The sequence below is a fragment of the Orcinus orca genome, chromosome 2 (assembly GCF_937001465.1).
Source record: "Orcinus orca chromosome 2, mOrcOrc1.1, whole genome shotgun sequence".
Taxonomy (NCBI): Eukaryota; Metazoa; Chordata; class Mammalia; order Artiodactyla; family Delphinidae; genus Orcinus; species Orcinus orca.
Window position 1 is genome coordinate 17,157,198 of NC_064560.1, and position 72,089 is coordinate 17,229,286.

Sequence of the window (72,089 nt, forward strand, 5' to 3'; positions counted from 1 at the left end):
CCTGTTAGAATGGCTATTATCAAACAGACAAGAGATAAGTAAGCGCTGGAGAAGATGTGGAGAAAAGGGAACCCTGGTACACAGTTGGTGGACATGTAAATTGTCACTATGTAAAACACACACAGTAAGTAAAAATGGTAGCAATTGTGCTGGGATGACATGATTATGATATTTTTCAATCTCTTTTTTACATTGCTATGACTCCTTTTTAATGAGAAAGTATTCACAAATGAAATCTAAGGTCTCCATCAAATACACGATGGTCATGTACCATGTAAATTGGTGCAGCCACTATGGAAAACAGTATGGACATTCCTCAAAAAATTAAAAATAGAACTACCATATGACCCAGCAACCCTATCTGGGTATATACCCAAAGGAAATGAAATCACTGTCTCAAAGAGATATCTGCATTCCTATATTCATTGCACCATTATTCACAATAGTTAAGATATGAAAACAATTACAGATGAATGGACAAAAAAGATAACTTAAAAAAAAGACATTTTCAAACAAACAAAAACTGAGGGAATGGATGCATTCGTTGGTGGCAGAACTTCTTCATAAGAGACGTTATATGGTAAAGGAGCTTCTCCAGGCAAAAGGAGTGTGATAGAGGTCAGAAACTTGAATCTACACAAAGAAATGAAGAGCACTAGAGATGCAATAAATGGAGGTAAATTTTTTTCTTCTTAATTGCTCTAAAAATAACTTTAAAGAGTAGTAACAATTCCTGAATGTTTACAGAATATGTAAAAATAAAATTTATGACAACGCTGCAAGAGATTGGAGTGAGGAATTGGAAATACACCATTATAAGGTGCTTACCCAACACAAGGAAGTAAAACTTATTTGAAATTGGACACAAATTATGTGAAAATTGTATTGTAAATTCTAAGATAACCACTAGCAATTATCTTAAAGAAGTTAGATAATTCAACAGAGGAGATGAAATTGAATTATAATTGCTTAATTAAACCTAGAGAAGTTAGAAAAAGAAGACAAATAAAGAACAAATGGAACAAATAGAAATCCGATATCAAGATGGTTGATTTAACCCAACCATTTCAAAAATCACTAAATGTGAAGGGAGGAGGTGGGCATTCAGACCAGATTCTTGCTTGAGCCTTCAGGTAAAATCTTCTGGAGTTATCTATTTTATTCCCCAAACTCACTTTTCCAGAAAAGAACAGGATCCCTATGCGGAGCTGGTGTCCCTGTGTATCATCTCCTAGGAAACACCACCAAGCGCAGTGACAGGTACCTAGAGTGGAGATTCTGGCTTGACCAGACGCTTGCAGGACAACGCACGATCCTGCATTATAGATACATATATAGTGTAGATTATACCAGGGGCCTCTTTATTCAGGAAGAGAGAGCTGCCTGGAGAACAGAGGAGTCCAAGAGGGTTTTGCAGAGCAATAGGACTTAAGTTACATCCAGAAGTTGCCCAGTGGCATGCAAGTTGGACTGAGGGGAAGATGGCAGGATACCAGAATGGGGCCCAGGGGTATTTGATTTTGCCTAAAATTTCAACTCTACTAAATATTGCAGTGGCTGCTGACCCTACATCATCCAGTTGAAATGTGTTTGTCAGCATTGCAGACTTCCTATTTGCTGCTCTAGGGGTAGAATCTGAATATAGTCATTAAAAAGTCTTCAGTGCCTGTTTGATCCCTTGTCTAAGGCCTTTGAAATGATTTTCCATCAACTTCATTCATGGTGATTTTGGAGGGAGGTAGGGCCTTTGAGTTATTCCCATTCTTACCTGAAGGTACAGCCTGTCCTTTTGTTAAATGTATTTTACTGGTATTTATGGAACAATTTACGCTGTCTAATCAAACAAATTAGAACACTTATTTTTGCTTTCCTCAATTCAGTCAATTGTTAATAATCATGTTGTCATTTTTTTTCCAGACTTGGCACCACAACTTTATTCATTTTCCTTAGAAATTCTGTCACCAACCGACTATAAAAACTGTCATTATCTCTCAAAGTCACAGTCCTGACATCTGTTAAGTAAAGGTTTATTTTACACTTCAAAAGTCAATCTGCACAGCTGACTAAACTCCTTCAGAATTTTACAGCTTGCTCTTCTCAAATATTTGGGAAAATAAAATTTGCTTTTAGAAAAATATTTGGTTTTCATAGAAAAGAAAATACTCTTTTTTTAATCAAAAGATTCTTTTGTTTCTTTCCCCAAAAAAGAAAAAAAATACTTTTCTTATCAATTGGTTTTTAGAAAAACATGTAAAAGAATTGGATTAATGTTTGTGTGTTTTATTTCAAGCAACACGCCAATTTCTTCTAACATCCTTGAAGGTTGAATAGGTCATCTAAATTCCAGAGAACTTATAAGAAGGAAAATCCCAGCAACGTGGTTGGCCTGGAGAAGGAGGGGAGAGACTGCTCGCTTTCCCTCCAGCCTCTCTCCATAGACCCTGCCTGACAGATTTGGATTTGACCATGGCTCTCTGTGCTGAAGATCCTCTCTGACCCATCATATCGATCCAGGGCTCTAGGAGACAAATCCCCACTTGCTTTCTAATGTCTCTGGAAACAAAGGAAGGGAATGAAGATCTAATGGAGTATTTTCTCTGTATTGGGGTTTGTGCTAAGAACATTCCATGGGCTACTTTGTTTAATCCTTACAATAGTCCTGCAAGATAGGTATTGTCTTTGTGTCTCATGTCAAAGCTTATGATTGGACTCTCAATCTTTGCTGCTTCCCAGCATGCTACCTAATACCTTGTTCCGTACTTTTACTAATACACTTTCTGTTGTTGTTTGGCATCTAGTGATTCCAAGCTTCAAACTTCTCTCTAGTGAGCATGCATGTCTCTGTAGCTATACAGAATTGTGAACCTGTAAATTCCTAACTGCCCCGTTGTGCTTTAGAAGTGTTTCCAGACAGACTCTGTTCTGAGGGATGCTACCTTCTTTCTCATGTGGATCTCCTTTCTAATATAAATAGAGGTGGGTATGAGCACGGAGTTTACAAGAATTTCTATTGCTGAGTTTAAGTCCAAAGCTTAAACAATTCTCTACTGCTTCTGGCACAGAAGCCGTGAAACAGAAGATGCAATGTACAAGAAATCAGAAGACCTGGTCTCTGACACTTGTTCTGCCATTAATTAACCAGCTGTTTCACATCGGATTCTTCCATGGCATTCTCTTTTTGGTGCAAAATGGAGAGATGATAGTACTTACCTCTCTATAAAAATTTCTATAAAATTTCTATAAAAATCAAATGAGTGACGTGGAAGTAGTTTGAAAACTAAAGGATTTTCAGTGATGTTCATATTCAGCTTACACCTTCAATGGGACCCTTCAAAGCTTCTGTTGTCCTTAAGTTCAAAACCAACCTCTTAATCACTGTTCACTAGTCAAGGTTCTGGGTTGTAAGCAACTGAAATGAGTTCTGGTGAACTTGGACAGAGGGAGGTTTTTGGAAGATGGTAGCAGGCTCAAAGAATCCCTGGATGGCTTGGGAAATGAGAAGAATGGAGGGAGGGGGGCTCTGGAGGCCAGATGGAAGGACAGAGCACCAGATAGCACTGCTGCCACTGCTGGATGCCACAGGGTGCCACTGCCACGAATAAATGCTGCACTCTTCCTGTGGCTGCATTTCCTGCTCCGGATCCAGGGTGAGTAAGCGGACAAACATGGGTCCCATGACTATACCTTGGATGCTAGGAGATGGGAGAAGGATGATCTCTCGGCTTCCTCCTCCATAACAGGAGACTATAGCTATGGATATGATTGATGTCATGCACAGTGGGAGATGCCCCCCAAACAGAAAGAAGGAGTAGATGCTATATGGTGAAACTGAAACAAAAACAACTCAAACCTCCTGCATGATCTGTCCCTGCTTCACTCATTAGCCTCATCTGGCATCACCCCTTGCTCTACTGACTAGTGTTATTTCATTTCCTCTTTTGTGCCAGGCTCGTTTCCACCTCCAAGCCACGCAACTGTGATTATCCACCGTTTCCTATCTTCTCCTTCAGTGAACCCCTCCTGAGCCTTTAAGTTGCAGCTTCATCGAAACAGCCATGAGAAATACTTTTCCTGCCACCACTTTTGGCCAAATCTAGGTTAGAGCCCTCCCCACTCACCCGCTGTATACTTCCACAAACTCTTGTGCTTCTTTTTCATTGCGCTTATAATTAAATAATCATTGGCATTATTTTGTAGATGTCTGTCTCCCTCACTAGACTACAAGCTTCATGAGTATAAGGTCTTTACCTATCTTATTCACACACATATCCCAGTTTCCAGTAAACACTCAATAAATAATTATTGGGTGAATAACTGAGTTAATAGATACGCATGTGAGGACTACTTACCAGCAACCTGAGACCCTCAGGTTTTCCCATTTACCCAAATGTTAGCAGCCATAGCCCTCTCTTCCTGCCTATGGTGCTGTGAGGTCCTGAAGGACATGACCGAGTGCTTATTCCTCTTTGTACCCCTCTCACTGGCATAATTTTAGGAACATTGAATAAATGGATCAACAGATGAATGGAGGGAGGCTTGCATGAATGAAGCATCTGGAGTTGTAGCGCAAAAGCTGTTACTACTATATTCCTCTGAGCCCCTCCCATATGTCTTGGATTAAATTCCTTTTGTTACTTCAAGCCAGGAGGAAAAAATGAGCACAAGCATCTTCTTTTATCAGCTGATCGATACGGACTAGGTTTCTGTTAGGTGTGACAGGGGTTAAAAGTAATTTTAAAACTTCATTTTCCCCTCTCCAAAAGCTTATCATTGAGGTAGGAAGACGGGTCAATAATACATGAGGAAGTAAACAATAAAGGTTGCAGACAGTAATCCAAGACAGTAGTAAAGGAGACGTTACATGTATCATTAATTGCCACTAGAGCACAGACAAGAGGACTGCTCATTCCAAGGAGAGTGAGGTTTGAGCTTTTAGACTGGCCCTGCTTCTACACCTGACTACCGTTCATCCACACAGATACACAGACTCTTCCCAAAGAAACTGCACCTTTTAAAATAACACTTTTCTCCACCCTTCTATCGCATCCCCTCCCTGCCCTCTCCACCTTCCTAAGCACCCTTTGAGTTGTGCGTCCTGGAAACAATTACCTCCCTGTGCCCCAGGCTTCGGGAGGCTATAACTCTGTGTCTTTCCCAAGATACTCCAAATGTGGACCACTGTCAGCCCAGAGGCCCCATAGCGGCTGCTGCATAGAAGATCGTCCCAAAGGGAGGTGAAGGTATAAACGGTGATGGGTTAGGAGGTGCCCATTATTCAGTTCGGCTAGACAACTAGTTTATAATAGATTGTAGAAGTTGCCATTTTTCATCTAGTTTTGTTAACTGGAAATGGGTCTATCCTTGAGAATCTTTGATTTTCTCTGTGCCCATTGGGCACTTAGCTTGGTCAGGAGTTTGGGTCAAGTCCGAGGACAGACTGACCAGTTTGAATTCTGCCACTTCTGTGTGTCTTTAACCTCTTTAAGCCTCAGCTTTCTCATCTGTAAAATGGGCACCATAAAAGGACTTGCCTAGAAGGCTTAGCGTGAACGTTAAAAAAGAGCATGCGTGCGAAGACCGCGCAGTCCCTGCTACAGAGGTAGCCCTCGGTCAGGTATAACTGTCGTTCTTAAAGTAGCCAAAACCTCTTGGTCTGCCTTCTTCGTTGTGCGTGAGGGTATATGTCCCCCAGCTCTCTCACGTTCCTTCGCTTTTTTCCCACCACATACTTCACAGGGAAATTTCCGGATTGGACAGAAGAGTGCTGTGAACTCGACCCTCTGCATTGAAGCCTTCACCAGAACAAGCCGATACGAGTCCGTCACCGCCAACAGCCGCAGGATGCCTTGCTGATTTAAGCTCAGCTCCGAGAGCCTGACTCGCTCATGGGATATATGTGCCGTTAGCAGTAACCCTGGGGACAGGAAACACATCAGGAGTCAGAGCAAGAAGTGTAAATATTGCGGAGTGAGCATCGTGCAGCAGCGTACAGCTTCATGATTGCTGCTGGGGCCTTTACAGCCACGTGACAGAAAGCGACCCTCCTTAACCCTACGCGGGTTCATCTCACGCGCCCCGGGTAGGGAGGGGGCCTTTCCCTCTCCTCCGTGCTCCTGGCAATCCAGGGGCAGAGCAATTGCCTAGACCGATGACTCTGGTGTGTCAGTAATCAGGACGCTGAACTGTGCTCATCTCCATAAGATTAGAAAAAAAAATCCCAGCCGCAAGGTGGACATCGCAGAGTCTGTGCGAGCACACTAATCAGGAAAACAATTTCCACCTAGGCAAAGCGGCACGAAGGACAGCAAACACGATGTCATTTTCGGGCGATTAGAGACGGCTGCTTTCCTCTCTCCATGCGCGTTAAATTGGGTGCGTCCGGCGAACGGCAGAAACACCGCGTGGAAAGGAGAAAAAGAGGCCTGTGATCCCGCTTTAATTAGCTTCTTCTCTGACATTAGTTGGGTCTCCCTCTGTCCACCCGTCCTAGGTCCTGTAATCATTGCTTACCACGGGCGATGAACGTATGTCCCTCCCGTTCTCACAGGCACCTGTCTGCACTAGGAAGCAGACCAAGCCCTTCCCCTCCCTCCCTGCAGATGGAAATGTTTAAGCTTCAAATTTCAATTCGGGCCCCTGGGTCTGAGGCCCAATTTGGAACAAGTTGGCATGGGGTGGGTTCTGGTGGTGTACTTTGTAATTGCATTATCCTGGGTGATGAAAATCTTTTCATTCTTCATGCATAAAAGCTCACGCTGCGCGGGGCACAGGCTCCGCACCGGGACTTTGAGCCAGGGCCCAGTTCCCTCCCAGGGCCACTTTGTCAGCTGTTCTAAGATCTTTTGTCATCTCATTGCTCTTAATTGCCCTTGAGCAGCACAAGGCTTTCTAATTCAGATTTTCCTAGAACAGCAGGAGGGAAAAATGGAATGATTGTAAAAGGGAGTTAATGATAATTGCTAATGTAGGTAGAGGTTTTTGTGTTGTTTAAGATAGTCCTTTAAATTTTGTAATCTTGACATAAAGAAGCAGAGATTGGATAAAGAATCGCAGTGCCAGGACCTTCTTGATAAGCCAGAGGAGAGGGAATCCATATGCTTTCTTTTCTTTCCTTGTTTTATGGAATCGACTTGCCCCAAAAGATCTCGCTTGAGTCAGAAATACAGGAGATGCCTGGGGGGGCCCACCAGTGCATGTCCTGATTTCAGAGACTCAAAGGGGAAAAGAAACAAAAAAATTCAACCTGAGAGATAAAGAAAAATTCATATGGACATCTTAGGAGATTTTAAATACCATCTACATTGCTGATGGCGGGTGAAATAAAGTATTAAAGAAAAGTGCTTACCTTTGGGGGGTTCGAAATAAAGAGTTGAAGGATCAGGCCCTTGACATAGACTTTAAAAGAGTCGGGAGAGATTTTTAGCATCAACAGGTAATTTAATCCACCATCTTGATACCAGGAAAAGGAAGCTGTCTTCCTTTTTAGACAGAATCATTAACCATTTCCACCATTAAAGTGGTGTTTCAATTATGTCCATAAATGTATCCTTACACAATTTCTTGGTATAAAGAGACTATTATATATTGTGGTAGATGAATATTCCTCTTTCCTTAAATAGTAGTCACAAAAAATCCAAAGAAGTATGGCTTTTTGTTTTCACTGAATTCCCATTCTGGGCTCTTCTGCCCCAGTCCCACCCAGATGAGAATCCCAGCCCCTCAAGACCGAATGGCTTCTTGCCACCATTTTGGAGGCCACAGTAGTTTTCTCTGAGAGACCACTCATGACCTCAGTCCTGAGTCTGTTGGAAGCTCTGTGGAAGGTCAGGCTCCCCTGTGGAGACCTCAGAAATGAAGAACCATTTCCCTGCCCTTGGGCTGTGAAGACTTTCAGAATGGTTTCAAATGGCTAAAGAGGTGTGTTACAGCCAGGCCCCTCTGGGTTTTCCATTTCAGTCACTCTCCTCTCTGAGTGCTCTCACATCTAAATTCCAGGAGGGGAACGTACAGCTCCAAGTGGCAGGGATCCCTTTGGGGCAAGTGGCAGGGACCCCTTTGGGGCCAGTGCAGACTCAAGTTTATAAACCCAGGTTGAAAGAGCCAGCACCTCACAGAGGACGAAGGGGTCCTAACACGAAATCCTCTAAGTGAGGGCTTTTCTGATGCGAGTGAAAGCACCCGTGTCAATCCCTGACAGCAACAAACGTCCTCACTGAGGTCAGATTCAATGACTAGCACCTAATGCAAAATATTCCCAACATCAAGGCTTGATGTCTTCTCCCAGTCCAGTTCTCTGACGTGATTAAAGGTCTACTTACATCACACTTGCTTCGAATCTGCAAGAAATGGGCACCCCAAGGAGTTATTAGTGTTACTTTAAAATTCTCTGGTCTTGTCAAAAACTCACTCACCATCACACACACTGGGTAGCTACTCTACAAAGGCACAGTTCCGTGGCATGGTGGGAAATACGAGTGTACAAATACAGGCGTCACTTGACACCTTTCCCACTCAGAGTTAAAGGGGTTTGCATTTTGTTATCCAGCCCAGCCTCCTACTTGAAGGCAAGTCATTTCTGGTCACTTCCAAACTAGATGGGAAGACAGACCTTATGGTTCATCACGTGCGTGAAAACCCTGGGAAACTTGTTTCTGGGAAAGTCAGCCAACAAGGTGAGAATGACAGTGGACCCCCGATTCTGTCTTGCACTAAAGAACCCTTGAAGAGCCATTATGGGCCCCAGTCCCAGCCGACCGTTTCGGGTGGAGCTGGGCTGGGTTTCTAACATTGCCGCTTCCCGCTGGGTGGCTCTAGACCAGGGATACAACACTCTAAGCCTGTGTCCTGAGTGGTGTCCTAGGGAGAATGATACCGGGATGGTAGGGCTGAGGGAAAGCTTAAAGTATGATCAGAGCATTTAGAATCATGCCTGGCACGTGATTAAGTGCTGGGTAAGTGTCAGCCCACGTTGGGCCCTTGGGCCACCTGGGTCACATCTTAGGCACACACCTAAGACGAGAGTGACACTTGGGAGAGTGAGAGGGAACATTATTCATAATCACACCAGGACAGAGGCAGGAACTGGGACAGTCCCAGACCTAAGTCATCCTCACAAAAATCACGTCCTCCTTCCTCAGCAGAGGTCTTGCCTGAAGCTTCTGGAAGTGCCTCCCTTTGGAAATGTGGGTTGCTTCTAGCGTGGTCTCCCCTCTCTTGGCGCAGATGAGCCTGAGGGAGCTCCATCCACTCTTCAACCCTCTCCCCTGAACCCCACCTAAGCAAGCCCAGCAACTCCGGCAAGCCATGCCCTGTAGCTGGTGCGAAGGGCAAAGCCCCTTCACGGTGTCTGGCCACTGGCTCCTTTCATCAAGATAAGGGCCCCTCCAGCAGGGAATTCTAGCCCGAGTAGCACTTCTGGCCGCCCAAACATGCCAGCCCCACTCCATCAGCCTGCAGCCGCTGCATCACTTAACGCTGCGAATGACAAAGACACTTCACAGAGGGGATGGACGGAGTTAGAACAGAGCCCCTTGAGCTCAGGCAAGAACAAAGATGCTCCAGTGCTCAGGCACTGCCCTGCCCTCCAGGGAAACGCGAGTCAACATTTTGCTCTCGGAAATTGCCACATCTGCCCGCCTGCCCCACCCGAACACACCTCCCACGTTTTTTTTTTTTTGAAGTTGATCTTCGCTGGAAAAATAAAAACCCAGCAGTTTGATGTAGTTCTTCTTTGTTCTCAGGCGTAACCATACCAAACTTACTGTTCATAAAGTGAAGAATGAAGGGGAAAACACCTCTTTCTGACTATTCTCCCAGAGGAGCCCTTCGAGACGTAGAAAAAGTAAAATGAAATCAAACCATATTATTTAAACTTGAAACTGTTGGATGAGAAAAGAGTTTGTAAAATCTACTGTTTTATTTCCTTTCTTCCAGAACAATAACCGTCCACAGCTTTCCTAAGTCCATGTACGGCATTTTCTTCCCAATTCTCTGAGTTCCTTCCACACAAAAATGTGAGTTAATAATACCTGCCTCCCGGCCTCTCGGGATTTTCTGTGCAGACTGATGATAATAAAATAACAGGAATAATCCGTGTTTATATGGTGCCGTACAGTTTATAGAGAAAGCGGTTTCACTTAATCCTCACAACGACCCAGTGAGGTGGGTAATATGAGATTCTACACATAACTGTGGGTTGAGAGCCTCACGCTACAGAAAGCCGGGCACTGTGCTCATTGGTGGTGTAACTTAGCAGTGATGACAAATCGTGTCTATGTGCCTGATTCTTTCTGGAGGAGGGCTGGAGTCCCCTGTCAGCAGCCTGAGTAGGTCTCAGCCTCAGTATTTCAGCTTCTCAAGCAGCTGGGTGAACCGAAGAGCAGGGTTGGGGCTGGTGAGGGAAGAGCTGGGACTAGGGCTCCCCGGCTCATGGCCACAGCCCCCGGGGGAAGGCCTTTCTGGATCATGACTCCGCTAGAGAGGCTGTGAACAGTCCAGCTTCATCCCCCCGCTCCCATATGATCTCACTCCTGCCCCCCTGTCCCACCCACTGCCTCCCACAGTGAGAGTCTGCTTGTCAGGTGTGTCCAAGGTCAACGACACAGTGTTGAAACCCACTTCCAGCGTCAGTCCAGAAACCCAGCAGGGATGCAGTCTCTTCTTCCTGGGAGGCTTGGCACCGTCACTCAGACGCCACAAACATCATCTCAGAAGTCCTAAGAACTAGGATGGAAGTTTAGTCCTCTGAAGAACTGAACTTCAGAGATTAGATTTCTGAAAGTAAATGGATTTTGCAAACAATCCCTCGAGTTTTAGATTAAATTTCCAGTCTGGATTTCTACTCCTACATCAATACTAGGCCGTCCACTCTGGATCACTATTCTCTCTGCTGGCGGATATCACTTCTTCGAGGAGCCTGTGTCCTTCTCCAAGCTGGTTGCTCTCCCTGGGGCCCCCATGGCTCCTTGGGGGTCACCCTACTGCAGGAGTGTGCTTCCTTCCCCAGGAGACTGTCAGTTTCTTGAAGGCAAGGACGGTGATCTCTTATCTTTCTATTTCAGACACTTAGCACCTGGTGAAAAATAACTTTAGAATGAGTCAGGAAGTTTAACAAATGTATCAAAGCCGCCTAGAGAGGAGGGGAAAGCAAACTCAACACATTCCTGGATCGCCCGTCACGCGTGACTCATAGGTGCCCATTTGGATTACCGTATTTGCCAGAGTCAAAGTGTTTCAAATAAATCCCTCACCCTCAAAGTTATCCCTGCTTCATCCTATTTGTAGACTATAAGAGCATCATCCTTCAACAAGCTCGAAAGACTATTTTAAAAGCGGGTTGGGAGGGTACATGTGAATTTTTTAATAAAATCCTTGTTTGAGGAAAAAGGTTGAAATGATCATAAAAAAATGAGCTAACTTTTTCTAAGGCTCATTACCCTGATTTCCTTGGGCCTGTAAGCACAGCATCAGCTCACCATCTTTGCCGGCTAAAGCTCCTAGCTCACATGGACAATTGGTCTACTCAAGTTGATGTGGCGGTTGAAGAATGTAAGTGGGCACCAGGCTCTCACGACACAGTGCAGAGGCTCTGGGAATGACCCCCTGTCAACCTGGGCCAAATATGAATGAGTCATCTCCTGGCTTGATAGCCGGTGTCTGCTGCCGTGCGTTCCTAGCACTCATTTTCTATCGCATTTCAGTTATTTTAGACAAGTACTACTTTGGGCGGTTGATCATTATTTTTATTTTCATGAGGTTTAGGTGGCTGGGAAGAAACCTACAGCAAAAGAGCATGGCAGGAAGTTTCTCTGCAAAAGATTCATGTATTATTACCTCTGGGTTATGGCTTCTTAAAACCCAAATTCTTAACTGTTCTGAGGTTAAAAGCTTCCTATTTGCCACAAAGTTGAAGGATGATGATTGAGCTGGTGTTGTTTTACAAGCACAGTTTTACATTTGCCCATCTCTAGACGGATGAGTCTTTAATTTTCACTGGGGAAGGTCATTATTAGAGAAGGAGATGCTGGATCCTGACAGAGCTCACTGGGGAAACGAAACTGGGGGTTATACTTAAAATGTACAGTCTACCTCTTCCCTGGAAATGTTCTTGGCTGGGGGTGGGAAGGGGACTGGCTGAGTCATCCAGATCCGGACGTTGTATTAAGCTGCTTCTAGATCACCAGAGAAAAATGGAGGGAAAAACAAGAGTATGGTCATAACCGATAAACGTCTCCCTTTATTTCCTCTACTTTCTCTCCTGACAGATTTACTAGAAAGGAACTTTGTATTCAGTGAATCTAATCACAATATTGTGTTAACTTCATAATTATAGCTACCATTCACTGGACACATAACATGTGTGCCCCGGTGAGCTGAGTACTATCATTATCTCTGTTTTACAGATGAGGAAACCACAGCTCAGAGATGGGGTAAATTACATGCTTAGGGTCACACTGCTTGAAACACGGCAGAGCCAGAATCAACACAGAGGTCTGTCTGATGCCACAGACCACGCTGTGCCCTCTTACTCCACGCTTACTCTACACTTCTTCTCCTCTTTAAAGGAGGAGGGAGGATGTCTATAGGTATTGAAGGACTTGCTCTATGTCACAGCACATTACTGGCACTGCTGTGATAAAAACAAAGGTCTCCAGACCCAAGGCTCTCATTCTGCTATAGCTCTGCAGCATTGTGACCTGGTGTGGCAACCATACAACCATGTACCTTTGATATCCTGAAAAACTTCCAATTTCCTATGATTTTTTGCTTTTTAATAAGAATTCTTTTTGTTCTTCACCTGAATAGTGTGTTTTTGTAGATTTCTCTTTGTTCTATCAATAAATTCACAACCAAGAAGTCCCTTTTTTTAGATCATGTATCTTAATTTCTGGTTGGAAAATGTGACCACTCTGAACAATTGCCCTACATATAGATTTGGGACAAGTGTGCATGTGATGGGTGAATAAGCTATGCTAAGCCTGATCAGAGTAGGTGGCACTGAGCTGGCAAGTGGGAGCTGAGGGGCTCTGAAAAGACTGACCTGATGTATTCAGCCCCATGCACCCACTGTCTTCCTGAGAGTCCGAAATTCCTGGCATTGGAGTCCCTTCTTTGGATTAAGGTGTCATGTCACCAGTTAACACAGACCCATGCGGTTGTTTATTGTCTCTAAATATCTTACTTCATTGCATTGAACCAGACAGTCAGTTGACTGGGAACAGGTGGGTTGAAGGGATGGGATACAGGGGAGGTAGATTTCAGCGTACGAAGCAGATTCAGGAAAGAATCGAGGCAGAGAAACCTACTGCCTGGTCACGGTCAGTCAGATAGGTCAATGCCCAGCAGGCCACTTTGAGTTGAGACAAGTAAATATTGGAGGAACAGAGCTTGCCAGGAAAAAAAGTAATGATTCTCTTGTTGGCTAAGATGCTTTTAGGAAACATTCATAAATAGTTCGGGTAGTTGATGGATGACATAGGAATAAGTACTCAAGGTAGAGAACCTGAGAAAGGACAGAGGGTCTAAGATGGGTGACAAGGAGCTGAAGACAAACTCTGTTGGTAAGTTTGTGAAATCCTGACATGGACCCCAGGTCATGGCTCCTAAAATGGGCAGCCTGGTGCCTATCACACAAGCCCCAGAAGAATTCAGACCACGTGGTTTCTGGTGTGAGAACAGCAGTGGGGCAATGAGACCCACTGAGTCTGTAAAGGACACTCAGCTCCCTGACACCAGCTTCCTCCGTTAACTGCAAAGCAGGAGCAGCTGCATGGCCTCCTGCAGCTGTGTTTCCACTGCGTGTCGCGGCACCGCTCCCCAGTTCAATGTTTACCTCCAAGGGCTGGCGGCCACTCACTCCAGAGGGAAGCAGGTGAAGAAGGGTCACCATCCTCCAGCATCCCTCTGTGCCACCGCCACGTCCATCCTTCACCCGAGATTTAACTGGCCACACAACTAACACCGCATTCCCATCAGATGAGTCTTCATTTGTTCTAAGATGTAGTTGAAGACGATTCAAATCAGAAATTAGGCCCCAAGAGTGCCTTGCTGCTAAATTGGTTGAATAAGTGGCAAGTGTGGTGAATCAGCCCTTAGTGAATTTAGAATGTGAGAATCATGGAGATTATCCCCGGATGGGAAAGGAAGGAGACGAGGAGGTAGGAAGCCGGGTACCCATCCCTGACCCATCCTGTTGTCGAGTAATCAAGGCCAATCATAGACTCGGGGTGTGAAGAGAAGACTTCGCCAATCGTGTGCAGAAAACGATATGAAGGCGAAGGAAAGCCTCTTGAGCACATATTTTGCCTACTGTGCAGGCCCATGGGGAAATTATGTAATAAGGAGAGGCACTGCGCAAACGAAGTGAAGTGTCAGCCCCTGGACCAGGCCCCACCCTCTCGGACTCCAGGGCAAGCCCTCCATTTTCCTAGCGCTGCCCGGGGCGCAGCACCCCTTCCTGCAGTGAGCGGGCCAGTTAGCCTGCGCCTGGCCGCCCGGGGTTTACGCTTGCCCTCTGTGGCAACCATCTGGGTTTATTGCTACATTTCACTCGGTGGAAGTTTATTCAGAAGCATTTTCCTGAACCCTGATTTCACTGTCAAGCCAGAGGCCATTTCTATGGTCCAAAGGGCACGTGCCTCTCTGAGAGTCAAACAGAGAATGTGCGTGCCTTTACCAGCTGCCAGGGAAACTGGCCACTCCCGACTCGCTGGGGAGGACTCACCGCGGAGGATGGCAGATCCTGGGCAGCCCCTTCTCCCAACGCCCGGTTCACTCCCGTGGTCCCCCTCTGCCCCGCTGGTGCAAGCTCAGCAGATGCCAACCACGTTTAATGGCAGCCTGAGTTCAACAAAGATCATTACAGAAGGATTTTTCGTTGTCCTCTTTGTTTTTCGTTTGTTTGTTTTGCTAAAGAGAACAGCAATACAAATAAACATATATATGATGGCATTTTGAAGTCAAATATCTTATGAAAGTATTGATAAATACCATCCTTATTTTTCAGGGAGCCCAGGCTGCTGCAGACCACCCCATTGAGGTGATGGAGATGGGTTTGTTCCCAGCTGTAGCAGGGTCGATGTGAAGCAAAAAAAAAAAAAAGGATTGGGTAGCTTTCTTCAAGCTTTCTTGCTTCTTTGGGTGGGAGGCTGGACTGAAGTAAGGAGAGAAAATCAGTAATAAAGAAGCAAAACAGCTTGGGACCAGCTCTTGTGGAAGCACAGACACTCCTCTCTCTCTGGCGTCCTTGTCCAGCCCCGTGTGAGGACAGCATCGGCACCTGATCATCCCCGCGCCTTCCCAGCGGACAGACTTCATCCGCACCAGACGCTTGGCCTCCATCTTTCCACCCCTCCACTCATCCTTCCATAGAGAGGACCGGTGAATGACCAAGAACAAGACAAGAATGTCTGGATCTCAGTTTTATAGGTTACGTGGGGCACTGGATTAACAATTCACTGACCCAGTGAAATTAAGAGTTTGGGATGAAGATAGATGCACTACTATATATAAAATAGCTAACCAACAAGGACCTACTGTAGAGCACAGGGAACTATACTCAATATCTTGTACTAACCTATAATGGAAAAGAATCTAAAAAAGAATTTATATATATATATATATATATATATGTATACCTATGTATAACTGAATCACTTTGCTATACACCTGAAAATAACACAATATTGTAAATCAACTATATTTAAATTTTAAAAAATTTTAAAAAGAAGCAGAAAAAAGAATGAAAATGGCCGTCAACTTAAAAAATTTAGGACACTCCTCCAAGTTCCCTCCCAAAATAATTTGTAAGTTTTCTCACATCCAGGGTCATGTGATCTACTTCTTTGTGAAGACCTCCCAACAGTCACTCTTTCATGTAGCAGGGTGCTATTTTTAATTTTCTCCTTTGCTTTTCTGTATAATTTTTCAACATGAGGTAACCTGGGCCCAGGTAGGAAGAGGAAGCATCCTGGTTAGGAGAGGTGCCTGGGTGGTGCTACAAGGCTCCCTGCTGACTACTGAGTTGAGATCTGGTGGCTGCCGAGGGGCCTGGGAGACATGCAGGTTGGGCCAGGAAACAGATGGAAGATGTGTCAGGCACTCAGTGGCATCTGTGCACCATCACTGTCTGGGAAAAAGCCAAATTTCCAGGGCTCCAAATAGGCTGCAAGTTCATCGTCCACAGTGACCCTGAACTCGGGCTCAAACATGGATCCTCACCACCAGCCAGAGCAGAATCACCACTAGGCCGGGGGCTTTGTTCCTCCAGTGACACAAGTCATGCTGGCCTCTCCCTGTGCCCCAAACAGCATCTCAGAGATGAGCCAGGAGACAGGAGAAGAATCTGAAAGCCTGAGCAATTCTACCAAAAAGACTGAGTTAATGCTCAAAAGAGACTGTCAATTCTTGTTTCTGTCCAAGATTGAAACTTGAACTAAAGTTCATCTCTCTACCACCTAGCAGGAGGGCTCCCAGGTCGTAATAAAGATAAGATCTATATCTTGATATGTCCCAGTTGTAGTGAGAGTAATTTTCTGATCATACGAGTTCATTTTTTCATTTATTTATTTAACAAATAATTATTAACCACCTGCTACATGCTGAGAATTGTGCTGTACATTCAGGATGCGATTGAACTCGGGAGAGATGACAGATTATTTTTGGTCCAGGGGAAAGAAACACTGGCTGTCTAGACTGACCATCAGAATAAAGAGGTCTTTATTTATTTATTTACGTCTTTATTGGAGTATAATTGCTTTACAATGGTGTGTTAGTTTCTGCTTTATAACAAAGTGAATCAGCTATACATATACATATATCCCCATATCTCTTCCCTCTTGTGTCTCCCTCCCTCCCACCCTCCCTATCCCACCCCTCCAGGTGGTCACAAAGCACCGGGCTGATCTCCCTGTGCTATGCGGCTGCTTCCCACTAGCTATCTATTTTACGTTTGGTAGTGTATATATGTCCATGCCTCTCTTTCACTTTGTCCCAGCTTACCCTTCCCCCTCCCCGTGTCCTGAAGTCCATTCTCTAGTAGGTCTGCACCTTTATTCCCATACTGCCCCTAGGTTCTTCATGACCACTTTTTTTTTTTAGATTCCATATATATGTGTTAGCATATGGTATTTCTTTTTCTCTTTCTGACTTACTTCACTCTGTATGACAGACTCTAGGTCCCTCTGCCTCACTACAAATAACTCAAATTCGCTTCTTTTTATGGCTGAGTAATATTCCATTGCATATATATGCCACGTCTTCTTTATCCATTCACTTGTCAATGGACACTTAGGTTGCTTCCTTGTCCTGGCGATTGTAAATAGAGCTGCAATGAACATTGTTGTATATGTCTCTTTTTGAATTATGTTTTTCTCAGGGTGTATGCCCAATAGTGGGATTGCTGGGTCATATGGTAGTTCTATTTTTAGTTTTTGAAGGAACCTCCATACTGTTCTCCATAGTGACTGTATCAATTTACATTCCCACCAACAGTGCAGGAGGGTTCCCTTTTCTCCACACCTTCTCCAGCATTTATTGTTTGTAGATATTTTAATGATGGCCATGCTGACTGGTGTAAGGTGATACTTCATTGTGGTTTTGATTTGCATTTCTCTGATGATTAGTGATATTGAGCATCCTTTCATGTGTTTGTTGGCAATCTGTATATCTTCCTTGGAGGAATGTCTATTTAGGTCTTCTGCCCATTTTTGGATTAGGTTGTTTGTTTTTTTGATATTGAGCTTCACGAGCTGCTTGTAAATTTTGGAGATTAATCCTTTGTCTGTTCCTTCATTTACAAATATTTTCTCCCATTCTGAAGGTTGTCTTTTCGTCTTGCTTATGGTTTCCTTTGCTGTGCAAAAGCTTTTAAGTTTCATTAGGTCCCATTTGTTTATTTTTGTTTTTATTTCCATTTCTCTAGGAGGTGGGTCAAAAAGGATCTTGCTGTGATTTATGTCATAGAGTGCTCTGCCTACGTTTTCCTCTAAGAGTTTTATAGTTTCTGCCTTACATTTAGGTCTTTAATCCATTTTGAGTTTATTTTTGTGTATCGTGTTAGGGAGTGTTCTAACTTCATTCTTTTACATGTAGCTGTCCAGTTTTCCCAGCACCACTCATTGAAGAGGCTGTCTTTTCTCCATTGTATATTCTTGCCTCCTTTATCAAAAATAAGGTGACCACATGTGCGTGGGTTTGTCTCTGGGCTTTCCATCCTGTTCCATTGATCTATATTTCTGGTTTTTTGCCAGTATTATACTGTCTTGATTACCATAGCTTTGTAGTATAGTCTGAAGTCAGGGAGCCTGATTCCTCCAGCTCTGTGTTTCTTTCTCAAGATTGCTTTGGCTATTTGGGGTCTTTTGTGTTTCCATACAAATTGTGAAATTTTTTATTCTAGTTCTGTGAAAAATGCCATTGGTAGTTTGATAAGGATTGCACTGAATCTGAAGGTTGCTTTGGGTAGTATAGTCATTTTCACAATGTTGATCCTTCCAATCCAAGAACATGGTATATCTCTCCATCTGTTTGTATCATCTTTAATTTCTTTCATCGATGTCTTATAGTTTTCTGCATACAGGTCTTTTGTCTCCTTAGGTAGGTTTATTCCTAGGTATTTTATTCTTCTTGTTGCAATGGTAAATGGGAGGGCTTCCTTAATTCCACTTTCAGATTTTTCATCATTAGTGTATAGGAATGCAAGAGATTTCTATGCATTAATTTTGTATCCTGCTACTTTACCAAATTCATTGATTAGCTCTAGTAGTTTTCTGGTAGCATGTTTAGTTAGGATTCTCTATGTATAGTATCATGTCATCTGCAAACAGTGACAGTTTACTTCTTCTTTTCCAATTTGGATTCATTTTATTTCTTTTTCTTCTCTGATTGCTGTGACTAAAACTTCCAAAAAAATGTTGAATAATAGTGGTGATACTGGGTGACCATGTCTTGTTCCTGATCTTAGTGGAAATGGTTTCAGTTTTTCACCATTGAGAATGATGTTGGCTGTGGGTTTGTCATATATGGCCTGTATTATGTTGAGGTAAGTTCCCTCTATGCCTATTTTCTGGAGGGTTTTTGTCATAAATGGATGTTGAATTTTGTCTAAAGCTTTTGCTGCATCTATTGAGATTATCATATGGTTTTTATTCTTCAGTTTGTTAATATGGTGTATCACATTGATTGTTTTGCATATATTGAAGAATCCTTGTATTCCTGGGATAAACCCCACTTGATCATGGTGTATGATCCTTTTAATGTGCTGTTAGATTCTGTTTGCTAGTATTCTGTTGAGGATTTTTGCATCTATGTTCATCAATGATATTGGCCTGTAGTTTTCTTTCTTTGTGACATTTTTGTCTGGTTTTGGTATCAGGGTGATGGTGGCCTCATAGAATGAGTTTGGGAGTGTTCCTCCCTCTGCTATATTTTAGAAGAGTTTGAGAAGGATAGGTGTTAGCTCTTCTCTAGATGTTTGGTAGAATTTGCCTGTGATGCCATCTGGTCCTGGGCTTTTGTTTGTTGGAAGATTTTTTTGAAAAAAATAAGGACCTACTGTATAGCACAGGGAATTCTACTCAATACTCTGTAATGGCTTATATGGGAAAAGAATCTAAAAAAAGAGTGGATATATGCATATGTATAACTGGTTCACTTTGCTATACACCTGAAACTAACACATTGTAAATCAGCTCTACACCAATAAAATTTTTTTAAAAGTCAGAGTTAAAAATGATACTATGATTGCCACTATGTGAAACATGCACAATAAGAAAAACAATGGTAGCTGGGACGACATGATTATGGTATTTTTCAATATCTTTTTCACATTGTTATGACTCATTTTTAATGAAAAAGTATTCACATACGAAATCTAAAGTCTCTGTCAAATACACAATGGTCATGCACCGTCTCATAACAGTCTCATAAGTGATAGCTGCACTTCAGTGACTGGGAAATGGCTTTTAACTAAGATCTATCCGGAGGATGCTGAGTGGTGTGAGGCATGTCGGAGTAGCAGCAGCGCGGAGAGAATAGTCACTGCTTCTTCAGGGAACCACATTAGGCAGCTCCCTATTGCACATCGGACTTGGCCACAGGCTTCCCAGAACTCCAGCATCCTGGTGGAAATACTCTCCAGAAAGCATGGAAAAGCCAAACCAACAGAGCCAGGCTGCAATGTTTTGAATTGGATCAGAAGGACTGAGTGTGGTCTGGGTTTCACATAACACTTTTTTTTAAAAATTTTTATCTATGTTCTCACTCAAATATTATTGTTGTCAGTGTCTCTAGGATACACTCAGCCTGGTTGGATTTAATATAATACTATTTGGTTACCTTTTTTAAATGTTATATAAATGTGACTATTCATAAGACTTATGGATTCTTTCCTGGCATTTGGAAAGGAGTCTGCCAGGGTCCTTCACCTAAGCATACTACTCAGTAGAAAGTCCCCATCTTTTTACTCAAGTAAAGAAAGACAAAGACCTGAAAGCCGCCAGGAAACTGGGCCTCCCTTTTGTTTGTGCTCAGCAGTTTTGATCCAAGACTTCCTGAGAGGAGAGACGGCACAAACCACCCAGGCAGAGGGCGTGAGGGCAGCCAGTTTTTATATTGCTCTAATTTCCTTGGGAGGACCTCCTGGGTGTGACCTCTCGGCTTTCCACAAGAAACATGGGGACCCTGATGCCCCTATTTTAATAAATAAGTGGTACCCAAAGCCCTCTGATATCACTTTATAACCGCCCCACCCTCCACGAAAGGAGGGTTTTCCCCGCACCCCCTTGAGCCTCCAGGACCCCAGGTGCCTCCTGAGCCCAGGGTAACCCAGCTTCACCTCCTGCAGCGGTCTCGTTTCCCTCAAGAGCATGTATGAGCAGAGAAGAAACACAGTTGCTTCCTTTGAGCGGTAGCTCATTACTCAAAAGGAACAGTTTTCCCTCTAAGAACTTTTCTCTGCTTCTTTGTTACTAAATAATAAGTGCAGAATATAATGAAGTTACACAGTTGATGTATTAATGAGGACATTGAAATTAGACTAAAAATTCATAACTACTAAAACTTACATCATCTTCTATTTTGTCTTCTGACAGTCATGTGAAAATCCCAAGGATATCAGATTTTATGCATCTATTATTGGCCTGGGCAAGATTGTTTCTGTGGAATCACACCCTACTTTGAGGAGGGGCACCAGTAAAGCAGTTTCAAAATTGCTTTGCAAGATGCAAAGGGAAAAACTGTATCAAACCTGCTATTTGCTGCAAACAGGCATCACATTGGACGAGCATGTCTTGAGTTCCAAAGTCTAGAGAGTGCTGCTCTCATGGAGAAAAATCTAGAACTTGGAAAACCATCATCCTTTTTAGGGCAAGGTCTACAGTAGAGAAGAAAATTCTATCAGTATATATTTCCACTCTATTCCTGATAAATTACCACCATCTGTTTCTCCAACAATTTTTAAAATATAAAGTACTATGTAAGCTACCATAAAATTCCAATTTAATTCATATACATCAGGATAAAAGGGCTGGAAGTTTTTAGGCAGGGTGAGGGCAGGTATGATAACAAGGAAGGAAATTCTGGTGTTCTAGCCCTTTCTGTGCAGTGTGACTTAGATCGGCGTGTAAGTGCCTTCCTTGGAGCCTGGGTAACTAAGTGAGCCCTAAGACGGCCATCATCTGGAGCATTCTAAGGAATTTTGTTCTTCATAAAACATTTCCATCTCAAATTCGCAGCTGCTTATCTACAGCTACTATTCCTTGGTGACCGAGGAGAGCTTTATCACTTGAGTCATTTTGTATCGAGACCAAAGAAAATGAACAAGTATAGTGTTTTCAGCCAGAGTCCATTGTGATTACTTTATTATGACCCTACTTCATCACTAACATGAGCTACATTCAGAAAGAAGTTCTTATACAGTCCTAAACAGCATTCTTAATCTATAAGAGAAGTAATAACGGGGCTGTTATCTAATCGGTGTGCCAGAATGCCAAAATAGCAATTGGAGTCTTTTTTCTCCCCCCTATCTTGTAGAGCCAGAAGTTCAAAAACAACGGTGGTTGTTGGCAAGGGATTTTACTGGGTATGATTTCACCATCAAAGTTCAAATACACCTTCTCACATTTCCCAGGCATTTACCTCTTTCTCCAGATATATAACTCCACAATTTTCTTTCTGCATCCTTTATTGTCTTCTAAGGAATTGATAAGCCTCTGTCTTCTAGCTTCATCTCTAAAGCCTCTTTTCTAGTTACAATATCTCTTTAGATGTTCAACAAAGCAGAATCAACCAACTTTTCTAATGAGACATGTCAGAGTTATTGTGAGAACAGAGGACAGCCTTTCTCATAGCGTTGTCTGTTAGCATTACTGCATGCCTAAAAATGCTTAACATTGTAACTCTGAGTGAAATAGGATTTGGAAGAAAATCAATTCTCTGGTGGGAGCGGAGTGGAGAAGGGGAGGAGAGGGAAACATCTCATCAGAACTTACAGATGTTGGGGAGGAAAACGTTCCCCTTCTTCTGGGTTCTTTGGCTAGTCTAATAATTAAATTGACATAAGACAGATTAACAGGGGAAAAACAAATTTAATTTGTATGTAAGGGCACCTATTAAATATGACTCCCCGATGCGACCAAAGCAGGCAACTTTAATACCTTTTGGACAAGGAAACAATAAATTTGTGAGGAATTGACAAAACAGAAGGGTTTGATCTTGTGGTAGTAAATTAGTGAAGAAGTAACAAGGTTTGCTTATGCAGCCTTCTTGGCACTAAGTTCCCTATTTCTGGTGATAAAGATGCCTTTTATCCTCCTGGTATAGGGAGTGTACCTTTGCATAGGAGATTTGTTTCCTGCTTTCAGGGGGGACAAAGGAGGGTCAGAGTGCCCTTGCTGCACCTGTACTTTTGGGGTGGCTTATTTTGCTCCCCTTCAGCTCTGCCTTTGAAACTGAGTACATAGATTGCTCTATTGAACTGGTCTCTTAGTCTTGAAAATAAGTTGGTTTAGCTAAACAGTTGTGTCTCATTTTAGGAGGTGGTGTTGTATGTGGACCTCCAATGTTAGTCCTATACGGTGTGAGCAGCTCCATCAGGTATTTAACAAGTGACATTTCTATGGAAACAAAAGAAAAACAATGGTTAATGATCTGAGCAGACTATAACCCCAGTTTCTGAGCTTTGAAGGCAGCCAGTCCAGAAGATTTCTCTGGACTAGAAGTATCTTTAGATGGAGCGAGGGTGGCAGTGGCAGTCTGACAGATTTTCCTGGTTTGTAGATTGAAGGTCTCAGGAGGTCTTTCTGAGTGATCATACAGCAACAGGCATGAAGATTGTCCACACGTGAGCTGTTGTGGTGCTCTCTCCAAAGTTTATATCAAATCGTCCACCTTTAGCTTCTGTGGCTTTGAGAAAAAGGCTGCTTTAGTTCTCAATGATCCTAAGTCAAAGAGTGAGAGAAGAATTGGAAACATTAGTTCGGAGAGTTACAGCCAAATATTGGAGGAATCTAGAAGAATTCAGGATCTTGTTCAGTTTACAGGTAGAAAACAAAACCTCAAAAACAATGAACAGAACTAGAACCTAATATCTACAAATGTGTATTATAGTTTCTACTAAAACCTTTTTTTTCTCTCTACACAGAAGATGCTGTAACTGGAAACTCAGGCCAGAAATAGAGACCAGGGAGTATTCCAACAAGATTACCAAACTTCCAACTAAAAGAGAAGTCTTCTGCTAGTTATGACGAGAAAATTTCCTGTGCTGTCCCTCAAGGAAGACACAGCCACCATTAAAACCACATCATTAAAAAAAAAAAAGAGCCACACCATGATGAATAGAATTAGGCTCATATGCTTTCAGAAACACTACAGCTTCTCAAACCTTCTAATGTAATTATTCATAAGGGAGGATGGTACATATTGTACATGCCCAAGATCCTTCGGGGTAGTGTCTGATACCTTCTGTAAACCAGAAATGTATTTATAATTTCTTGTTTTCACTTTAAAAATAAGAAAAATCTCTGTGAATTGTGCTTTCTACCCCCTCTGTTTGTTTTAATATAAAAATAATGTTTTGGGCTTCCCTGGTGGCTCAGTGGTTGGGAGTCCGCCTGCCGATGCAGGGGACACGGGTTCGTGCCCCGGTCCGGGAAGATCCCACATGCCACGGAGCGGCTGGGCCCGTGAGCCATGGCCGCTGAGCCTGCGCGTCCGGAGCCTGTGCTCCGCAACGGGAGAGGCCACAACAGTGAGAGTCCCGCGTACCGCAAAAAAAAAAAAAAAAAAAAAAAGTGTTTTAAATTGCCATTTGTGTGTCCCTGGCATACTATGGGGTATAAGTGCCTCAATTTAATAAGCACCAAGTGGAGGACATACTGACCTGTACAAAGCACTTGGAAAACTTGCTAAGATTTAGATTCTGATTCTGTACATCCAGGATGGGATCCCAGATTCTGCATATCTAAAAAACTCCCAGGTTTCTCTACGCAGCTGGTCCAGGAGCTGCATTTTGAGCAGCGAGGCTGTAGACAAGCAGATAGCACAGAGTGATCTCTGACCAGCAGCCTCAGCATCTTCTGGGAACTTACTAGAAATGCAGACTCTTTATTAAGATCTACTGAATCCAAAACTCTGGGAGTGGGGTCCAGAAATCTGTGGTTTTTTTAACAAACCCTCCAAGAGGGCTTTTGACTTAGACTACTTAACCAGGGCAGTAAGAATTAAGTCCGCCAAGAGTAAAGGTTATAGGTGTTCGGGTCCTTAGATACCTGTGATACATGAATGGCTTGAAGATCCGTGCACATGAATTAAAACCAAGAAAAGAAATTTCCTGGAACTGATTCAGGAGCCAAGAATCAGAGCTGAACTCATCGCGACCAGGGCAACACAAACATATTGCACAGTAAAGACCCAGAGGGGATCACCTAGAGGTGTATCTGCAGAGGAGATTTGGAGGAAGGTTCCAAGAGGAAATGAAAGCCACCAGGACCATTTTGTCCTCCCGAGGCTTGGGCTTTAGATACCCGAGTTCAGCTTTCCAGCCCAAGGAGTGGGTGGGAGGGGGCCTGGAGAGGGTATGGGGAATATTCCTGCATAGCCAGTGTGCCATTAGATTGTAATTAACTTGTGATACAGAACACTGATTTCTACAGGTTAGCAGTTACTCTTTGGGGAAGCTTTGTTTTAGAGTCTTCATCAGTTTCCTAAGGGAAACTCCCAACTTTGTCCTTTATTGTCTTCTAAAGAATCTTATGAACTTTTGCTTCTAATGGGGAAAGAAATACGTCCAAATCTAAATGGAAAGAGCTATAGAGAGAGTACCAGGGGTCAGGTCTGGGGAGACCACAGTCCCAAAGAAGGTAGCAAGAGCCTGTGGTGAGACAATCAGGAAAATTCTAAGCTAGCCTCTGGCTGCCCGGAGGTGCTCTCACACAGTCCCTGTGTTGCTAAAGCTGAGCTGCCTCATTACAAGAAAAACCTGGAATTTCCTTCAACTTGGGCTAAAGCCAGGACTGCAGTCCCCAAATGTTTGGTATTTGTGTTCACAGATGAGGTGTTTTCTGTAGAGATATGAGGTGCGGCTTGTGACTTTATCATCATACTTCTACCAAAGGGTAAGTGACCATCATTGCTTCAGCAAAGGGTTGTTTTTTGTTCTGTTCTTTTTGGTGTTTTATTTCCTAAATTTCCAGAGACAGACTTTAATTCTTAAGTGGTCTCTGTATAACATGAGCTTGGAAGGACCCCTGAGAGCTGCCTTTCCCCGAAGCCCCCAAATGGCCTCTGACCCTTCCTCTGTCCTGTCTGCAGGTTGTCCCCACCTCTCCCCCAGATGGTGGCAGCTGGCCCTGGTGCACCAGAAGGTCCAGAGAATGTGATGCACTGTGTGAACAGCCCTGGCCTTAGGTGAGGTCCTTGAGTGGGTCGGGCTATAGGAAGCAGGTTGTGGGCTATCACAGACCCTCATGAGCTATAAGAATCAGGGGTTTTCTTCTTGTCCTGGCCCCATTTCTTTTCTTCATCCTCTCTCTAGGGCCCTGGATCTTCTTCACCAATTGTCCCCTCCCCATCCCAAATGAATACTTTTGGAAAAGAAAGGTAAGGGTATAGACGATTGCTCTGAGAGAATTTGGACAAAATATTGGGCTGGCCAAAAAGTTCGTTCGGGTTTTCCATACGATGTTATGGGAAAACCTGAATGAATTTTTTGGCCAACCCAATATATTTATATAGAAACATATAAACGGATTGTGGAATCATCCTGCCCCTGGAATGCTTCATTCAAAGAACATAAAGATTTAAGTTAAAGAGGTTAACCCCTAAGACCTAACAGGATATTCGGAAAAAGAACATTAAATAATTAAACATAGCTATCAAATTGTTAACAGGCACTAGGTATTATAATCTATAAGGAGACAAACAGCGTATGTGCACACAAGTGACCTCAAAGTCACTTTCTTAACAGCTGTTTCTAGTTATGCCAAATTTTTTCTACATTGTATCCACTAGGTTTTCAGAGAGACAAGGCTTCAGTCTTAATGAAGAACTTAGAGCATAAATCAGACACCCAAATACAAACATTATGAAGATAAAAATTGAACTACACCATTTGCTTTATTGTATTTTCAAAAGAAAATCTCATTAACCAGAATAGAACATACATTTCTTCATTATCACCATATGATGCATAACATTTATTGAACAATTACTAAGGGAAAGTGCTATGCTAGTTGCTGCAACTACTTAACATAATTCAGTCCTTTCCAGGTCCTACATGGTAGAGGTGGAAACAGGACAGGAACTACTTGAATGTCAGTCAGTTCCACTGGAATGAATGAACTGAAACCAGTTAACCTCCAGTTTTGCATCATCACCCCATTGTATCACCAGAATGAGTTTGTGGGGCAGCTCATGACATGGCAGCTGGCTTCCCCCAAGCAAAGACTCTGAGAGGCAAAGAAAGATAGAGAAAGAGATAGAGAAAGAGGGAGAGATAGAGGGAGACAGAGACAGAGAGAGAGAGAGAACCAGCAAGACATAAGTCACCATAATTTTATAACCTAATATCAGAGGTGATATCTTGTTACCAATTCCAAGCTCTTACTGCTTGCTGCACAACTGGTCAATACACTGAGAGATGAGTTGTTGGGGCAAAGAGTAGCAACTTTATTTGGAAATCCAGCAGACAAAGAAGATGGTGGACTAGTGTCCTAAAAACCATCTTGTCCAGGTTTGGATATAGAACAAAGAAGGGGAGGTGAGGAGGTAAAGTAAAAAAGGCGATACGTTGTTGGAACTTATCCTGGTTCTGGCCAGACTCCTGAGGGAGGGGATGTGTTAATTTCTTCCTTCAGACATTTCACAGGTGGGCTTGGCCAGGCTATTTCCTGTGAGCTTAAACAAAGGTATTTTAGCTTAACACTCAGGCATAGGAGTCAAGGTTCCCAGAGATGGGATATTATGTATACTTTAAGCTATAGGCAACATCTCTTTAGTGATTTGTAGCAAAAGCAATCGAATACAAAAGTTAAAGTAAAAGGAAACATTGGATATGGAGTCAGATTTGTTCTTCCCTGTTTACTTCTTCCCTCATTACTTTTGCCATGTAGTCACTAGGCTCAGTCCACACTCAAGGGACGTGAATACGGGAGGTGAGAACCATTGCAGGCCATTTTAGAGCTGCCTACCACACCTTACAAATCAACAAGAGAGACAAACAGCACAATAGAGAAATGGACAAAGAATTGACAGCACTTTACAAAAGAAAATATTGAAATCATCAATAAACATAGGAAAACATGCTCATTAGTCAGGAGGGAAATAAAAATTAAAACCACGATGAAATACTTCTACACAACCGACAGAATAGCTAATGATAAAAAGACAGAATATCCCAACTATCGGCAAGAATGTGGAACAATTGGAATTCTCATATATTTCTGGCCAGAGTATAAATCTGTCCAACCACCTTAAAAACCTGTCTGGCGGGGCTTCCCTGGTGGCGCAGTGGTTGAGAGTCCGCCTGCCGATGCAGGGGACACGGGTTCGTGCCCCGGTCCGGGAGGATCCCACATGCCGCGGAGCGGCTGGGCCCGTGAGCCATGGCCGCTGAGCCTGTGCGTCCGGAGCCTGTGCTCCGCAACGGGAGAGGCCACAACAGTGAGAGGCCCGCGTACCCAAAAAAAAAAAAAAAAAAAAAAAAACCTGTCTGGCAGTATTTATTGAAACTACACTACACATATTCTATAACCCAGCATCTCCATTCCTAGGTAAATGCCTAGCAATTCTGTTAGGCATATATGTGTACACCAAAAGACATATATGAGAACATTCAGAGCAGCTTTATAATAGCCAGAAAGCTGGAAACCAATCAATATTTATCAACAATAGAATGTATAAATAGGAGCATACAATTAATTACAATAAAGTGGTGAGGAGATAGACCATGGCTATACCTTAGCAATAGAAACAAATGTCATGAAATAATGTTAGGCAAAAGAAATGGTCAGAAATATATATTTACTATGCAATTTTACTTATATAAAACTCAGAAACTGACCAAACTAATCCATGGTGAAGGGATTTCGGAGAATAGATAGTTTTGATGGGACTTAATGACTGGGAAGGGGCCAGTTCAGGGAGTTTTAGGGGTCTGGTAATGTCCTATTTTTCCTGATCTGGTGATAAGGATGGTTAACTGTGAAAATTCAATCTGCTGTATATTTATGATTCATGCACTTTTCTGTATGTATAGTGTATTTTAATAAAATTTTTACTTAAAAAAATAACAGACTTTCTTCCTGTTATACTATCCAGAATGGCAACTGTGAATAAAACTTACTAACACATAAATCTATTGAAATTCTGTGTCCATTGGTGCTATGTCCTGAGGCTTAGTCTCTAAGGTCTTAAATATCAAGAATTAGTTTTTAATTTAATTCCTGGAAACTAAAAATTCACTAACATTGTTGACTTTTCAGTTTCCTTTCTTCCTCACGGGAAGCATTAGAAATGTCCTCCAATTTGGAGGACAACAAAAGCTGATCTGTGCTTTCCATCCTTAACGAGTCCTCAGAGCCCCGTTTTAATACCTCAGTCTTAAAATGATGAACAGAAGGAGAAGAAATAAAAGGGAGGAAGAGTAGAGAAATAAACAAAACTCGAAAGGAAAGAAAAGAGATAAAAATGTGGGGTGGGGTGGGGTGGGGTGGGGTGTGTGTGTGTGTGTGTGTGTGTGTGTGTGTGCGTGTGTGTTTGATTGAGAATCAGGAGAAACTGGAGGAGGATTATGGAAATAGGGATAGAAGGAGGAGAAGATAGGAAGAGTAATAAAAGGAGGGATTTAGGACAGAGGAAGAGAGTAGAGCCTTTTCTTAGTCGTATGTTGAAATTTCAAATATGCTGTCCTGTTGATACCACCATGTGGAATACGAGTCTCGATTCAATTCTTCAGGTTTGGAAAATACAGTCCTGGCTGAAGAACTCCAAGCTAGTCAATGTCAAATAATTTGCATGTACTAAATGTTCATGAAGAAAATAAAGCCATGTAAGTCTTTGATAAAACTTTTTTCTCCCATGAAAATGTGAGGGTGGCATAAAGGGATGTGGCAGCAAAGAGTATGACAAAAATTTGGCCATATGTAGCATCTTTATGACTTCATAGGACCTAGGATTAGGAATAGACATCAAAAATTCATAAGCCTTACCCCAAAGTTGAACCTTAAGTTCCTCTTTCATAACTTTCAAACGGAAGAATCCCTCGAGAGTCTGTAACTTGGTCATTTCCATCCACTGCCTCCTTTCTCTAATACTATATGAGATTGATTTTTCCATGAGATTTTGTCATAGGGAAGAACAAATCTAACTCCATATTAAATCTGTTTCTTTTACTTTAACCTTTGTACCCTATTGCTTTTGCTTCCAGTTAGGAATTTTGCCTATAGTCTGAAATGTACAGGATAGCCCATTCTCAAGGCTCTGACCTTTAAGGGTATGACACTTTTCCATTCATACAGAGATAAAACGTTGCAGAACAGAGAATAACATTGATCTTGTCAGAGGTTTACAGGAACATCAGGACCTGACCTACGCATACAGCTGCAAGAAGGAAGGATTCCAACACCTAGAAGTCTGCAACAACCAACAACACCCCTCCCTCACCTGGCCTTTAAAAATGCTTTGCTGAAAACCATCAGGGAGTTCGGGGTTTTGAAGTGTATGAACCACCCGTTCTTCTTGCATGGCCTTGCAATAAAGATTTCTCTGTTCCAGACTTGGACGTTTCAGTATTTTTTGGCCTCACTGTGTGTTGGGCCCACCAACTTATGTTCAGTAACAATTTGAGGTCCTATGTTCTTTTATAGCTTGAACACTGAGGGCTGTAAACAAATGTACATGCAGAGTGAATAGCTGTGTTCAGTACTTTAGGGGCTGTAAATATTTTTGTTGCTAAGCAACTTCATGTTATAGTTATTGAAGAATAAGCATCCCATTGGCCAACCCAGGGAGGCTGATGCTCTTTTAGAAGCAAACTTTACAAAAAAGAAGGCCATCTTTCTGCCGGTATCCTTTCCTGCACCCTGCCCTCCCTTTCACTGTTTATCCCCAGTTTCCAAACTGTGGTCACACACAACTGATGAGGCGAGAAACCAAATTCTTATCTTTACCTTTGTTCTCCATTTTTCTCAACTTAGAAATTCTGCTTCAGAATGGATGCTTTCTGCATGCAACCAATATAAAAAAAATCACTTAAAAATCCACCGTATTCATGGCTCTCCGTGAGAGGTATCTGCTTTTGCTGAAGGTTTGAAATCATTAGTTTTAAATTAAAATTTATGTTTGACACGGAGTAGTACAAATTAATGTTTGACACTGAGTAATATTAATGTTTGACATCTCATGCATGTTTCCTGGGAATTGCACGTAGATGGTTAAAAACAATGGTTTTTCCATAAACTATTCTGTGCCAAGGAGTTGCTTTCTACAGATGTGAAAAGTGTACATGGATGAATGCCATCTTTGAATGTAAACCTCATGGACTCGTGTAGATTGTGCTGGAGTCACAGTGGTAGATCCAGGAACTATTCAGTTCGTTGGACCTTTTCTAGTAGTTTCCATTTACTTTTTATCAAAAGCAAAAATCAAAGCTATTTTCAGTGCAAAACCAAATTCTAAACAACACTCACCAGAATTAGCCAAGCCACATTTCATCTGAAAATCACCTGCAGAATTTAGAAGGCAATGTAGAATTAGTAATTGGTGTTTTAAATGGGTATATTGAGAAAATGCCGAGGCGATGAGTCAATACTTCTGAAAGAAATTTCATTTCGGAATTTTCTGAGTGAGGGTTCCAAATTATAAGCCTACCTACACATTAGCTCATGGATGATCGAAGTCAGTTCACCCAGACATTGATTGTGTGCATAATTTTAAAAAGAATAAATACTACTTTGGAAATTGCTCCGGTTCCTTCTGCCAAAAGGAACACCCTTTCTGGGCACATCGCCACTAGATAGTTGCCCTGCTTTCTTTGTGACTGTGGAACCCTGAAACACTGTTTGCAATTTTATGAAAGGATTCACTGACTCAGAGGATAATCAGGGAAAACTATTGGCTATTAAGGACCTGAGGATCCTTAAAAAAAGTTAGCCTTTATCTTAATATACTGTTGACCTTCTAGGTATTTATTTAAACTTGAATCCTATCATCCCTCTCTACTGCCACACAACCAACATTTCTTATCAACTCTTTTTTTTAATTATTTATGTTTATATATATATAGAGAGAGAGAGAGACATATAGTTGATTTACAATGTTGTGTTAGTTTCAGGTGTACAGCAAAGTGATTCAGTTATTTATATATATATAAATGTATAGTATTTTATATATATATATATATATATATATATATATATATACATATAAAACTTTTTCAGATTCTTTTCCATTATAGGTTATTACCCCTTGTGCTATATAGTAGGTCCTTGCTGTTTACTTATTTTATATATAGTAGTGGGTATCTGTTAATCCCAAACTCCTCATTTATCCCTCTCCCCACCACTTTCCCCTTTGGTGACTGTAAGTTTGTTTTCTATGTCTGTGAGTCTATTTTTGTTTTGTAAATAAATTCATGAACCTTCAAGAGCTTCTTAAACAGCTGAGGCTCCTGGGAAAATCCATCCCTAGAGCAGGTATCTATTACGATGACAAACCTCTGGGCCCCCCAATATGGAAACTATAGGACCTGTTGGTTCCTCAGTGCCACACTGGGGCTCAACACTGGTCTGTTGCAGACAAGGTGGACGTTCAAAGCCATCAGTAGTGAGACAGGCCTTGGGAAGAGGAAGTCCACGCTGCTGGACTTGTCTGTAGCCATTCTGTTCCTGGGTCTATCCTGTGGGATCTGGCTGGCTGATGATGAAGCTGACGAATGTCAGCTGGCCGAGTCATTTCGTCTGCTTAGTTGTTCGGGGCCCCTTCTGTGGGTGCTGTGTGGTGGGCATTAAAGTGTGATGCAAGCATCTGTGCGCTCTGTGCTGACGTGGTTTATTGTCCATCCACATGTCTCTATCCCAGATCTCCTTGCCCCCGTCTTCCCGTCCTTTTCCTTCCTGGCCACTGCCCGGTAGTCTGTATTCTCACATCAGGCAACGTCAGGTTCAATGCTCTGCCCGCTGGGGAAATTTTCCCTTTCTCCTGCTTTTTAGTCACCCGTGAAAGTGGCCATAATGCAGCCCCTGTCCATTGTTGACTTGTACCCGCATACGGAGCCAACCTATCTGCAGACCAACCTTGAATCTTTCCTCCTCCTTAGGTATGGAGTAGGTACACTGGTACAATCCCAGTGGGTGACGAGGGTTTGGGGTTACCTCATGCTACTGACATGTGCCCTCTGGTCCTGTGTGGACTTGACCTTGGATGCCTCACTTCCGTCTTGTGGTGGACTTTCTGGGCCCGTTGACTTTAGGACTTGGATGGTCTGAGAGAACCCAGCTCCTAATGGGACGTTCTGGATTCATGGTCACTGGGTGCTTCATAGTTCAGCATTCTAGCTCTCACAGGGCCAGTGACATACTAGGTTCTGTTTCCTTCTCTGCTAAGGATGGCCTGGCTTAGCTCCAGAATCACACTGGCCTGTGTTGTGACCCTCCTACTGGAGCTTAGCATAAGCTCTACACTGCAACACCTTTTGCCCACTGACACTTCCTAAAGCAGAGAATCTGCTTGATCGGATGATCCCAATGGCTGGGCTGAGGGCATCGTGGCCTGGGCCTGATGCAGTGTTCTTAACCACTCTGGGTGCTCTTCAAAGCTGGCAGCCTTCTTTGTCACCCAGTTCATGGGCTGGAGCAGTTTCCCTAGGTGTGAAATGTGGGGCAGCCCACATTGCAGACACTGCTCTCTTCGTATTTCCAAATGCAGTATCATCACACCCACCACAGCTTTGCATCCACACAGACATTTTCAAGGGTCACTGCCGGTGAACTATTTAGCAGTTGAACTGCATCTTGTGCCAGGGACCACACATGTGCTCCCTTCCTGCCAAGACATAGGTAAACTCATTCTGTGCCCCATCTTGCTGCCTGTTTGCCCAAACCACTCTTGGTACTATTTGTGTTAATCCAGACCCTCTAAGAAGCAGACATAAAGGCAGGGTTATGGAAAAACATGCAAGAATTTTATTAAGGAAGATGTCTGTGAGAAAACGATTAGGGAGAGAGCCAGAAAAGGCTGGGAGAGAGGACAGAGTATGAGCCATGTGTGAGCCCCAGTGAGGGAAAGAGGGAGGGTAGGGTGTCATGCAGTCTAAGGAAGCCTCAGCAAAGATGGCAAGGATTCCTTGAGCTTAAATTGGCCAAAAGAGGAGTTCTATGTCCCCAGAAATGAGTCGTTTTTAGTGTCCCCATAGCACTCAGTCCTTGACTGGGGAGCAGCCCGTGGCAGGTGTGATATTGCCCCAAAGGAAGCAGTGGATTTCAAAGGGAAGCATCTGGGGCCCTGGATCAATTAACCTCCCTGTAGCAGAAGGTCTATAAGGCACAGTTTCATATCTGCCATATGGATTCAATGTAATTTCAATCAAAATCCCATCAGTATTTTTTTTTTTTTTGCACAAACCCATGAGCTGGTTCTGAAATGTACATGGAAATGTAAAGGAATACCTAAAATAATTTGGAGGAAAAAAATAACAAAATTGGAAGACACATATCACCTAATTTCAAGACTTACTATAAAGCTGCAGCAACCACATATACATCTAAATCAATGAAGCAGCACAGAGTCCAGAAATAAATACATGCACATATGGTCTATTGGGTTTTTTTAAGGTGCAAACATAATGAAGAACTGTTATTCCATTCAATAAATGATGCTGGAAAAATTGAATGTTGATGTGCAAAAAATGAACTTGGACCCTTACCTCACACCACTTACCAAAATTATCTTGAAATGGATCATAGATGTAAAAGTAAAGTCAAAAACCAAAACTTCTAGAAGAAAATATAAGACAATATTTATAACCTTGGTTTAGGCAAAGATTTCTTACGATATGTAAATCAAGAACTGTACAATAAAAATTTTATAAATTAGACTATCAAAATTAGAAACTTTTGCTTTTGAAAAGCACTGTTAAGAAAATGAAAAGCAAGAAACAGACTGGAGGAAAATATTTGCAAAAAATATACAGATGGCCCCAAACTTATATTGGTTCGACTTACAATATTTTCAATTTAACAATGGGTTTATTGGGACATAACCCCATTGTAAGTCAAGGAAGATCTGTATCCAGAATATATGCAGAGCATATAAAGAGCTCTTACAACTCAATAATAAGACAAACACCCAATTTTTAAAAGGTAGGAGGGGCAAAAGTTTTGACCACACACTTCCCAGAAGAAGATATATGAATGACAAATAACATGAAGATATGCTTAACATCAATAACCATTGGAAAATGTAAATTTAACCACAATAATATACCACTACATATGCACTAGAATATATAAAATGAAAAAGACTGACAATGCCATGTGTTGCTAAGGATATGCAAACACTGGAATGCTCATATATTGCTGGTGAAATGCAAAATGGTACAACCAATTTGGAAACCACCTTGGCAGTCTCTTATACAGTTAAACATGGACTTAACATATGATCCAATAGTTCCATTCCTACATATTTACCCAAGATAATGAAAAATATATGTTCACACAAATACTTCTAAAGTTCATCACCGCTTTATTTATAATAGTTCCAAATTGGAATCAATCTGTATCTTAGCATATCCGTATATTCACACAATGAAATTACTATTTAGCAATAGAAAGGAATGATCTGTTGATAAACCCAACAACATAGATAAATCTCAAAAGGACTATGCTGAGTGCAAAAGACCAGATAAAAGACTGTATGATTCATTCATATGAAATTCTAGAAAAGGCAGAACTATAGTGGCAGATCCGTAGCTTCCAAAACCTGGAGATGGGAAATGGAGATTGATAGAAAATGAGCACTGGGGAACTTTATTTGGGTGATGGGATTGCTCTATATACCATCAGCGTGGTGGTAGTTACAGAACTCTACAACGTTTGTCAAAATTCATTGAATTTTACACTTAAAATTGGTGAATTTCATTGCATATAAATCATAGCTCAATAAGGCTGATTTTTAAAATTAAGAGAAAACAAAATAATGGCAGGTAGGTACATAAAGCGCACTTGGAATAAGATTAAGAAAAGCTGACGCTTACTGAAAGCACCATGAATTTGGTTCTAAGATTTCTAATTGCCATCCTGAAAATGGTAATCTAGCCAAAATGTACTGGTCCTGGTTTCAAGACCAAGTAAGAATTCCTCTATACATAAAGCGAACACCATTTGAAATCAGAACAATATTATTATAATACATTCAACAGTGTCTTTGCAGCAGTGCACTGTCTATCATATTGACCCATTATACAGGCAATTCTGTGAAGCAGTTTGGGAATATAGTCATTAAAGTATTGTGAATAAGCAGTTCTTTACTGAACTGTATTAATCCATGGTGAGATTTCAGAGTACTGTAATCTTCAATTATTTTTTTTTCCTAAATGTTATTTCTCTCAATAGGGCATTTAACAAACATTGGCAATGAGCTCAGGGTTGCATTTCTTGGCATGGGCAGTGATATACACTATTCCATGGTGCCGCCAACCCCCCTCCCAAACATTTGAGCATATCATTGAGCTGGAGATACAGGGGACCTGTGGGTAGAACTCAAGGGCTCTAACAAGGGAGGACTCTGCTAGCTTTATCCTTTGAGCAATATTCTCCTTTTGTATTTTCACATGAGAAATATACAGGGATTAATGGCTTTTAGCTGTTACCTTCTCTGCAGCCTCTCAGAGATTAAGGAAACCAAGCCAGTTGTATGTTTTTATGAGGTTCAAGTATATTAAAAAATGAAGGGAATTCCCTGGCGGTCCTGTGGTTAGGACTCCGCGTTCTCACTGCCAAGGGCCTGGGTTCAATCCCTAGTCGGGGAACTAAAATCCCAAAAGCTGCATGGCATGGCCAAAAAAAAAAAAAAAACCCTAAAAATTTTTTTTTTAATTTTTTAAAAATTAAAAAAATTAAAAATGAAGATTTACCAAAACAAGTCTCTAAATATTATAATAAATACAATGTTAAGAATTAATAACTTACTATGAATTAATAGTTTGTAAATATTGTCAGTGTATCTGTGTGACTGCATGTTTATTTGGAGATAATGTCAAAAGTTTACATTGAAGCCCCCCAAAGTCCGCATTCCTTTTTTTTTTTTTTTAATAAATTTATTTATTTGTTTTTGGCTGCGTTGGGTCTTCGTTGTTGCACTGCAGGCTTTCTCTTGCTGCGGCGAGCGGGGGCTACTCTTCGTTGCAGTGTGCAGGCTTCTCACTGCCGTGGCTTCTCTTGTGGAGCATGGGCTCTAGGCGCATGGGCTTCAGTAGTTGTGGCACACAGGCTTAGTTGCTCCATGGCATGTGAGATCTTCCCGGACCAGGGCTCGTACCCGTGTCCCCTGCATTGGCAGGCAGATTCTTAACCACTGTGCAACCATGGAAGCCCCCAAACTCTGCATTCTTAACCATCATGTTATAGGCTGAACAGTACAAAGATGCCAATTGTTCATCTGCTACCTACAAAATGAGTAATTTCATGTGGTTCCCCTTAATAGAATGCTGAAGTTGACTCCAGCTGTGTTCATTTGAGTTTGCATATATGGGACACACTGGTTCCTACTGCCACTCAAGAATACACACCAACCTTTTATCTGAATTTGGCAAATACAGTATTTAGAGCCAAGTGCTTTTTGCTCCAGGGCAAAGACATTTTAAAATTCATGTCTCCTTTGTGAAGAGGTGGGAGGCATAGTAAAGCTGATGAGGCCTTAACAAAAAGAAAAGTTTCCTAATGATTAGAGCTGTCGAAGGGCACTGATGGCCACTGCGGACACTGGTGGGGGCCTTTTCCCTGAGAGGCACCCTCAGAAGTAGGACCTGCTATTATCCAAAACCTTTACTGAGGTGCACTTTCTCAAGGCGACTCAGCCAGAGCAGGAGGTGGGCATCCATCCCGGCTTGCCCACAGGGTGGTAAGGCTGCTCTGCTGCCCGTTGTACTGGGGATGCTCTGATTTTTATCTCAGATGCCAACATTTAGAAATCAAAAGCAAGGGAATTCTACTGAAAAACAGGAAAAGTTCCTTTTGTTCTAGTTGAAAATTTTTGTAATTTAGAAAAGATTTAGAGAGAAATAATGCTATGTCCTTAAGAAGCCCGTGTTGAGAGCCCTTAAATTGTGTAGCCTATTCTCATAAAGACAAATTCCTTTCTGGCCTCCAGCAGGTTACTAAACCATCCTTTCTTCCTTCCGGACAGAGCCCATGGGGTTCCTTAGATGTTCAGCATTGAGATTTAGTAGCATTGAATTTGCTGTAAATTGACTCTGGAGGGTAATCGGATCATGACCACTGCCCTCATCTGCGTTTTATTGGTTCACGGTGCTCACCTGTGTTCACCTCGGTAACAAAGCCTCACGGAGACCTGCTCTCAGCAGTGGCCAGATCCCAGGGCTCTGACTTGAGCTGGAAGCCAAAAACTGCAGCCCACATTCCACAAACCAGCTCAGTTGGCTCCCCCCAGCTAGTAGGACCACCAGCATGAGCAATGCCCGAGAAATAAAATCCAACGGACCTCGAGCCTGCACAGAATGAGACGGAGCATTTTTGCAGGCTATAATGTTTCTCCTCCTTCCACACCATGTCCACACACGGCTCCCCTGAGCTGGATGAGGATAAGCAAGTGTCCCATTAACTGTGAAGTTTGGTTTCACTGATTACAGGTTGCAGTGATCACCGGGCTCAGTGGATCCGATCTGACTTCTCCAAAAGCCATTTTACAAGGGGGCTAATGTATTCGTCCCTTGCTTACCCTCATCAGTGGGGCATTCAGTGGTAAGGATCAGATCGGAAGTAATTTCTTAGATTTTCTTCCAATGTTTCCAAAGAGAGGAGAGATTATCTGCTTCCCTCTGAATCTTCCTGATGGTGTGGAGAGCCCTGGGACAGCTGGGATGGGGGGGTGTCCTGTTTGCAACTACTAATCATACGTTGTCATTGGCCAGCCTTCTGACATGTGTCTCAGCCAGGAGGCACGGGGTTTACCCCTCGAGAACACCATCCTGTTTCGTGGCTGTTCTTAGATCTCTGGAGCCAGGATCAGGGTGAGATGCCCATCACTGCCTCCCTGGTCCTATCAGAGGCTGATACATCTTCACTTTCTGCTCCTTAGTTTTTCTCTGGCTTATGGCTCCTGAACAAAAGCAGCAGACAAGAGTCTCCTACACAGCAGAAGTGACCAAGAGCTGGACCAAGCACTCGGGGCCTCCTCCCCGCAAAGGTCTGCACTGCTCCACATGGGTCACGTTCACTTTCCCTGCTCTTCTTGCCTGCCGGGCAGCCACGAGGCACATGCCACCTGCCTTCATTTTCCTGCATCACCTTACTGTGCTGCTCCCAGGGTTTGGAATAATAATTGCTAGTGCCCTGGATTGGTTCCCCTTTGCATTATATTATTCACTCCTTTCAAGTTTCCCCTTAATATAGTTCATGCTCAAGGCTGCTGTCTGGGTCTTTATCACAGGAGAATTTTCAGGTGTTTGGTAATTAAGAGAAAGAACTATGGAAAGTTCCTTCCTCTGCTCCCAGCCAGGTCAGAGGAGAGGAGAAACCCGCAAATATTAAACTGATGCCAGCCATCATCTTAGAATAAAGGGGACGAGGCAGAAACTACTGCTTTGTGTCAGCGCATGTGTATATTTTATTCAGTAAAAGAAACTGCTGTGGGCCCAAACACCCCACTTTTGTGTGTACACGGCTGGCCTGGCCTGGAGGATGGATCTGAGATTACATTCCATGATGTTGCACCACTATGTTCAATAACCACGTCTTCTTTTCACATCCAGATCACATTAGGAACCCATTTACTTTATTCAAAAAAAGTGTAAGCTATTCAGTCCTGAGTCTCCAGTTATCGCTGGCGTTCGTACATGACTGAGCATGGTGACTAAAGCCTCATATGAACATTTTGAACTGTGATTTTGACTTTTTAACCTGGGGCTCTTCAACTTTCCTAAAGGGAGAAATCCAGTTGATAACATCAGACCTTATGGTATCATATTAGCTATTAAAAAAAAAAAGAAAACAATAGAGAGCAAAAATAAATGAAATAACACCAGCCAGGTGAGATAATCAAATCCATCTTCATCCCTTCACACTGAGAGAGGAATGTCAGCCCATTTCTCCTTCCTCTTCTCCTTCTCCTTCTCCTTCTCCTTCTTCTTCTTCTTCACTGTGTAAGCTTCAGCTCTTATTTCATTTTAAATAACTCTCCCATCATTGCTTGTTTTACAGATGTGAATTCGTGGAATGAATTAAGTTTTGCTCACGGCATTTAGTTTAGTGATAATCTTCTTCTCAGAGGAATGGAAATGAAAGGGGAAAACATATTAGCAAAGAGCCTCCACCCTACAATGCCAGGTCTGTAATGAAGTCTAAAGATGCTGAGAGAAAACACTGCCTAACCAAAGTAGGTCTATTACAGCCAGGTTTTGACATTTTCACTGAACCCTACTAGAAAGGGGTAAGAAAAACCGCTGTCAAGACTCACTTGAAGGGTAAAAGTGAAATTAAAGTTATTCTTTAATGTGGATGAGGAGTGGAAAGATAAAGTGCAGTCATTAAGGGAAGCCAGTAGGTGACGTCCCCAGAGGGGATGAGATCCTGGTCATGGAACACTGTGGAAAGAAGCCACAAAGCTCAGTCCCAGGTGGACAATAGTTCATTTCTCTTCAGTGGCCCCGTGGTGTTTTGGAAGGAGCAACCAAAATGAGAATATATCCGCTTGAGCCTGGACTCTACCACATTGGGGCGGTCTGTTTCCTCACTTGCAAAACGAGAGGAGGTGGACCTCAGAGGATTGCATCAGCCTCCAAGGAGATGGAGAAGCTGAGTCGGCTTCCCAAAGGGTGCAGATAGAGAGAGAGTGATCAGGTGCTTATGACTTTTCATGGTCCGGACCCTCTTTCTTGGCGCACTCTTTAAGAGCAGATAGTAGAGGATGGCCAACTGTGCTTTACTGGATGGTAGCAGAAGGATGAGAAAAGAGATTTTTTGGTTTTTTTGGTCCTTACCAATTTCAGAGCACTTTGATAAATTTGTTGTTTTTTCTTTTTAAATGAAAAGTTCAGAGAGAAGCAGCTAGTGTCATTTTTCGAAGAGGACAGCTGGTCAAACGATTCCTCTGTTTAAAATCTCACTGTGGTTCCTCAACCCCTTCAAGGAGAAAATTCAAATTCCTTAGAATGATATGCCTGGCACAAAGTGGCTATGCTACTTTGGTTAAATGAATAAATGAAAAACTAGTACCACTGACCACTAACCCATGGTGACAACAATCACGAGTATAAAAAATGAAGAAATATTGATAATACTGCCCAGACCCTAAGACAACTTTCTTGGCTTCAGTGGAAGATTCATGTGGGTGACAGAAATGCCAAGGACTCTCCAGAACTAAAAAGAGAAATTCTCTTTGATTAATGAAAAGGATCGAAAGAGAATTAAAGAGACCAGCTTCCACACTCAGTGGCTGAGTGTCGTCTTACACACAGTCACTGGGAAACCATTGGACACCTGTGCTATGGGTCTCTCCCTTGGTCTGAGAAACATCATCTTGTATCATCCCTTTAAGTTCCTACTGTTCTTCTGCAAAAGCTGACCAACTCAGAATTCCAGCCCATTAGGAGACAAAACTAATTTGATAAACTCCTTTAAATGGAGGCATTAATGGATGGTAATGGCTAAATTGGTGAGGAAACCCCAAAGGGGGCCACCCCTGTGTGTATGAATCAAGTCCCAGGGCACAAAACGGAAAATGGCCCAGAGGCACCTTGACAGCCAAGGAGGAAGCAATCAGCATGATTTTCTCCTTTAGGTTGGGATGGGGGAGATTCTGGACGGCCCACCCTCAGAAATACAAGCCTAGCTCAAGGGAGGCAGAAACCGTACAAACCCTGTGAGAGCTGTAACTGTGAAAACGCTGCGTTGTCTCCTCATTGACTATTTTTTAAACTAGATTGAGAATGTCTCTATTTCGTTAAAAAAATTCTGTCAATATTTGCTTTATATGTTTTGAATTTTGTTACTGGGCCAAGTTGAATTGTTATACCATTTTCTCTTGAACTGACTTTTTAATCATCACCTCTAACAAAATATCTTGTCTTAAGCCTTCTTTATATGATATTAACATAGGTACATTAATTTTCTTTTGGTTGATGTCTGTATGGTGTATCTTTTTCCCATCTTTTTTTTTTCAGTCTTATGTCCTAAGTATTATGAAGAGTTTGTAGTTGCCTTTCCTATCCTGTCTGACAATCTTTGCTTGGCTTTTATGTAATTACGGATATAATTGGATTTAAGTTTATCATCCTGTTGATTTATTTGTTTATTTACTTATTTTCATTTGTGTTATGATGCCACTCTGCCAGCTGGGCATTCTGCTCCCTCCCTCTTTTAAGGTGTTGAATGTCAATAGTTACCATACACAATATAGCAGTCACAGTAATTTAAAAGTCTCCTACTCAAGCAGGCATATGTAAAGCAAAGGGGAGTCTGGGTAAGGGAACAGGCCCAACAGCAAAAGTGATCTTTGAAGACTGAGGAGAAGAGAGAGAGAGCACACAGACTGGGGGACAAATATTTATAGGACAAGAGCTCCACAATGAGATTTTCATATGATGCTAGGGAAAGTCTAATTTCAGGCAGCCAGTTCCAGTCTGGGAGATCCAAATGGACATAGCAGTGTGCTGTGCAGGCAACTTAATAAAGTGCAGCAGGAGTGAGCGCCAGTTACATTTACTGTTCCCCATCCAGTAAATTCAGATGACTATCAGTTTTCACAATTGCTCTGTAAGTGTTCACTGGCTTCATTAAATGACTTGATTTAAGTGTGAGTTTTCTGGGCGTGACTCAATTCTACTCCACAATTCTACTTTGTACCTTTTGGTGTTTCATTCCTTTATTGCTCCCTTCTTTCATTTTTTTCAGATTAATCAAATATATTTCTAATGTTTTCTCCTTTCTTATTTAGTTGTACATCATTGTATAATCTGCAGCCTTAACTTACTATAGTCCACCTTAAATTAGTATTTTTATTACTTCCCAAACAATGCAAGCATTTGGTATTTTATCTCCATTTACTGCCCCATTATTTATGGAGTATAATTTACATCTATGTGTCGTTAACCCACAGATATTATTGTTGTTCTTTACTCTTCCTCCAGTTTTGTGCTCCCTTCTGGAATCATTTTCCTTCAGCTTGAAGAAGTTTCTTCAATGTTTCTGACAGTTCTAGTTGTCTGGAGAAAATTTTTCTCAACTTTTGCTTGTCTGAAAATGCCTTTGTTTTTGCCTTCAATTTTGATCTCCATTTTGCTGCCATTTTCTCATAGAACTTTAGCTTTTTTTTCTTTTACTTTAGCATTTTACAGATGTCATTCTATTGTCTTCTGGCTTCCATGATTCTTGTTGAAATGTCAGCCATCAGTTTTATTGTCCCTCATTTAAATGTAATGTGTTTTTTCCTCAGGCTACTCTAAAGATTTTTTCCTCTGTTTTTAGTTTACAGAAATTTGACTGTGATGTACCTAGTGGTGGTTTCTCTGTATTTATTCTACTTATGGCCCTCTGAGTTTTGTGAATCTATTGGTTTATGTCTTTAATCATTTTGAAAACCTCAGCAATTATCACTTCAAATATTTCTTTGAAGCTCTTCTCTATCTCCTCCTGGGATTCCATTCACACATATGTTAGACATTTTACTAAGCCCTACATTTCTCTTATGCTTTATCTGTTTTCTCCATTCTCTCCCACCCCCCTCAAATATGTGCTTCACTTTGTTTCTTATTGATCCATCTTTGAGTTCATTAATCTGTGTTTTACTGTTTATTGTCTTATTTTAAACCCATCCAAAGAGATCTTAATTTTTAATACTGTATTTTCCATTTCTGGACAAGCCATTTGATTCTTTTTTCTGGATTACAATTCTCTATTGATGTTCTTCATTTTCATCCTTTGTACATCTTTTCCTATATTTTCTTTAACATATTAATAATAATGACTTTAAAGCCTTATCTCTATGTTCATGTCTATAGGTCTCCTATTGCTTCTTATTTTCTCCTGAGTATAGGTCACATAACCTTGTATCTTCATTAGTCTAGTAAGTTTTGAGAATATGCTGGACAGTATCCATTTAAAAAGTCATAAAAGCTCCAGATGACATCTTTCACCATTAAGTATTTACTCCTGTTTTCCGTTTAGGTAGATAAGGTAATGGGGTATTCACCTTAATCCAGTTATAGACTGAGCTCACACAGGACTGGTTAGTAGTTTTAGTGTGCCTAACTTCATTTCTTATACAACCTTTTTTTTTGAGGAAGGAGAGGGGAATGGCCCTTCTGAGATTTCTGATTAAGACCCTGACAGATCTCTGTCTACTCAGTCCTGGAAGACTGCAGGGAATTCAATTCCATACTTCAAAAGTTTTGGACTTAGTTATTATGTCTCTTGCTTCCCTCTCCAATACCTTACTTCCCCTCCAACTCTCCCCAATAGCTCTGAAATCTAGTACATCAGTAAATTTCCTGAGATGGAGACAACCTGGGTGTTTGAAGCAGGCCACCTCCCTCTAGTAGAACTTTCTCCCCTAAGCTTCCTAAGATTATGGAAAATTTCACTGTGTTTTTGAGAAGCATTTGGCATTGTTTTCCAACCACCTATCCTATTCCAGTTATTTACTGCTGCTTAGCAAACCAGCCCAAAAGGTAGTTGCTTAAAACAATCATTTCTTTTGATCATGAATCTACAATTTGGGCAAGTCCTGATAGGGATGCCTCATCTCTGTTCCATGGGGCATCAGCTGGAGTGCCTCACCTGTGTTTGGAGGGATTTGGTCCTGTGTTTGGAAGGATCTGGTTCCATGATGGCTTACTCACATCTGGTAAGTTGGTGATATCTGTCAGCTGGTAGCCTAGCTGGAGCTATTGGCTGAGATTCCTCTCTACATGGGCCTCTCCATGGAGCTGTTTGGATATTCTCACAGCATAGAGTCTGGGTTCTAAGAGGCAGGGAATGGAGGCTGCAAATCTCTTAAAGACTGGACTTAGGATTTGTTACAGCACCACTTTTGCAGTATTTTATTTGTCAAAGCAGTCACTTAGCCTGCCCAGATTTAAGGGTAGGGGACATAGATCCCCAACTATCAATTGCAGAAACGTCTAAGAAGTTGTAACTCACCACACTCCATGGCATCCCAGAACTAAATAAATGTCCTATGAGAAAAACAGACCACAGTTTTAGATCTCCTCCATTTCTAATATGTCATTTCAGCCTTTCACAATCACCAAAAGTCTCACTAGTTTCTCTTGCCTTTAGGAGAGTACCTCTGAGTGGGTCACTCCAAGTATAACCCTCAGTCTGGGCCCAGAGTCTGAAAATATTCTCAGAGCTGAAATTACTCACCTCTGAATGGCATTCCCTTGGCTGGGATTCAAGACCATCTTTGCTGCTTCCAAAGCTCTTCAGCAACTTGAAACCATGGTTGTTATTGAGACTGCCTAGTACAACATATTAAAGTAAGAAAAGAAGAGGGCTCAAGAGAGAATCTCAAGAACCTCCAAAACTAAAGAGACAGATGTGAAGATTAGACTGAGAAACACCAGCCAGAAGGATAGGAAGAAAAGTAGGAGAGGGCGGAGCCGCAGAAGCTAAGGTTGAGTGTTGAATATGTGAGAGTGGTCTCCAGTGCCACAGAGAGGATGGTAAGATAAGGAATGAAGCCTGCATTGGATTTAGGGACAGAAAGACAGGTGCAAGGAGTGTTTTGGTACAAGGATGGGTGTAGAAGCCAGAAGGACATGGGGTAAGAAGTAAAAAGGAGGTGATTGATAAAGTGAAGACGAGGTGAGTGGGCAACTCTTTCAATAGATCTAATTGTGAAGAGGAGGAGAAAGATAGGGTGATACGTAAAAAGGGACATGAGATTGAGTGGAAGTTTAATTTTTTATTTGAATATAGGATAAACTTGAAAGTGTCTGAATGGTAATGGAAGGAGGCCAATAGAAAGGAAGGAGCTGAAGGACAGGAATAAATACGCAGACATAGAGAATGGGCTTCAGGACATGGGGAGGGGGAAAGGGTAAGCTAGGATGAAGTGAGAGAGTAGCATTGACATATGTACACTACCAAATGTAAAAGAGATAGCTAGTGGGAAGCAGCCGCATAGCACAGGGAGATCAGCTCTGTGCTTTGTGACCATCTAGAGGGGTGAGATAGGGAGGGTGGGAGGGAGACGCAAGAGGGAGGGGATATGGTGACATATGTATACATATAGCTGATTCACTTTGTTATACAGCAGGAACTAACACAACATTGTAAAGCAATTATACTCCAATAAAGATGTTAAAAAAAAAAAAGGAAGGGGCTGAAGCTGTAGAAGACAAAGGGGTAATAGATGAACAACAACATCTCTTGAGAGGCAAGAAGAGATTTTATCCAGAGAAGTGGTGGCGAAATCATCCCTAGGCTAGGATTAGCATGGTGGGAGTGAAGAGGAGCTGGGTGAATTCTTCTCTTCTATTAAATCAGGAAACAAAAATAAAGAATGGGATGCCCATGCAGCTAAGTTTTGGGTAGGGTAGCAGAAAATGGTGGGGGGTTCTAGGAAATTATTCCATTTACTTTAGTGAAATAGGAATATAGCTCCCTGCTAAAAGTGTGAGAAGGCACGCAGAGAGGTAGAAGATTTGAGAAGAGATGAGGTTTGAAATAAGCACTGTGGGGAATAAGAAAGATATATAAAGATTACTACTGGGCCGCTTTGAGTCTAACTGAGGTTATAAATCAGCATCACCAGCCTGAGAGGTTTTTGATATAAGGAAACATACAAGTCAAACAGTTAAGCTAACTTGGAGTTGGAGTTTTATGAAGCATGTGTCACAGAAGAATAATAGACCAAAGAAACTGAGAATTTAGGCAAACAAGTGCTTGAAGCAATGGTCCTAGTAGTCTAGGCTGGAAGGATGGAAAGTTATGATAAAGTGGTAGAATGGAATAATTAAAGCAATCCGAGTTGCATGCATGAGGTCAAAGTTCAGGAGTAGTGAGAGTTAAGGTAGACGTTTATGGCCAGAGAGGAAGACGTGGAAAATTAAGCTTTCAGAGGCAGAAGAGTTCAGCGTGATGGCAAAGCACACACAGCAGACACCTGAGCAGGTGGCTGAAGTGAGGAGGTGATAAAAGGCCATTGACGCTGAGGGAGTCTGAGAGCTTCAAGGTTTGGTTGCCAAACCAGCAGTACAAATGAAACAATAAGACATGCTGACTGGATTAGAGGTGTTGATGGGGACCAAGAACCAGATTCCCAAGTGTGTGACTGAGAGGTCAGCCCAGGGAGCGAGTAAGTGTCAGCAACAGAAAGAGCAAATGAGTGTTGGCATAGATGGGGCAGTACTTCCAAGCTGCAAGAGAGAGGACCAGCACAGTGTCGGAAGTGGCATTGGGCTTCCAGAAGGAACGAGGACTCCGTCTTCCAAGACTGCGGTCCATGGAGTAACCACGGGTCAGTGGGCAGCATCTTTTTATGGGGAGCACAGGCAATACAGTAAGTCCCCTACATATGAACCTTCAAGCTGTGAACTTTCAAACGTGCGAATGTGCGTTCGCATGTCTAATCACGTAAGTTAGTTCACATATCTGGCGTACATTGTCATGTGTGTGCATCCTCTACAAGTAGTTGTGCTTTTGTGTACTTTACTGTACAGTACTGTACAGAGTACAGTATCTTTATTTTTTGCCTGTTTACTCGATGCCAGCGCCTGTATGCCAGCTGCTGTACTGTACTACTGTACTTTTCAAGGTACTATACTGTATGATTAAAAAGTTTTCTTTATTTTTTGTGTTTGTTTGTTATGTATTATTTGTGTGAAAAGTATTATAAACCTATTTCACTACAGTACTATATAGCCGATTGTGTTAGCTGGGTACCTAGGCTAACTTTGTTGGACTTATGAACAAATTGGACTTACAGAACAGAGCTCATTCATATGTAGGGGACTTACTGTAAGGGTCTTCAGGGGTAAACCAGCTATCAGCTGCAGCAAAGAGAAGCTATTCTTGATAGTGTCATCTGTCTTCTGCTGTCATGGGGAATAGACGGGCCTCTGCTGAGACAATAGGCTGTTTTCAGATATGTCCTTATGGCAGCTGCCCTGACCAAGAGGGAGTGTGTCCGGCATCACTCCCTCCAAACCCCTCACCCTTCTGAAGATGCCAGGGAGCCCCCAGGCCCTGGAGCCCCCAGACCCTGGAGCCCGCAACATGTTCACTCAGGCAGGGCGACCTTCCTGGGGAGTGGTCCCCTGGCCTGGGTAACCAACACCTTCTCCTTCCCCCTGTTCTCATTCTCTGCTAAAGCATTATGACATTCATTGTCATGGGTTAGTGCAGAAAGAATAGAGGCAGACTTCAGACATAAATGGACATTCAGTTCATGAAAGACCAATGGCTCAGAGTGCTACCAAATTAAAAATTCACTTTGATTTTGACACAGTAAGGTGAGGCAAGGACTGTGTCATCACATGCTCTCCTGATAGCTTAGGTCTGTGTGAGCAGAACATGGCAGCTGTGCTTCCTACCGATATAAAGGTGATGCAGTTTCTGCAAAACAAGATCAGGCATCTCTCTGAATTAAAGTCGCTCATTTGGATGTCACTGGTTTTATAGGTTTGCTTCTATTTTGTTTGCAGGTTTTTTCGAAGCATAGGTACTTTACTATTTAAATAACATTATCATTCAACACTGGAATCTACGGATTATTTTTCTGGAAAGAGGATCTATCTGTACATGCCTCTACTGTGAGAAACAGTGACACAAAGAAAGCCCAACAGTACAGAAGTCTCGGCTGAAGTCCAAAGACAGCAGTTGCACTGGGCCAAGCCTTGCAGATCCTCCATGTTTGCATGGGGGGCTTGAGGATGAGATCATAGGTCTTTAGAGTCTTCTCTCCAAACGCCTGGGAAAGAAGAACTCAGTTTTGCAAACACTTGTCTTGTTCACGCTCTGCTTTCGGTTACTAAAGAAGGGACGGGAGGAGGGAGGGGAGAGATGATTTCATCTGTGTCTGGGGGTACCCTGGGGAACATGTGTATGGAATTACACTGACTCTTACGAGCACTTTTAGTTTGCTATGCCAGCAATTCAAGGATGGCAGACTGCAAGATACCCTAGACTATCAAGATGGCCTCCACTCAAAGTGCTTGGAAATGCCACTTGTAATCTTAAAACAAAACCCACCTTCCCTCTTCAAGAATAGTCAGCAGTTTAATTATGCTAAGTACTTTTCACCCCAGGAGGCTTCCAAGTTGCTGTATTAAGCAACAGAGTAGCATTCTTTTAAGGCTTAAGGCTATACATTTAGAAAGCTGATAAGTGTCTCACATCAGAAAGCCTAAAGTCTTTTAGGTAATTTCCAAGGATTGCATTTTACAAACGCACTTTCCAATTCAAGCAAAGAGAAGCCCTAATACCCTAGCTCTTTATAAATCCTCCTTGGCCTTGCTAAGGTTTCCTAGATAAATATGGATGGAGACTTTTACCAACAAAGACAAACATTTGGTTGAACATGTAAATGCAATTGTTCAAGCTGTAAATTAAATTCAATTATGTACAGAGAGTAGTATCTTAAGCCTCCTGCTAATTATACTTGTGAGTTTCAACTCATTAAACTCGGATAATGCTCAGAAAGAAGAAATCTGGCAGCCGCAGGCCACGCATCCCACCGGCCTGTCCTCCTTAGTCACTGGAGTTCTGCATGTTGGCAAAACCATTGGATAGACAAAGGGTCTAAGAAAAGTAGAGCGAGACATGCGGGCTGTGATGATGGAAAGTGTAACCAAGGGTAGGGCTGATGTGCACCCCACAAAGGTATTGAAAAATATTGCCTCAGAGTACAAAGAAGCAGAGGAGGCCTTCCGAGGGAAATGCTAATACTGAGAGGTGATGAATCTGTCTTCACATCCAACCGACTCACTCCCAGGGCAACAGTCCAAAGCCAGGCAGATTCCATTGCTCCTCTCCTTGGTGGAGCCGTTCCACTCTTGGCCGGGGTTCTCCCCAGGAAGCAGAGCTGACTCAGCACTCTGTTGGTCACTGGGGCTTTGTCACCTCTTTCAGCATTGCTTCTCCCTTTTGCTGTTTACTCTCACCCCGACTTTGACCCCTTGGTGACCGAGTTACCCGATAAGTGCATTCCTGGGAAGGGGAAACATGCTAACCAAGCCAGGAATGTTTGCAATTTTTTAAAGGCCTCATGGGGAGCACAGTTTCAGCCCAGAGAACAAATCGCTGAGGCTGAAATTTCAAGTGTTCATCAAGGAGATGTGACCAGAGAGGCAGCCCTTCCTACAGCCTCCAAACCACGGGCTGTGGGTCATTCCTACCACTCGGCTGGCCCTGATCCTAGGCGGTGGATTTGTTCAAAAGATGTTGATCCTAAAAAACAGGCAGCGTACTGGGCTCCTGCTCTGGAGAAGATCTTAGAGAGAGAGAGAGAGACGCACTGCTTGAAGAGCAGAGAGATCTCTGAGTCCAAATTCACTTTTAGCCAAAGGATTTTGTCATATCCTATACATCCAAGATAATCGCAGATATTCTTCACAATGTTTTGAAGACTTGGCACTGAGTCCCTGCGTCAGTTATCTATTGCCATGTAACACACTGCCCCCAAACAGAGTGGCTTAAACAAAAATCCCTTAATTAGCTCATTATTCTGCTGAGCCATTCTTGCCTCGCCCCGATGGTCTCTGCTGGGCTCTGTCACGTGACTGTACTCACTTGACAGTGAGGCTGGCTCGTCCCTATGGCCTCATGCACACGGCTGGCGGCTGGCTGGGTGTCGACTGGGATAATATGGGGCACTGGGCCACGTGCCTCTCATCATCCGTGAGGCTAGCCTGGGCACCTTAGCCTGGCAGAGGCAGGGCTTCAAGCGCAGCTGAAGGGCAAGCCCCATGTGCAAACACTTTTCCAATGTCTGTGTCAGCTTTGCTGCTGTCCCACTGGTGCGAGCAAATCACATAGCCCAGCCCGACCCATTGTCAGAGGGTCTACCCAGAGATGTAGATATCAGTGCATCTCTACTCATTGAACTCAGGTAATGTTAAGAAAAAAGGAACTTGGCAACAGCAAGAGGGACCATTACTAGAAAAATCAACCCAAGATACATATGGTACATACATGGCTTTAAACAAAGAAACACAAATCAGGAGTCCTTCCCTCTAAAGCAGGCTTCCCAGGCTTCTGAGTTTCTTAGACTAATGACATTTAAGAAGGGATAAGGGACATGGGAGTAAAGCATAGGGTCGTTGAGATTTTTATTTGGTCAACAAAGAATATGAAATAACAGGTAGTTACTGTCTACCATCCCAATTATTTTGATAAAAGAAAGGACATCTCAATACCAAAGTAGGAACAAGGCATCATTTTAGACTATGCTAGTCCTCTAAATAGAATAAATTCAGTTTTATGAAAAGCTACCTACATTGCCTTCATTTTTCTCATTTCACCGAAGATCAATGGAAACCTCAATTAGAATGGCCCTAGTCAGGTGACTGACATCTCGGAGCCACTGAGCTAGAGAGAGATAATAGGATACCGCAGGCTTCGCTGACGAGTAGTCATTAACTGTGTATTGAGTGTGCAGGAGAACACCGTCTCCGAGTTTGAAGGATTGAGAGGAGGGGAAGAGAGCAATTTTCCTCAAGACGTTTGTAGACCAGCCTGGAAGTAAAGACTAGGCACTCATATAAATGGTCAAAAATTTGGAAAACAGAAATTCCGAGTGCAGAAAAGAATTGCAAAATTAATAGAGGTGAGCCTGGAATACGACTGTGGTACCAGCTCAGAGGCAAGAGAGAAGAACCACATTGCTAACTCATTTCCCATTTAATTCATTAATCCCGGCTTTTACGTGGAAGCTTTCTAGAAGGACCTTGAAGAAGATTTTCTTACATATCTCCAGTGTTCTGTCTTACCAGTTTACATTACAGCTCTGCTGGGCAGGAATGCGTCTACTGCTAAGCTGTGAGCGTCAGTAGCCTGGGCTGCCCGGGTTGTGTTAGCAATGCAGTCCTCCAGACATGTGTCATTTTTACCTATCTGGCTGCACTGATTACACTGAAATGAAGGATGAGCAAATAGAATTTCCAAGTCCATTGCTTTCTAAGATACTTGGAATGTGTTTGCAGAAGAGATACCTATTGAGATGGCATAGGCACGTGAGGATGCTCTCATTCTTCCTCCCTCTGAGAACCTGTCGGGACTTTCTCTAGCGATGTAGAGAGTAGGTGAGCCCAGGATAGTTTTGCTTGACTTGGGAGGTTTTTCCTAATTTCTTGTCTGTGTTCCTGCTACTCAGCACAGCAGATGGGAGAGGCTCTCACTGGAAGATTAGCCTACCAGAAACTGAAGAGTAACCACTGCCAAAATGTCATCACTTCATTGTTATTCAGTGCTATCCACCTCTCAAAGTAGATGCCTTCTGTAGGAAACCACCTTTGGGGAGAAACCTAATTTTAATGGCTATAATACAAACATATTCAATGCAGAAATGAAACCCGACACCGCATTATGTTGTTCCTTTTCATAAATATCATTCCCTTTCAAGGCTTGCCTCTTAGCCAAAAAAAAGGCGCAGCAGCTCTCCTCCGTCACTGTTTCTAAGCGAATGGCTCTTTGCTACGTAGCGTGTTTTTGATGGCAGCGTTGTGGATATGTGAGTTTAGAAAGATCTCGGAAGTTCCAGATCATGTCTCCTTCACTCTCATCACTGAGAGAAAAATAGGCCCATTTTCACTGGAATGATCTAGTCCAAGTTTGTCCCTTTTCAGATTAGAAAACTGAGATCCTAATATCTAATGCAAGGTTTAGAATCCAGTTCTTTGAGATGTCAGTGTATTATTCTCTGACAGCTCCTCCTCAAACTAGCTTCTGCCTGAGGAAAAAGCCCCCTGGCAGAAATACGTGATGTGTTGCCACTTGTCCTGAAAGCCTCAGAAAACCCTCCCCCAGAATAGAGCCACCTCCCTCCATAAACGAAGGCTTTTTGTTCACCTCTTGCAGCTCATTCACACAGGAACAAGTTTTTTTCCCCACAATCACAGGTTATCAAAGCCTGACTCCTGGGAGCATTATTTCAATTCAAAACTCAGGTTTCTATAAGGAAGAGAGTCAGAATTTAACCAAGAGGTGACCTCAGTAATTTGAAAACCTAATCAAAAGGACTCCTTCCAAAGTGCTTTGCTCCAAGTTGCTCTCCTTTAACCTGGGACATCTGTCACTCCTATGTGTGAAGTCACCCACCTGTGCAGCTCTTTTAAATCCCTAGCATATACCATTTTCAGATAAGCAGAGACTATGCACTGCTAGGGGCTTGAATTAAACATCAAAAGTTCACTTCTCCCCACCAGGCTTTAACAGGAGTACAGTAGCCACCACCAGATGGCCTTTATTGCTCTCCAGAAGTGACTAACTCTCTGTGGAGGTCACCAGGATCAGAAGGTACAGAATCAGTCTCCCCTCCCATGGTTAACAACCTTCTCCCACCCCTGGACTCCTGTGGTCCTCAAACCACACTTCAGTTTTAACACTTAGAAAAACGATTTGCAATTCCTTCTTTGCATGGACACATCTTTTCATGTGGATATAGGATCCAAATCCAGATTTCTTGTTATCTACGATTCTCATAAGGGTGATCAAGTAAAAATGTTACTCTCAATTCTGGGGTGAGTGTCCAGTTTTCCCACTTTTGTCTATCATGATTGCAGCAAAATTTGGGTATATGGAAAACCACGTGTAGATCAGTGGGACCCCGGGGCTACATAAGGCATCACGGTGTGTTGTCGAAAGAGTGACAGTGTGAGATGTCTTTCTAACATTTGTAAGAATCAGCTTTCCGTGAGGTCATCACCACTCTCCAGCTTGTGTCACATCTGGCGATGGTTCAAGGGAACTTCAGGTTTCCACTTGTGGGGGTTTGCCTGTCAGTTTGAAACCCAGAATAACCTGGAGATTCTCCTTTAAAAGCTAATCCAAATTCACTACATTTTGAAGTAGTGTAACTCTTGGTACAAAATTGCGTTTAAAACAATTGCTGGTCTCTTGGTCATGGGTCTCACTTACAATGGCTTTGGCGAATCTTCTACGTGATCAGGGAAGATGGAGGGATAACAATTCTTCCCCCATTTTCAGTCCCGGCCAGGTTGGCAGTGGTCACCATTTTCCCTGGGCAGCCCCTGCTCCCAAGATCACCTGCGGTCATTAGGGAACACAGTGAACACACGTTTCACCTGCTGGCCATTGTGAGCCGATTCCTCAAACTGCACGGTGTCTGAAGGTCCAGAGGTGATCTCTCAGCATTTCAGGAAAGCATCTAGATCATGCGAGTTAAGCCACACACAGTACAGCACTGGGTCAGAACGTGAACTGGACATATATGCTGGGGCAACTGCTGAGATGGGGAAGGAACACGGTGAAAGCACAGAAGGGAGCTTTCTCAGAAGGAGGTAAGAAATGCGTCAAGACGTGTGCGGTGCAGTAAATGGAGAAGGGGTGGGTGATATTGATACAGACCAAGGTTCTTGGCCTTCCCTACTCAATAGAAATTGACTAGAGGCCGGACAAGAAATTCAGGCAATGCTTTATTGGGGCCCCCGCTGCAGCAGCGGGGAGCAAGAAACAATTTCCCTTGCTCACTCCCCGAGTGGTGGGGCGAGCTGGCTCCTTATAAGGGATGAGGATAGGAGTTCGTCCAGGGGTCAGGCCAGACCAGGGGCTTAGGTGGTTTGCCCACCGCTTTGGTGGTGCTGAGTGCAGGGGGCATGTACTGTACCCTGCTTTTGCTCCCGCCTCTTCAGAAGTGGCAGTTGGGTTTTTTGGTCTTTCTGTATCTTTCTGTCCAGAATTTGCCCCACTGCACATGCACGCAGTTATTTTTAGTCCCTTATAGTTTCTTTGTATTTTGTTGCTCAGGGAGACATTTGTCCAGGTGCAAGCATTGCAGCACTGCAGCAAAGGGTCCCAGGTCCCAGCCTGTCTCAGCATGGATCTGAAGAAAAATTTCCCAAAGTAGGGAAATCCTATTGGGTTGAGTAACATGAAGAGAAACTTGGCCTTGAAAAGGGTGCTGTCTGCAATCCTATGTTTCTTATGCTTTGTTAGTAGAAAAAGAAATTATCGAATAAGTAAAATTAGGCAAACATTTTTGTCAGCAGAAAAATACATGTCTCAGTCAGCAAGACACGCAAAGACACAGGAATAGTAAGGAGGAAGAAACTGTCGAGCTGTGGCATGTTGCAAAGAGGAACTGGAATGGGGTTTGGTAGGGGATTTGTACAGTGAACACGGAGTGAAGGTACAGGGTAGGGTATGAACAGTGGCCCACAGGACTCACTGAGCCTATGCACCAGGAGGCAACTTGACCTTCTACCTCTCCAGGGGTCCTTGAGGGCATGCTTGCCCCTCCCACAAATAATTCAAATCTTCAAAGACCCTCAATGACTCTACTATCTGCCTGATGCCCCCTGAGGGAGGAACAGCAAAGCTCATTTCCAGGAAGCCTCCAGAGTTGGCCTGAGGTTGCCAGAAAGGCAGCCTGCTACCTGGCGTCCTGCGTTTTCTCCCCCTTCCTTCATACAGAGACTTGGAGCGTCCCTTACCCAAGAGGACTCCAGCAACATGAACCATCCTTGTTTTTTGTTTTAATTTTTTAAAAAAATTTTTATTGAGGTATGGTTGATGTACACTATTTTATGTTACAGGTGCACAACACAATGTTGCACAATATTTTAAACTTATACTTTATTTATACTTACTATAAAATATGGCTATATTCCTTGTATTGTACAGTATCTCTTTGTAGCTTATTTATTTTAAACATAGTAGTTTATACCTTTTAATCCCTTACCCTTATCTTGGTTTCTGTGCCAAAAGACTCATTGCTTTCTCAACCCATTTCTCATTATCTAACGAAGTAAGGAAATAAAATAGCAAACCCAGCTGCACCAAAGAATAAAAACCTGACAAGTGATTTCACCCTCAGACGTATTTTCTGATATTGTAAGAGCCTCTCCACATGCTGGCCACATTCGAGGCTAGTGAGGGATCTGTATTCGAGGCAGCACATCAGTTAGAGTGATGATATTTTCAGTCACCTGTAATTGCTAAGCCTGGAGATGAAGAGGGTACCTGGTCCCACACCTGGTGGGTCACATGGTTGACAATGGTCTACGTCTGTCCTTTGCGGTGGTTTTTACTTTAGGAAAGCACTCCGCTCTACTAGAATGTGAATCTTCAAGGTAATGACTTTCTCCCTTTTTGTTTCTCTTAGGGCAACGCCTGCCTTAAGCATGGTGGAATAAGAGTGCTCAAGATGGAACTTTCTAGACCTTCGAATTATTGCATGGAAAATTATCTCCTCAAGCCATCACCCCATTAGGGTCACGCACTGAGCAGTCACTTTGCCTTCAGCAGATGATGCCCGGGCAAACATGTCAGTCAAGAGGGATAAATCCTAATCCACTCACAACTATTATCTATCATGCTTGCCTTAGGTTCTCACAATCGTTGGCCAGGCTATGTTTGGGAGTATTTCTTAGTTTCTTAGTTTACATATATTTTCATAAATATTATTTGAGCTGATCTTCACAACAACCCAAGAGACAAGTGGATATGATTTCCCCCTTGCTGGTGAGAAATCTCATACTCAAAGGGTAATAAAGTTAGAATGTGGCAGCCAGGGTTAGCACCCAGGTCTTGTATGCCCTTTCCATCTACGTTATCTACAGCTAAGTGTAGAAAAATGTAGAAGGAAAGAGAAAGGAGCAAGGGGGCCCATGGGGGGAGGGGAGAAAGACCAGCCAGGATGCTGAGGAAGTGGTGGGGGTAGGGTGAACCTGCAGTTGGGGGGAGGGTAGGGAGGGGGAGGGGGGCTGACAGGGATGAGGGAAGGAGCAGTGGCCAACACGAGGAGCCACATGAAAGACCACCGGGGACCACAGCGTAAGTCGCCAAGAGAACTTGCGGAAAAGCTTCTGTGGTATTTGGGGCTTGAAGGAACGTGGTATCAGAAAGAGCGCCCTGGACTGGGCATAAGAGAACTCCCATTGGCTGGGCTCTGCAGAAACAACCCCGGGCACGTGACTTAACCACCCTGGCCCCGGTGTACTCAGGTATAAACAGAGGACTTAACTCAGATCCCCTCTGATGTCCTGGGAGGTCTCCAACAGCTGTGACCACGATGCATGTATGAGGTGAGAAGGAGGGAGGCAGGAGCTGAGAGCAGTGGAGGGTAATACGGTCCCAAGTTAATCTATTCCAGTTCCTTATTTCAGGGTTTGTTTTGAGCCATTCTGGGCAGAGCTAGACTCTGGTCTTCGCGACCTGGGTACGAGATCCCAGTGACAGCGCTTGAATGATATCTGTGATGAGAAAGGGCGCTTTGACCAAAGGGACTAAATTTAAACCATTTCCTCAAAATGGAGTGTCTTTATTGGCATCTTGCAGATGCCTCAAGGAGCAGGACAGGATAAAAGGAATTCTGAGCACATGAATTAGGAGCCGCCCTGATGCCCTGGGGAATTTGTCCCTCTAGGGCTGTGCCTTGGGGCCGAGACACTCAACATCCATCCAGCCTTCCATCAGCCACCTTTGACCAACACTAAAAGCCCGTTCCGGAGAAGGGAGTGAGAATAATTTCTCTCCTATTAGTCAGTCCTCCCTCCTTCCCAAATGTGGTGCTAGCCATTGGGACTTGTAATTGCAGACATCACCCAAGGACTATGGATATAAATTTCACAAAGGGCAAGACCTTCCATTATGAGTGGGAAGATGGCTTTAATTAAGAAAAAAAAAAAATCAATATATTGTTTCCAATCATTAGAATCCCATGTCAGTGGCAAAAATCAATCCTTTTCATATGAAAATGCTTACATTCACACTCGGATGTTATATTACACATGAATCATTGAGGAAGGTGGGGAGGGGGTCAGCCCGAGGCCCAGGACGGCCTTTGCAGAGAGTCAGGGACTTTTTTGGACAACTGTGAACAAAGAAATTCTACCCAACACCACCGAGATTTGAAATTCTGTGCGGTGGAATCTCATTTGACAGATTCTCTCCTCATTCTTCCAAATCCTCAAACGAAAGCAAAACGAAAAAGAAAAGCTGAAATCCCATTTTAAAGAGTGGGAGCGTTTTTGTTTGGCAGTCATCTCTCTCCCTCTGCCATGATGGCCAGTTTTCACCACCGGGTTCAACCAACAAGCACCAGGGGATTCTAATGTTCCAAAAGGGCTCCATTTTAAAAAAGATAATTTATCTGTGCATGCAAGAAAATGCCCTTGATTTTAATCATCAGCAGGATTTGATGGTCTCCTCTGGTTCCCTGGGAAGTAGCAGCAAATGGAGACAGGGCCGATCTGACTGGAGAGCATCACGTGTTACTGAAATAGACTCGACAGCATGCAATTCCCAGAGGGGCTATTCTATTTCCCATACAACGTAATAATGATCTTATGAAGAAATTTTACTTTTATGGAAACTGTTTATTTCTAAGAACATTCAAATTTCAGGCTAAGTGTGAAGCTTCCCTAATAAATAAAAGAAAACAAGGGTCCTAATTAAAAACATTGTTTAAGGAGACACTTGTGAGATAAAAGAAAATCTCACTTTATAAGGAAAACTTAATTATGTGTATTGCTGAAACGCACAGCAGATTATTCAAGCCAATTTCCCAGACTCCTTGCTCCTTGTCATTATTTATGCTCTTGTAGCCCAATTCTTCTGGGTCCGGTTTCCCTTCACTCCGGTTCAGCAGTTGCTTCCTTTGAAGTCAGTGCGAACCAGATGCCCAAAGGGGAGAGAGATGCCTGAAGAATATCTAGCCTATTTGCTTTTCCTTCTCATGTTGCTGGGTTAGAAAATGATGGAACCGTCTTGCTGTCTGTCAAGGGCTGCCCAGTTTGATTTCCTGTCCATGTGGACAGAGCAGACATGCTTGGATACTGCCTGGGCACTCATCAATTAGGGCCAGGAAAATGTTTTTATTAGCATTTGAGGACATCATGGGGCTGGTTTCAGAAGCTCATCTATTTACCACTTCCTGAGTTTTTTCCTGCCTCTGGGAACTAGACGCTACCCAAGTTATTCCTTGCTGCGAGCGTGAGCCTGGAGTCAGCCTGGCTGGCTTCGCATGCCCTTGTTGTCCCATTCTGTGACCGTGGGAAGTGACTTTACCTTCCTGTGCTTCATTGCTTCTTATACAGATGGGGATAATCCTAGTACCCATCGGATAGGGGCTTTTTGGTATCAAATTCATGCAAAAATCCTTTCTCAGGTAGGTACTAATATTATCCCCATGTTACAGAGAAGGAAACTGTGGCTCAGGGAGGAGAGTTGCCCAACACGGAGCCTACAGGAGGGTCTATGAATTTGATGACACGAAGTATAGCGCCATCTGCATAGGGAGGACACAATGCATGTTAACACGTGTCATAATAGTTCACATCACCCCAGTGACATTTTAAAATAGTGAACAGAGGGGAATTCCCTGGTGGTCCAGTGGTTAAGAATTTGCACTTTCACTGCTGAGGGCCCGGGTTCAATCCCTGGTCGGGGAACTAAGATCCTGCAAGTTGGGTGGCCCGGATAAAAATACAAAATGATATAAAATAAAATAGCGAACAGAAAAGTGACTACAGGTAAGACTTTGGGGAACACCAAGAATCAGGGGACAGGTTGAAAAAGGGGGAAGAGAGTTCTCAGTCATAAGGACACACCAAGCAGCATCTAGGGTTTGTTTACTGTGCCCCCAGGCACTGTGCTGAGGGCGTGGCTTGTTTTCACCCACTTCATCTTTATAACAACACTGGGAGGCAGGGAAGCATTGTACACCCCCCCACCCCACCCCCCACCCCCATTCATCGATGAGAAGACTGAGGCATAGAAGTTTGGGAAATTTCCCAAGGGAGCCCATTTCCTTAAGCATCACAATCTGTGGTCCAAAGGGCTAGAGGGTGAGGCGGAGAACGAGAGACAGCAAGCATCATAAGACCAAGGAGGCGGCCGCACTTATTCTTGCCTCCTTCTACTAACTTCCGGTTTTGTTTGTTCTTCTTTCATATGATATCGCTCATATGCGGAATCTAAAAAAGAATCGTACAAATGAACATATTTACAAAACAGAAAAAGAGTCACAGATGTAGAAAAACCTATGGTTACTGTGGGGAAGGCAGGGGGGAGGGATAAATTGGGAGACTGGGACTGATATATACACACTACTATATATAAAATAGATAACTACTACGGACCTACGCTATAGCACAGGGAACTCTACTCAATACTCTGTAACGACCTATATGGGAAAATAATCTAAAAAAGATTGGATATATGTATATGTATAACTGATTCACTTTGTTGTACAGCAGAAATTAACACAACATTGTAAATCAACTATACTTGAATAAAAGTTAAAAAAAAAAAATCCAAGGAGAGATCCAGCGGTTGCAAGGCCTGAGCATTCTCAGAAGCTGCTTAACAACTTCAATCTGGAAAAAAAAAAAAAGGCTTCCAGAAGGCTTTTGCATGATACTAGGGAAAGGTTTGACCATCTTTCAACTCTGAACTCGAAAAGAAGAATTTATTCCAGACTATTTGGATGTCACCACTAATTTTAAACTTTCTTTTCCTTTTGAGGGGTTGGTGGAGGGGAGTAATCAAAACATTTCTTTAATTAGAAAAAGCTTAAAATAAAGGAGGGAGATCAAGATTTCATTGCTATGTATTTTTTTGTTTGTTTTGCAAAACGTGTACCCAGTTAAATGCAGTTGGGCAGTTCTGAGAAGAAATTAATAAACGGGGTGGAGGAGATGGGGAGACAGAGGGAAGAAAGTGTTCCCAAGCTGAGGTTTTGTTTGCCAAGTTTCAACAAAGAGCAAAGCTTAGCTCTGAAGGAGAAGCTCTTGGGAGACAGAGTTTAGAATAGTAATACAAAGAGAAACCCCAAACGGGTGAGCTGGGGAGACGTTTCTCGAAGGCAGCTCATCCTCAACAGGTGCTGGCAACATCTGTAACAAGACTATCCATGATAAAAAGCTTCTCATACCTTAATCCACATTATACTATATTTACAAACACATCACCATCTTCCTCCCGCTGAGACGCAGGAATAAATAATATGCTATTAAACTCACATCTCTGCTTTCCGCCTCTAAGAACATTCAAAGTAAAAAGAAAAAAGGTAGGTTCCACCACTGCCTAATACCCAGGGGAATGCAGATTGTAAACATGGAGATATATCCGGGGTGAGCCCATAGAAGAAGGCCTTGAATAAACAACCCATCTATTAAGAAACCTGAAGATGCAGTCAGGGGGTCCTAGGAAAGATACAAATAATGGAGGAATCTAAATTTAATTCCAATGTTGTTACCGTGATACAAGTGCCCATGTTTGGAAAATAGAATTGATTTCCTCCAGAGACGCATGATGACAACATCAGAGCCTTCATCATGCCTCCATCCATCCACCCACTCATTCATTTGTCCTACGACAAACATCCGTTAACCATTTACAACGTGCAAGACTCAAAAGTACAGAAATCCAAAATCTAGAAAAACTCAAGGAAACACTACGTGTCACTGTGCGTGACAAAGGTGAGTAGGAACTGGATATTCTCGTCTTCTCACCTTAATCTACCCACCGTTGATATGGGTCTACTGTAGAATTCAGTTAACCCAGTTCACGGTGTATCTGAAGGTAGAGCTTGGGAACTTAGTACATAACCACGCTTTACAGAAATATCATGAGGTGCTTGGGTTTCATGGTGCTCGTTCTTTCAGTCTGTAGAAGACCAAAGCCATAAGCATGGCTTTGGCTTCCTCACCTGTACCTCACCTTTGACTCATTCGTTCCTCCATCCATCAGGTGTATGTCCCTCATCTAGCAAACACCAGACAGTTCTTGGTGCTGGTGGTACAAAGATGAGCGAGATGGATTCATTCCCTTGAAGGAGTTTATCACTGAGTGGATGACAAGAAGAAAGACCGGGACAGCTTCAAGAAATGCTTCGGTGAGCTCAGGAGTCTTGCACTTAACCTGAATGACAAGCAGCCACGTGGAGTGAGAGAGGAGAAAGCCATCGTGGGTGAAGGGAGTGGTGCGAAACATGGCGTAGATGGCGAAGGCACAGCCTGGCGTGCTTGGGAAACGGTCAGCACATGTTCAGCCTAGGCCAGGTACGCGTGTCCAGAGTGGAGGGAGGAGGACTGGGGAAGCGTGAGATGGGAAGACCCACCAGGTGGTAGTGCTGGGGTGCTTCCTTGTCCACGGAGGTTTCCCTGCTGCAAGAGCTAGAGAGTCCTTTACCTGTGACGTAATTCAAGCCTAACTTTCTTGGCTCACGGGCCCAGCCACTCCCTGGCATGTGGGATCTTCCCGGACCAGGGCACGAACCCGCGTCCCCTGCATGGGCAGGTGGACTCCCAACCACTGCGCCACCAGGGAAGCCCTCCATTTTTTTTTTTTTAAATGCCCCTTTTGTCTTTCTCAGACATGCATCTTCTGTGTCATCAGCCAGACTGTCAGCTCCGAGCATGGATCGGGGACACATCTCAGGACACACCAGGCCTATGGCAATCACCACCCGACCAGCTGACCTCTGACCAGGTCTGCAGTCTACAACTTCACTCTTGGTGAACCGAAGACAGTCACCTAATCTCATTCCATCTACACTGATATTGCTACTGCTGGCAGGCCTTTTCCAAATTACTGGACAGCTCTTCCAATGGATCGCTTGCTTAGGTGACCGGAGGGAACATGTTGATCAACCTCAGACCTACCAGAGGAGGACGGCTCTGGCTTTTTCACAAAGGCGGGAGACCAGAGATACTGACTCAAAATTTCCAAGTGACAATCACATTTGCTTGGTTTCAGGAACATCTCAGGGTCATTTGTATTAGACCTGGGTGTCGCTTTCAAAAAAAAAATAAGTACAACATCCTAGGCTCAAACCTCGACTCTCCAAATAGCATCTCTAGAGGTGGAGCTCCAGAATCTGGATGTATACAACGTTTTCCAGGAGGTTGATTCGTTCACTGAAGTTTGAGGGCAACTACCTCATGGCTTCAAGAGAATGTTGTTCTAGACAGAAGGACAGATCCATTTCCTGGAGAGAATGGTATCCTCAGAGAAGCACCCAGTTCTCCCGGACGGTTACCATTCAATCTCTTAGAGTCCAAAGCTGAATATTTCCCCTCCTCTGACCATTTTGAAATTGTACCCCACTGTTTATCTTTCATCCAAACGATCCTCAACTTTTCAGTAATTACCAGTGCGTTTCCAAGGTGACAGGAGGTTTCTGAGGTTTAATTCATGAAGGCTTGGAGAGCATCCGGAAAAGTTTTGCATCAGCATTCAGTATTATTATTTATTTGTAATGCAATTTGAGAACTTTCTCTCCATAATGGGCAAAAATGACGAGTATCCGTTTCATTCCTCAGGGTACTGAGGAGTAAAAATCTGGCTATAGGAAAGCAGGGAATTAGCCCCGTCTTTGCTATAATAACCACCAGCCTGGAGATGAAATAAGAATATGTTAGCTGCAGGTGGAAGGTTATCTGAAGCCCCTAAATGGGGCAGCTGCTGATACACTCATAGCTGGTATAAGCAGAAAACCGGACACTCCAACCCCTCCTCCATTTCCCTTTAAGACATCAGCACAAAAGCCCAGAAACGCCCAGTGTGTGAAGATGTCAGTGACAATAAATATTTTTTTCAGTTAATGGGCTTCAAGAATACAGAGATTTTTAACGTTAAGACAATTACCTAATTTCAACTCCCCACTTGCTAATTTACTAATTCATTACCTCTAGGAAACGGCCATCTTGCAGGATGCTGGCCTCCTGACGATGGAGTTGGTCTTGGCAGGGATTTATTTCCAACAACACCAGGGACAAAAAGCAAGAGATATTTTTGAAGAATAATAAAAAATGGATTAAAGGGAATAGAAATAATTTATCATGTGCAGATGTGCAGAAAGAAAAGATAGTGGCTCTGCAGTGCGGTTTTATAAAAACAAAACTATGGTGAAGGCGTCTCATCCAATCACCCATTTGTGAACACAGGGGTCTAGGTGTCTGATGAGCTATCAGGTGTATTAGCTTTCATAAAAACTACATCATCAAAGGAATAGTCAGTAAATTTCCCCTCTTCTGACTAACCCATCTAGCAATCTTGATGAGAAGAGAAAGCAAAAAAAAAAAAAAAAAAAAAAAAAATCTAGCAGGTTCTTTGTTGAAATCCAAAGGCTGTGTGCGTGTCAGTGCCTCTCTAAGGAGGTTCACAGCTGCTGAAGGACTTGAAAGTCCTCTACCATTCTGCTCTGTAAGAAAGGATGAAAGAGATAAATCCAAGAAAGGAAGGAAATATGAATTGAGGTATGACTTGCAGCTTCTAGAATATGCCAAGGAGGAAAGCACTTCCAGAAAATACTTAGGGGTACTTTTCTGCATCTCAGAAGGATATGAATTACCAGTGACTCCCACTTTCGTAAAGGGCTAAAATATTTTATTCAGGGCATTTACTTAAAAAAAACACAAGAAAAAGTGTCATGGTTTTCAGAAAGATTTACAATCAAAATACCTATTTTGTGCTTGTCACACTCTTAAAGGTGCCCTTTGATGAGTAATTTATTAATCTTTTTCTTTCAAGTTAGTGCTTTTTCTGTCTTGTTCAAAAAATATTTTCATACCTTAAGATCATGAAAATATCCTTCCATAAAACCTCCCAAGATAACTTCTAAAAAGCTCTACTCTTTTGGCTTTTACACTTTGGTCAAGACTCCATTTGGAACTGATTTTTTTCCACTACAGATATTTGTTTGTCCCAGAGGTTTTTTGTTTTGTTTTTTTTCAGTACGCGGGCCTCTCACTGTCGTGGCCTCTCCCGTTGCGGAGCACAGGCTCCGGACGCGCAGGCTCAGCGGCCATGGCTCACGGGCCCAGCCGCTCCGCGGCATGTGGGATCTTCCCAGACCGGGGCACGAACCCGTGTCCCCTGCATCGGCCGGCTGACTGTCAGCCACTGCGCCACCAGGGAAGCCCTGTCCCAGAGCTTTTTAATTAACAAGACTGTCCTTTCTCCACTACTCTGAAAGGTTACCTCTGCTATACAGCAAGTCTCTGTCTGTATATGGATCTGTCTCTGGATTTTCTCTTCTGTTCCACGAATCTGTATTCTTATCCTTGCACCAACACCATGTTGCCCTGTGCTTTGGTTTCCGAGGTGCCTTGATATCTGGTAGAGCAAGTCCTCCTTCTTCTCCTCTCCCTCCTCCTCCTTCATCATCATCTTCTTCTTCAGGAATATCTCGGCTATGTCAGTTTGCCTTTGCTTTTCCACATAAATGTTATAATAAGTTCACCAAATTCCATTAAAAAAGAGAAAAAAAACTATTGATATTTTAACTGGAATTGTATTACACTATAGAACAATTTGGGGAAGAATTTAAGTCTTTGCAATATTAATCTTCTAATACATGAGTACTCTCTGTGTATTCATTTAGACTTTCTCTAATTTTTCTCAATTATGTGTTATGATTTTCTACGTGGAGGTACCGTACATTTTTGGTTACATACATTCCCGTGTCTTAAATAATTTTGGGGATAATTTTTGATAATATTGTAAAAGCAGTACATATACACAGAAAAATATATGTTATATATTCAGGATATATTTTTTTGAAAATGTAAATAAAATCAAAGAGACAAAAAGCCCAGTAGGAAAGTAGCCAAGAAATTGGAAGAGTCCTTCATAGAAGAAGATATCCAAATGGTGAATAAAATCATAGAAGGCCCTCCATCTCTTCAGTCACCAGGGAAATGCAAATTAAAACCACAATGAAACTAATAAGAAATTGACAAAATTAAAAAGATTGACAATAGCAAATGTTGGCAAGAATGTGAAGCAAAGGAGAACTTTCATAGACTACAGGTGGGAGTGTCAAGCTGCTTTGGGAAACAGTTTGATACTTTTTATTAAAGTTGGTGATATCCCCTGTGACCAAACAACTCTAACCTAGAATCTGCTAGACAAACGTGTATTTTTTCTCCAGAATTCATACACAGGAACATTCACAGGAACATTCTTGATAATAATCAGATACTGGAAGGAGCTTAAATGTCTATGGCCAGAAGAATACTAAATAAATTGTGGAAAGTTCATTCAATGGAATATCATGGCAGAATTAAAACCAACAATGTCCAAGTACACATAAAAGCCAGGTAAATCTCACAAATGTAATGTTGATTGTAAGAGCCAGGCAGAAAATAATAAAAATTACATGATTCTATTTATGTCAAATGTATATCCAATTTAAAAACAGGCAAACATCATAAAGAAATGCAAGGTGCTAAATACCACAGAAATTAGTCTTGAAAAAGAAGGGACATGTGATGGGGAAAGAGAACCAGAGGGCTTCCAGGGTGTTGGGGAATGGACTTTTGCTGAACTGTGTGATGATTACAACTGTGTGATGATTGTTTTTATAATCTTTGAGTAAGATATAGATTTTCTGTTTTTCATAATTTTCTATATGTGGCTACATTACAAAATGCTGACAGTAAATGAGATTTTTACAATTTAAAAAGCTTAGAAAATCACACACACACACACACACACACACACAGAGTACCTGATTCTTCAAAGTTTGAGGATTGTGTCTGTAGGCGTGTAATGCAACATGGAGGTTATATGCTGGCTCATGAGTATTTCAAATCTTCAATTGCTAATTTACCAATTCAATAACTTGAATAAAGCTACAGAATTAGAGAGTGTCGACTGAAAAAAAAAAGGCACAACCTAAAAGTTGGGAATTATGTTTTATTTGGGTGGATGTTCTGAGGACTCAAGCTAGGGAGGTGCCTCTCAGATTCCCTCTGAGGAACTGCTCCGAAGAGGTAGGTAGGACCCAGGATATATAGGAGTTTTGAAACAAGACCCAAGTATTCGAACATCAAAAGATAACCGTTAATTTAAAACAAAAAAGAAGGAAATCTCAAGTTAATACATTTAGCACTTTTCTATGTATGGGAAGATGCAAGAGTCTGAGCTCATTGAAATCATTCCTTTGATAGGCACCTTAGCTCTCTAGAGCAGGTATCCTGCTTTTCTCCATCCTGAATCCCCTCAGGGTGCACAGTCGGGGGTGGCTGCAGTGGCTGGTGGCCACAACAGCCTTTGATTACTGATATGGTGGGCAATATTTTTCATCCAGAAGTGTGTTTTTGAGGTCACTTCTGTAGGTGATGGGATGAGGGCAAATCCTTGGGAACTCCTCTCCCAGAATTGTCCACCCAAAGGATGGGGGCAGGAGCATATATCTGTCACTGCTCACTAACCTTTGGCTGAGGGTGGTGCCAGGAGGAGGTGAACCCCAGGCTGTTCATGTATAATAGGCAGTGTGAACCCCAGCAGGGGTTGGAGGAGCCCAGGGGACAGAAAGGAAGAAGGAAGCCTATGCCTGAGGCTAAGGCTGCTGGCGGGAAGTGAGTGAAAGCCTTACTGCCTGTCCACCCTGAGGTGGCTAAAATCAGAGGTGAGCTTGTGAGTCATGGAACCAGAAGCACCAGGAGCACTTGAACACATGGATTTGTTCTAGGAAAGTTCTAGAAGGTTCTAGAAAAATGTTAGAGAAAAGATGACTAAACAGTCATGATTTAGTTGTGTGGCTAATTATTACCAACCCAGCTACAAAAATAAAATCAGCTTGAAGTTTCTGTTTCCTTCAGGCTCCAGACATTTTATAATCCTGTGATGAATCATAGTACTAATAATAAACTATTCGAGACTTAAGAGTTGCTTTTATTTTTCTTTCAACTCATAGCAAATTATTAAATTTGAAATAAAAAATAAAAGGCTTAAAAAACAGTCAGTATGTAGAAACATTAAGAGAATGAGGTATTTCCCCTGTTGAAAAGCCCTGTAGCACCAAACAACAATGTGTAGATCTTATAAGTGTAGGGGAGGAAAAGAAAATTCTTTTCCTCTATCCTCTTATATTTAGTGTCTGGGGCCTGCAAATTAAACTTACAAAAGATAGATTCACAGGAGAAAAGGCATAAAAATTTTATCTGATGTTAATATTTTAATGTTACATGCATGGAAACCTTCATAAAAAAGAAGTGAAGTCCCAGAGAAGGAGTTAGACCTGGGGGCTTATACATCATTTTCACAAAGGGCAATAAATTTGTAGAGGAGTGACAAGGGAAAGGAAAAGGGGATTGGCTTCTAGGAGCAGTAAATTGTGGGAAAGTAAATATATGGGAAACTAAAGGAAGATAAGGATTCTGTTAGTAAGGTTCTTTTGTGTGAACCCATCTCAGTGCTGACTTTTTGTTTCTTGTGATAGTGGATGTTTCTCCTCCTCCTGGTATGGGAGGGAAGGGAGGAGATCTTCTCAAGGAGATATTTATGTCCCAACTTTTAGGCAGATGGCAGAGGGCAGAGAGCTCTTTCTGAGTTTGCTGCTTCTTAATTGCCTTCAGGTCAAAACAATCCTTATGCCAAAGTGGCAGATTTGAGGGTGGCATATTCTCATGCCCTTCATAGGTAAAGTCCACTCTCCATGCATTGTTTCTTGTCTTCCTTCTCATCACAAGTTAGGGCAATTTTGCCAGAGGACACTTTAAACTTTGAGTGTGGCTATTTTTCAAATCTCGGCACCAGTAACACCCAGTTCAGTACACTGTCCTCTTCCACAGGCTGAGCAGGAGAGGAAGAAAGCATTCACTATTTAGGGGATGTTCTCCTTCAAGTTCATGCCTGTCAAGGTTTCCCCAGTCATGCCTTCCTGATATCCCCTTAGCCTCCTAATGTGTTCCCAACTGCCTTCATCAGTAAGAGCCAGTGCTGAACTATGATGCTCCTTTAGGAGATAATACCTGCCTTCCTTCCATTGCCAACGGTTCCGCTTGCCAGAGGGCCAAGCTGATAATCTCGTTCAAACTAACTTATTTAAGGCTGGCCATGGCAAATCAGGTCTCCTTCCAAAGTAGTGTCTATATTTTAACATGAATGTTGGTGTTGTAATCCCTAATAAGAAATAATACAGAAATTGCTGGAACTGTGGCAGGGCCAAAGGGGGAGATTGCAAGGGTCGTGAAAGATTTTGCCTCCACTGCCCACCCCTGAGATAAGCCTTCCCTGGGCCAAGAGTTTTGCTCCCAAATGCCCCTCCCACTGGGAACCTTATTCTTCTCCTTTGTTCTTTAGCTCAGTTAGGATCGTCATCAACAAACCAGTTCTCAATCCAGGAACCATGACATCAATCTCCACTCTTTCCCTTCCCTAACCCTTCCCCATGCCAATCCTGCCAGCTCTCCTGCCTAGGCGCCTTGTCCAGTCATACTTTTCTCTCTTTCAGCTACTCCAACTCAGGCTTCCAGAGAGGTCTTCAGGTAACTTGTACCTGATCAGGACGCCGTCCGCTTATGATCCTTCAGTGTCTCCCCGTTGCCCTTAAAGTCTTCATTCCCTTTCGTGTGACCCATCTGCCTGTCAACTCCATCTTTGGCCACCCTCTCCTTACCTTGGAGACTACATCATGCTCCCTCCTGGCTCCAGGATTTCACACGTATTCTTTCTTCCACGTAGAAGATTTCTTTTCCGTCCCCTTCTCCTGAATATACTCAAAGCTTATCCTGGAATTCCAGCATGAGCTTCACTTCTCTCAGAAGCTTTCCTTGACCCTCACCAACTCAGATGTGGCCAGATGTCAGCCCTGCACCATCCCCTTGCCCTGCCAGGTTAGTCTCCTGTGGCTACTGTAAAATTGACCACAAACTGGGTGGCCTCAGACAATTGGAGTGTGTTCCCTTTCATTTCTGAAGGCCAGAAGTCCAAACTCAGCATTGGTGGGTGGCGCTCCCTCCAGAGGCGCTAAGGGGAGGACCTGGCCCTTGTTTCCTTCAGCATCTGGTGTCCAGCGGTGCTCCTTGGCTCGTGGCTACATCCCCATGTTCCATCTTCACATCACCTTCTTACTTATAGGGATATTTGTGATGACATTTAGGGCCCACCTAGAGAATCCAAGATTATCTCCTTATCACAAGAGCCTTAAGGCAATCACATCTGCAAAAGACCTTCTTTTCCAAATAAGGTAACACTCACTTGTTCCAAGGATTTGATATGGATACATGGGTGCAAAGCATTTTCAACCTAACACATCAGCACTACTCGAAGTGACCCCATCATTGCACTTCTTATTTTTCCCTTGTTTAATTAGTTCCCATCTTATAGACTTATCAAGCTTGTTTGCCTCTGATCCACAATTGAAAAGAGCAGTTCAGATCTCTTCAGACAGCCAAGTTCACTAAATATTTAATTTTCGCAGCCTCCCAAAATAGATCCTCTGCGTGGTCCACCTTCATGGTCAACACTCCAGTATCTGCTCTCCCAACAGATTCTTCCCAGGATGGAGGCTAGAGGGAATTCCCTCACCAGTTCAGGAAGATTCTGACCCAGCAGATGATCCCTCCTGAACAACCAGTCAGAGCAGGGAAGGGTCTTCATACCTAACAGGGTGGACTTGACCTAGCCCACTTGCTGCTTCTCCTGAAGAACCTCCCCAAGGGAGTTGGCATCCCTCCTAAAGACCATTATGCAAAAGAGCACAGGTCTGACAACACAGACCCTCGAGGACCACAGGCCGGGGTGGGTCCTTTGCATCCCCACTGGGGCCAGTGGTGGCCTCGTAGTCCTGGGCTTTGGTAGGAGGGGTCCCATAGACTTACTGTTGTGCTTGCCATTGCTGGCCTCACCCAGGGCATCTGATCTGTCCTCCCTCTCTCAAAATTTTCCAGGTCCATCACCTCACCCCTCAATGTCCTCACCAGCAGACAAAATCCAAACTCTCTTCAGTCTCTTTAGGGACTCTTTGGGCAAAAATAATTTCAGTCTTAAATTCAAGTGTTTATTCCAAGGCTTGCTTCCTTCTTTTCACACCTCAGCTAAGCAGCCAGTATCTTGTCTCTTTATTATTGAGGATCACCAGTTACAGGGATCCTGAGTCTGTGACATCATTAAAAGTGTCCCTCACACTTTTAGGGACCAGAGGAGGGTGTGCCCCTGATTTGGGACACAGAGTCAGGACTTCCTACGTCCTTGTTCTAGAGTGCACAGATACCTTCAGTTGTATCCTGTAGACCCTGTAGGTTTTAGTCACATAAGATCACACGAACATAATTGTTAAGCATGCGGTCTCTGAAGTCACTCAAGGACTTGATTTGCATCTCAGGTCCATCAATAATTCATCTGTGTGATCTTGAGTACATTTCTTTAAGTCTCAGTTTCCTCATCTATGAAACGATGTAATAACCACTTGTTGTGAGTTTTGAATGAAAACACCCATACATAACAAAGAGGAATTTCTCCAAGATTCTTAGAATGCAGGAGACGTTTTGGTCCTCTCTATTGATGACAGGCTTTGCCAGATGGACATTTTCAGGGCAGTTAATGGGCAGTTCTCCCTGGTCCTCACACAGAACACCTCTGAGAGCTGCAATCCAATAGAGTCTTCATAAAGTCAGCTTCTGAGTGGAATTTTTTTTTCATTTGCTCAGGAATTGGAGAGCAAAACCCACCCGTAAGTGTCAAGAGACACTAAGTGCTCCAGAGCTTAAAAAATCCAACCATATTTATTAAAGACTGAGATTGCCTGCAAGGAGGAGGGACAAGCATCTTCTTTCCTTTCTGGATGCTTGCTGAGCTAGTAAACCTGAGACCCATTCTGCTGCTGTCTGGGACGTGGAGAGGAATTGGATGAGAAATTTCTTGAGAGAGCTTGGCATGGGTCCTCAGGCATTTGGATACGCAGGTGAACATTGTTAACAGATAAACTACATATTGAAATATTGAAGACTTTATTTGAGCAAAAACTGATTTGAATCAGGCAGCATCCTGAAAGAAAGAGATGCCATGCATACCACCTACAATGGAGACCTCCATTCCAGCAGAAATGGAAGCTGACGAACCAGAGAGGATCCAGAGACATTTTCCACCACCACTGTGCCAGCCATGATAAAAGATGTTACTCTATCCTACCATCACTTCCTGCCCTTCCACCTTTCACCTTTGACAGGAAATAGGGGAGAGGTGGGTGCATATCTCAAGGCAGACTGGGTGCTGGAGTGGGAGGAGGGAGGAGAGAGCAGACAAGGCACCTCCTCACTCCACAGACCCCCGGCCTCCCACCAAACCTACACCATGGGAAGGGGAGGTGCTGAGATTTAAGTTGAGTGTGAGGTTGGCATATTAAGCTGGATAGGTTTTATTTTTTATTTTTATTTTTTTTACTAAATTTGTAAAATTGGAGTAAACTATACATAACATAAAATTTGTCATTTTAACCATTTAAAA